Below are 72089 nucleotides of genomic sequence, written 5' to 3' on the forward strand. Positions count from 1 at the left end.
ATTTGGGCTCTGTAGTTTAGACACCATTGAAAGTGATGCTGTTTGTGGGTGGATTCCAGCATCACAGTGGCCACTCATGTGGGTGGAGCAAATTTTTCACCGGGCTCCATTTTCCCCAGCCACGCCTCTGCCCAGAGGGGAGGGCAGAAGGGGCTGCCGGCTGGGAGCCCAGTTGGTGTGGGGGCTGGGGAGGGCGGGGCAGGGAAGTCTGCCATCCCTGGCCTCGGAGAGCTGCTTTTATAAGCACTGAGGCCAGGGGCAGGGCTTGGGGAGTTGTGGCCACATCCCCAGGGGCATGTAGGGGCACGGCCCCACCCCAAACCCCCCATAAAAATCTATACCTACATCCCTTCCTTAGCCCCATTTTCTGAGCTCACTCAGTTCCCTCTCACCTGTTTTATAAATGTTTTACAAACGTTTTAGGAGATTTGTGTGGAAAGGGTCCCACTTTCTCCTTTCTCCAGCTTTTGGACCCTCTTTCTCACATCCAGTTCAGGTGGAGAAGGTGAGCAAGGAGAAAGTTGCTCACAGAAATGGGCAACCTAATTATAGGAGATCATTATATTCATATCCCTGTTATTAATGTCAGCATTATTCTGACTGTGGCTGTTAAATTAGAATGTCTGGATGAGGGATTGTTTCTTTAAAGCCGGAACCAAAAAGCACTACTTTGTTGAGGAAAGAGAGGGTATTGATGTTGCTGCAGCAGAATGTGTATTTCACAACCGCACGCACACACATGCACACGCTTTGGGCACCTGCAAGCTCCATCTGTCTCTGCGGATATTGTAAAAATTATTTAGACATCACTGAAAGCGGGTGAGAAGCAACGAGATAAAAGCTCTGCTTTATGAATGCTCTCGGTAGCATTTCCCCCAGCGCCATAAATACCTTTGGCATCTGCCGGGAGAGATGTGTCGTCGTGAAATGGCAGAGGCTATTCATTTGTACACAGTGTTTATTACCCAATCCCTCCACACCAAACCCCCGTGTTTCAACTCACTTAGCTTGGGTCTAAAGGAACTGAAATTGAAATCTTTTGAATCTGAGCACCGTGCAATACCCTGACCTGGGTGGCCCAGGGTAACTTCATCTTGGTCGAATCCCCACTTGAAATTTGCACGCAGATCCAAACCTGTTCGTTGTGAAAAAACACTGTGCTAGACTCAAAATAAATCCATGAGAGGTTGTTATTCTATTTTTTTCAATATACAGATGATTTTATTGATACATCTTCAAAATAAGGATTACTATTACACTATGGTGGACATACTATTAGCTATGGTGGTCGGACATAATATCCCGGGGGGAAAACCAGGATCATACATACTGGGCTGTTTGTATCTCGGTTTCTCCCTTCACACAGCTGCCTGTCAGCACATTCAGGCTGGGAGGAAGAACTCCAGGTGATTATGCATGGCCCCCGGTTTAGTTTCATTTTCCGCGCCAATGTTTTCACACAGGCGCAAACTGTCCCATTTTTTCCAGTTTTCTGATTGGCTGCAGCTGAGAGGCGGGGAGAGCAGGTGGCAAGGGGGAAAAATAAACCAGTCCATCTCCCGCAGTGTTTGCATGGGAGCAGTGCAGGCTTTGTCAAAAGAGCCACCAATTTGGTGGGTTTTGAAAGCTGTAAGATAAGGGAAATCTTGCGGGGCGGGCCCAAGTTAGACCCGGAAGACATGCGGAAGTCATGACCAAAACAGGATGTTTCACCTCCTTATCCCAGGATATATGGTCTGTGGGGGAAATGCCTTAATAGCTTATAATTACAATTAATCAATAACTTATCAAAACTCAAAATGTAATATCATATGCCATCAAAGCAATTCAAATTCATTTTGTAATTCGCTCTACGCCGGCCTGCCCTTGCGCCTGATCCGGAAGTTAAAACTGGTCCAGCAGGCGGCAGCGCGTTTACTTACAGGAGGTGCCTACTGTGATCATATTCAGCCTGTACTACACCAGCTGCATTGGCTCCCAGTGGAGTTCCGAATCATCCACAAAGTATGGGTATTAACCTTTAAGGCTTTGCGCGGCCTGGGGCCCTCGTACCTTCGGGACCGCCTTACCCCATATGTCCCTACACGGCCTCTGCGTTCGGCAGAGGCAAATTTACTGGTGGTTCCCAGCCCCTCAATGACACGGCTGGCCTCCACCCGGGCCAGGGCTTTTGTGGCCCTGGCCCCTGCCTGGTGGAACACTCTCCCTCCAACTGTCCGGGCCCTGTGGGACCTTGGAGAGTTCCGCAGGGCCTGTAAGACCGAGTTGTTCCACCGGGCTTTTGGGGAGGCCAGCCGCTGATAGTGTGCGCCCTCTTTGTCTCTCCCTTTTAACATTCTGGGAGCTGTGACATCTAGATTTACTGCCCCCCTCTTTGGGAGGGTTTTATTGATAGTTTTAATACTGGACGCCAAGTGATTTATGTGGAACGCTGTAATTTTATGTTTTAATGATGTTTTTATATAAATTATTTGCTGCTATTACTGTTTATGTAATATTATTTTGTTGTTCACCGCCCAGAGCCCTCAGGGGATGGGGCGGTATATAAATATGATAATAAATAAAAAATAATAAATAAATAAATAAATAAATACATTTGTTACCAACACAGACTTCCGACCAAATGGTCAAGAGACATATCTTTCACAATTTGTCCCTCTTACTTTAAGTTTAATAAGTGAAAAGAGATTACTTTCCCAAGTACAGATGTTTCTTTTATACTCCAATCATAATCGTATTAATTTTTCTTTACCTTATCTGTAGTTTCTCTCTTCTCCTTTACTCCTCAGAGCTTGTCAACATTAACCTAACCGTGTTCATTCATCCTTAAACACAAATAGCATTCTTCCATTCGTAATTTCCGTTAATCGTGCCATTTGGGCAAACTCAACTATTTTAACATGCCATTCCCCGATAGCAGGTAATTCGCATGATTTCCATTTTCATGCCCAAACAATTCCGGCAGCCAATGATGAATACCAGAGAGGTTGTAATCCTAGAGAGAGATCTCTGCCTTGAATGTGTGTTCTTAAGAAACACAATCCTTAGACAGGGTGGCCAGACACAGGGCAGGGGCGAGGGGCCGACTGCCCAGAATTACAATGACTCTCCAGACTACCAAGATTAGTTTCCAGGGATAAAATGGTGACTTTGGAGGGTGGATTCAATGGCACTGTACCCTATGAAGGCCCCTCTCCTGCACGCACGCACGCACGCACGCACGCACGCACGCACGCACGCACGCACGCACACACACACACACACACACACACGGCTCTACACCCAAATTTCCAGTAATTTGCAAACCTAGATTTAGCAGCCTTGTTCTTGGAAGCCCAAGATCCTCTCTAATTCTTGCTCCTGCATGATGCAGACTGGCAAACTGCACTACTGCCGTCAACGATCTGCTCACAACCTGAGTTCCATTGTGATGCAATTCGGCTTCAGATAGCTGACTCAAGGCTGGCTCAGTCCTCCGTCCTTATGAGGTCATAATGGCAATGGCCAAACTCCATACACCTGGTCTGCCAGTTGATGTCATGAGGTGGCATCAGCCCATGGGTCAGGAGCAGCAGTGGCATAGTGGCTAAGAGCAGGTGCACTCTTATCTGGAGGAACCGGGTTTGATTCCCAGCTCTGCCGCTTGAGCTGTGGAGGCTTCTCTGGGGAATTCAGATTAGCCTGGGCACTCCCACACACGCCAGCTGGGTGACCTTGGGCTAGTCACAGTTCTTCAGAGCTCTCTCAGCCCCATCTACCTCACAGGGTGTTTGTTGTGAGGCGGGAAGGGCAAGGAGATTGTAAGCCCCTTTGAATCTCCTACAGGAGAGAAAGGGGGGATATAAATCCAAACTTTTCTCTTCTTCTTCTTCTTCTTCTTCTTCTTCTTCTTCTTCTTCTTCTTCTTCTTCTTCTTCTTCTTCTTCTTCTTCTTCTTCTTCTTCTTCTTCTTCTTCTTCTTCTTCTTCTTCTTCTTCTTCTTAATGACCAGTTGTTCCATGTTGGATCTCATGTGGGTCTCCCATCCCCTGCTGACGGCCCTGGCCCTCACGACCCACCCAGGACAACCAAAAAGAAAACTGAGGCAGAGCGCAGTGGGAGTCACAGCAAGGGGTGCAGTGCCGACACGAGCAACAGCAAGAGAGCTGCTTATCTGCAGCAGAATCAGGTCACCTCCTGAGAGCCCAACAAGTGGGCAAAGATGTCTGGCGGTGGAGGAAAGGCCAAGATGAAACGAGGGCAGCCCAGGGCCACTGCAGCAGAGAGGGATGGGTGGTAGGTGGTGGTCCCTGAGCTGGCCTTGGCATCTGGGCAAAATGCCAAGGGAGAGATGGTTTGCGAGGCTGGAACCTGGGAGAGATGGTTTGGGAGGCTGGAACCGCAGGAGACTAGCAGACCCAGGACCTAAGTCAGGCCCTGAGGAAAGGTCAAGGGGGTGGGTTTGAAGTTCCTGACCAGTTTGGGAGGACCAGGAAGGGTGGAGTTACCCTTGAAAGGAGCAGCAGTGGCGTAGGAGGTTAAGAGCTCGTGTATCTAATCTGGAGGAACCGGGTTTGATTTCCAGCTCTGCCACCTGAGCTGTGGAGGCTTATCTGGGGAATTCAGATTAGCCTTCGCACTCCCACACACGTCAGCTGAGTGACCTTGGGCTAGTCACAGCTTCGGAGCTCTCTCAGCCCCACCTACCTCACAGGGTGTTTGTTGTGAGGGGGGAAGGGCAAGGAGATTGTAAGCCCCTTTGAGTCTCCTGCAGGAGAGAAAGGGGAGATATAAATCCAAACTCTTCTTCTTCTTCTTCTGAAAGAGTGATAGGAGGGGCATGGCCAGAGAGGAAGTGGGCAGTGGAGACCCCATGTACATTGGGGAATCTCCCAGCCAGGCTAGTGAGAGACCAGCAGCAGTCTCCCCTCCTGCTCATTCTGAGGCCAACCGTTCAAAACTCAGCCTAGAGCCTAGTGAGGCTGAGGGTGGTGATGTGGTGCTGGCAACCGTAGTGGAAGAGCACCTTGCATCAATGTCCCCTGAAAACTGTGCAGCTGCTGCTGGTGCTATGCAGATCAGGCGGCCACCTGCAGAGGGAGCTCTCACAGAGCTCCCGCCGGGTGGCTCCCAGTGGTAGGGGACGTCTGCCCAGTGCCCTACCTGGCTAGAGGGACTATTGGTAGGGACCCAATGTCTTTGCAGTTGCCAGGACTTCCCAGCCAACTAGTGCGGGGAGCAGGGTTACCAGATCCAGGTTGGGAAACCCTAGAGATTTGAGAGTGAGGTCTGGGGAAGTCAGGGACCACAGGAAGGTGCAATACCATAGAGTCCACCCTCCAAAGCAGCCATTTTCTTCAGGGGAATTGGTCAATTGTGATGGAAGTCAGTTTACAAATTAGCTGTCATTCCAGGAGACCCCCCAAGTCCCACCTGGATGCAACCCTCTCCTTCCGCTCAACAAGAAAGAACTGTATTCAAGACATCATTGCAAGGCATTTGACCACAGAAGCAGTGCTTGGAGGATAATGGGTTTATTACAAGAGCTGCTTCCTGTTTCCCTTGGCACGGTGTTCCATTAAGTCGTGCAACTTAATTTCATTTGCAGCCTGCCTGTATAAATCCTAGGGAGGTTTTCTTCTGGGGAATAATACCCCTGTACAGTTTGTGAAGGCATTTAATTAGAACTATGGTTATCAGGAAGAAAGCTCAATAGGAATACAGGTGAAAAAATGTACTTGCAACCAGGAAAAAATAGGCTCCCGGGTAAAGCACCGGAAAACACAGCTACATGGCTACATTTGTGGTAACGCACATAGTGAATGCAGTCTTCTCAACTGCTGCACTATTGCTCACAGGACAACTTGATGTCCCGCTTTCTGCAGCCAAAGCTAGGTGCAGAACATACATATTAGATCACAAAAGTTATATGAGGAAAACAATGTTAAAAGGTTCAATAAACACTTTCTTCCAATGGCGATAAATCCATATTACCCATAAACACATAACGAGCATCTAGGGGGAAAATTTCTGCTTCACAAAGGCCTACAATTTACTGGGTGAAAAATACAGGAAGACTAGACTACCCCAAATCCCTTAGCCCACTATCTAAACTAATAATATAAACCAGTAACAATCCTCCTAAGCCCCCTGCTGCATCTCTGAAATTCTGCCAACAATCTGGCAGTCAAACACAGATCCTCCACTAGGGTACCATAAAGGGACTAACCAACTAACAACAAATCTATGACTCAGTAAACTACACTACCTAGTGGACCCAGCAACATCTTTTCCTATTCCGGTCAGGAATCTTATAAAATGCATCAATGCCACAACCAAAGTCAAAGCCCAGTTGATTCATGCACTTAAAATCAGTGGATGCCAGCAGAGGAGATGTCACTGGGAAGATCTCTGCAAATGGCAAGCAACACGGAGAATCGCAAGCAGCACAAGATGGCAGGAGCAACAAAACAAACGTGAGAGCGTTACAGTCAGGTGGCAAGCAGGAAAAAAAGAACCGTTTCTGCCTGAAATGGTTTATTTTCCCACGTTTCTTTTTAAAATGTTTGCAAGATGTTTTAAATGTTCTGTGCGGGAAAAGCTACTGCAGTCCATCCCCTCCCTAAACCCTGTCATCTTCAGGATCCAGCTTCAACTCTCCAGGAATGTCCCACCTTAGAGCTGGCACTTCGAGCTTTGTGTCAGTTTGGTTAGTCCGAGTGAAAGGTGCCGCATGGATTTGTTTTTGTGAAGAAGAAGAAGAAGAAGAAGAAGAAGAAGAAGAAGAAGAAGAAGAAGAAGAAGAAGAAGAAGAAGAAGAAGAAGAAGAAGAAGAAGAAGAAGACGACGACGAAGAAGAAGCAGGCAGCGGCGACTGACCTAATTTAAGAAGAGCGTAAGGCAGTGAGACCTAAGAAGATGGCGGCGAAGACTAAGAGCGAGAGCGAAGGCCTTAAGAAGAAAGAAGAAGGCGTGACGGCGGCGGCGAAGAAGAAGAAGAAGAAGAAGAAGAAGAAGAAGAAGAAGAAGAAGAAGAAGAAGAAGAAGAACAACAACAACAACAACAACAACAACAACAACAACAACAAGAAAAAATTTGGACTTATACCCTGCTTTTCTCAACTGTAAGGAGTCTCAAAGCGGCTTACAAACTCCTTCTCTTCCTCTCCCCACAATAGACACCTTGTGAGGTAGGTAAGGCTGAGAGAGTTCCGAAGAACTGTGACTAGCCCCAGGTCACCCAGCAGGCTTCACGTGTAAGAGTGGGGAAACAAACCTGATTCACCAGATAAGAGTCTGCTGCTCTTGTGGAGAAGTAGGAAATCAAACCTGATTCTCCAGGTTAGAGTCCACCGGCTCTTCATCACTACACTGCACTGGGCAGCCTGAGCTTTAAAGCAGTCTTTGGCCCCTTCCGCACACGCAAAATAATGCGTTTTCAAACCACTTTCACAACTGTTTGCCAGTGGATTTTGCTATTCCGCACAGCTTCAAAGAGCACTGAAAGCAGTTTGAAACTGCATTATTCTGCATGTGCGGAATGAGCCTTTGTGTGTTCAAGTAGAAGAAAGGAATGTGTAATTTCCTCTCTTGAAGTATTCCCCATGGGTTTCCTACACAGCCTTTCTGATAGATCTGTAGGGGTATGATAGCTAACATTTTGCTGCCTTCAGTCAGAAGTCCCTCACACTTTCTGATCTCTGCCATGCTCTCCTGAGGGGGAAGAGGGAAGGGAGCCTTTTCCACAGAGAGCGCGATTTCCATTAAACCGCTACAAATAACCTCACCCCAGCAAACAATGATAAATGGATCCCTTTAGGAAAGCGTCGTGCATCATTTAACAGATGATGTTTTTACAGGTTGAATGAGGTCTCCCAACCATGCTCTTTTTTACCCTCTTAGTGTATGTACAGAGCATAAAGGAATACAATTTACACCGGATGTACGTTTAAATTTATGCAGAATATCTGCTGCCTGCAATTGCAAAGCTATTCCGCCCATGTTTGCATTCTGCTTTGATGACTTTTTCAGGTATGAATGAAAATTGGTTTTGCCAGCATTACCCCTACGAAAATGTGTCTTATTCTCTATAGAAGCATTAAAGGTTGCATGAATCTTAGCTAGTAGATAACAAGGACTCTTTCCACACAAATCTTTAAGAAACCTTTTGAGGCAGAAAGTAAAATGTTTCCTCCGTGGAGTTCTGCATTGTTTTTATTTATTGTTTTTATTATTATTTTATTTGATTTCTAAACCTCCCTCTCCCTAGGGGCTCAGGACGGTGAACAGCAATGATAAAACAACTTAAAAACATACCATTTTACCCCCTTTGGTTCCCAAAACATTTTATTTGCAGCCCCAAAAGGTTTTAAATGATTGTCCTTTTACAACGGCTCATTCCGCACATGCAGAATAATGCACTTTCAAACTGCTTTCAGTGCTCTTTGAAGCTGTGCGGAATAGCAAAATCCACTTGCAAACAGTTGTGAAAGTGGTTTGAAAATGCATTATTTTGCGTGTGCGGAAGGGGCCAATGATTCTTTAGTTGAAACGTTTTCAAAACAGCTTCATTTGCCTGTGCAATCTCTTTGACATTTCCCATGCCTCTCTGCTTTCCCTGAACTTTCTCCTTGCCTGTTTTTTTTCCAGCATTTTGAGCATTTCTGTGAGGTTTTTATTTGGGGAGGGGAATAATGTGCGATGCGTCAAGTATATGAGGGCAGCATCAGGCATTTGAAACATTGAAGCATCGATTTGACATACTCAAAAAAAAGGGAAAAATAAAAAAAATACCAGCACTCATCTGAAACATTTTTATGTCTTTGTTAGTTTGGCTGGTGTTGTATACCAATGCTACATCATTTTATAAAAATTCTCTTTCAAATGAGAACTTAGTGTATCTTTAAGCCCCTTTGATCACATATTCCCCCATTGTTCAAATGGGATATCATATCCAAAATTAGTAGCCCAGGTAACCATTTTATCAGTTGCAGGAGAGATTCACATCAGGTAAAAAATGGTATGGTTTCAAGGAAACTAAGATGGAATGTGAAAGGGAATTATGTACAAATTATGGCCCTGTTACTATTAAGATGTACAAACTTTTATGGAGACTGGAAACAGAAGGGGAATAGGTTAAAGAATGCATGATAAAATAGGTTACAGCAATATCCTGTGCAAGCCTGGGGTGATGTCACATCATTACGTTCACTATTATCATCATCATCATCATCATCATCATCATCATCATCATCATCATCATCATCATCCCCGGAGACCCTCGGGGATGGGGCGGTATAAAAGTATAAATAAATAAATAAATAAATAAATAAATAAATAAATAAATAAATAAATATTGTTGTTTTGATGTTGTTGTTGTTGTTGTTGTTGTTGTTGTTGTTGTTGTTATTATTATTATTATTATTATTATTATTATTATTATTATTATTATTTAAACAGACCGCCCTACCCCCGAAGGGCTCAGGGCAGTTCACAAAACAATCAACATTTGAATACAACAAATAGTTTCAGTTAAAACAGTAAATAAATTAAACATTAAAACACTAGCAGCAGTGATCTAGGTAGACTTTGTTTATGGGGTGGTTTGCCATTGCTTTCCCCAGTCATCTACACTTAACCCTCAGCAAGCTGGGTACATGTTTTACTGATGTCAGAAGGATGGACCTGTCAGCCTTGAGCCAGCTACCTGAAACCAACCTGGGAGAAATCTGGATGGATTAGAGCGTGTAACTCAAAACCAAGCCTATTCTGCCACAAGTTGGTGGCAGAATGGTAGGATAAGAACAAACAGAGAACTTGATTGGCCAAGCATTTTGAATTTGGCACACACATGGACAGAGCGAACAACAGAAGATTTTTTTTCTAGATCAACTAGAGTCAGAACAGATTAGCTAGAATAGAGCTAGCTGAGTGGAGCTAGCAGAGAAAAGACAAAAGATGACAAGACAACAGCATCAAGAGGAATGTCAGAAGCAGCAGCTAAGAAGAGTGTGAGTACAGGAATGCAGATGAGATGGTCTCCTGCTAATCGGAGTTGTAAAAGTTGCAACTGCAGACAGAGAAGGAGTTTGAGATCCACAAACTGAAGATGCAGGAGGAGAAGGGAAGGAGCAGAAGGAAGCCCACAGGTGACTCAAAGCAGCTTATGAAATCCGTTTCCCTTCCCCACACAGACAACTTGTGAGGTAGGTTAGGCTGAGAGAGTTCCCAAAAACTGTGACTAGCCCAAGATCACCCACCAGGCCTCTTAGGGTGGACAGGGGAAAACAAACCCAGTTCAGCAGATTAAAGTCCACCACTCATGTGATAGAGTGGGGAATCAAACACAGTTCTCCAGGTTAGAGTACGACACTCTTAGTTAATATGCCACTTCAAGGACTAAAGAGGTGGTAATTGGTCTTCATTTTCAGAGCCTTGCTCATGAACTTCCATTTGAATGGCCATCACTAGAACCACTAGAACCATTGGTTGCCAGTTGAATTCCGAATCATCTTCAAGGTGTGGGTGTTGACCTTCAAGGCCTTATGCGGCCTGGGACCCTCGTACCTTCGGGACCGCATTACCCCATATGTCCCAGCTCAACCTCTGTGTTCAGCAGAGGCCAATTTACTGGAGGTCCCTGGCCCCTCGATGATGCGGCTGGCCTCCACTCGGGCCAGGGCCTTTACGGCTCTGGCACCGGCCTGGTGGAACACTCTACCATCTACCATCACTAAAGCACGAATCCATTCTTGAAAAGGAACGTCGGGTATTTTTGATAAACAATCATCCATTCGGACACCCTTCAAATCAATTAGATGTCTATGCAGCTAATCAAAAGAGGAGTGGACATTGCTGTCTACATGTTTAGAATTCTGATTAGAAAGAGATAGACAACTTTGGGCAACATCTCAGAAAAGAAGACCTCAGGGCCTGACTAAAAACAATAAGTTTTTTTCCTTTACCACAGACATTGTTAAAATATCTGAAAGAGTTTTAAGAGCAGCCATGAGATTTCTATAAAAGAGCAAAGGAAAAAATCAACAAAAATGAAAAAGGCAGAACTCTGGAGGCCAAGGAGAATTTGCCTTTTTGCCCTCTCCCATGAATAGGAAACAGACCGTCTGGACCTCATTAGATAGAAAAGTATCCTGCCTCATGTTCTTGCCACCTTTGCAAGTTTTCTTTCACACTCGCTTTTCTTTGAATAGATATTTTTCTTCAATCTAGACCAGGGGTAGGGAACCTTTAACACTCAAAGAGCCATTTGGACCCGTTTTCCACGGGAAAAGAAAACACTTGGAGCCGCAAATATTTTTTGACATTTAAAATAAAGATAACACTGTATATATTGGGTTTTTTAACCTTTTACTCTGCTCATTCTGAGAAGCTCATGGATGCGTCTGCCCTGCTGCCTGCAGGGTAGGCAAGGATGGGTCCAGCAGCTCGGCCTTGCCGGCCGCTGGGAAAGGGCCCGCCCCACTTAAACGGGGCGGGCGAGAGGGGAAGCCCGCAATGTGGCCCAGCCGGACACGGGCAGTTGGGTTTTTTTACCTTTTACTCTGCTCATTCTGAGAAGCTCATGGATGCGTCTGCCCTGCTGCCTGCAGGTTGGCAAGGATGAAGCCGGCAGCTCGGCCTCGCCGACTGCCGGGAAAGCGCCCGCCCCGCTCCAATGGGGCGGGTGAGAGGGGAAGCCCGCAGCGGCCAGTTGGTGCGCCTGCCCTGCAGGCAAGAATGGGGCCGGCGGCTCGGCTCGTGGAGCCGCAGTGCAAGGGCAGAAGAGCCGCATGCGGCTCTCGAGCCGCAGGTTCCCTACCCCTGATCTAGACCCAGTTGTATTATTGTTTACCAAAGAAAGAAACTTTATGCAAATTGAAAATCCGTCTGAGGCTTCTCAATATCCAATCCTTACACAAACCAAGCTGAGACAATTAATTCCACTCAGCGCTCTGCCGAACATGTTAGACTTGAAAGATTTGAAACTGATTCTCTCCTCATTTCCCAGCTCAGAACTTCAGAGAGGGTAGTTAGGTTGCCAGGTCCCCCCTGGCCACCGGTGGTGGGTGGGGTAGGGTAGCTATCTCCATGTTGAAAATCTCCGGGAGTTTTGTGATTGGAGCCTGGGGAAGACAGAGACCTCAGTTGGTAAAATGCGATGGAGTCTACCCTCCAAACCATCCATTTTGTCCCCCCCCCAAAAGGTTATTTAGTGTCCTACACCTGTGTTTATTGGCCCGTGAGGAAGGGGCCTCTGTCCCCACAGTTAAAAACAGATTACAGCTACAGTGGAATGACCTTCAAATCTTTCAACAAGTCATATTAGGTAAATATTTGGTTCCTGTTCCCTTGAATGGCATCAGGGGTGGAGTGAAGGGGAACTGCGGCTGGGGCGCATGTGTGCCCTGCACCCCTGCCACGTCCCCGTCTGTCCCCGCCCCACCCTGGAACACCCTCGCCACACCCCCATAGGGTGCACGCAGTGGTGGGATCCAAAAATTGTAGTAACTATGGCGTAGTGCCAATGGAGCTGGGCAGGGCACGACGTGGGCATAGCTGGGCATTCCGGGGGCAGGGCATTCCTGGGCGGGGCTGTGGCAAGGATGCAGCTGCTGCGCCGGTCCTTGGGCGGGAAACGAATGCACACAGGCGCAGGCTGCCACGCACGCCGGTGCACCTCCTGCTAGACTGCTTCAAGTTCTGCATGCTACTGCTGAGAGGAGGGGCGTAACTAAGGTAGAAATCACGTGGCAAAATCACCAATTATTAACCCCCTCTCAGCACACACAAATAATTAGTAACCTACTCTCGGGAACCTGTGAGAACCTGCTGGATCCCACCTCTGGGTGCACGCGCCCAGGGCACCCCCATAGGGTGCCCTGCACCCCTGCCATGTCCCCATCTATCCCCGCCCCACCCTGGAACACCCTCGCCACACCCCCATAGGGGCATGCGCCCAGTGCGTCATGCGCACCTCGTCCCCTTGGCGCTACGCCACTGTATGGCATCCTCTGTCTTTGGCCTGGTTTGCAGCTGCCGAACTATTATATCACTTAATCTCAACTCAAGCTCTTTTCTGCAAAGATAGCTCTCCTTCCTCACACATTGTGTTCCATGTCATCAGGGCCTGAGTGATCTAAAGATATATATGCATGTCCTCAACTATCACTTTATTGCTCCCTTCCCGCCACCATAGCCAAAACCTTTGTCTTCTCATGGAATGATTGATTCGAAAGAAATGTTTATCTCCAGCTTCTGTTGGAACAGAATAATACCTTCAGCTGCTGTTAAATCCTTAACTGATCTTTAATTCACCAAGTAGGCTGCACTGGGCACATTTTAACTCAGGTGGCAATAAAGGACATCAAATAAATTGGAACTGTTCTTCCCTGTCACTTAGTCATAATGCTCCAGAAGTGACAGTGTCCCCGTAAACATCTTTACTGCCAAGCCACGCAGTCTCGGAGCCAGCTGCACTTATATATCTAGATAGGTACGGGACCCTCAGGAAGTGCTGGGCCTTTGTTTACGGTCAAAGGCACTGTTTTCTCAGCAAGACACTCAAGGTTTTGTTCACAATAATATCCACTTCATTAAACTTCAGGTTATTTGGAAGCAAGCTGCTTCATGTTAGGTATTGTTTAACAGGAAACTTCAATCAGGCATCTATCACACTTCAAAATAGGCTCTTCTTCAGGGTGGTATACATCAGCCTGCCCTTCATTGTCATGACAACTATGTGAGGTAACTGAACCTAACAGAAATTAACTGTCTCAGACTCATCTGATTTGATTCATAATGGAGTAGGGGTTTGGCTTCATTTATACCTTATCTTTCTCCCTCGTCGGGACTTGGCTTGGAGGTTCGGGTGCAACAAATACCAGAATCTGGGTGAATTCAGGCGTATTGGGCAAAAATCGGCCAAATATATCCTGCCCGAATATGCTGTGGGCATCAGGTTCACCTTCAACTGGGTGCCCACAGCATTTGCCCCTCCCAAGCAAACTTTAGCAAAGTTGGCTGGTTCCTTTCAGGAGACTCACACTAGAAGCCCTGCTGGAAATTAGGCGCCCCTACCCAGAACAACCACCACCACCCTGAGGTCACCCCCAAATCTCCAGCACAGCTGGGCATAACAGCAAGCCCCGTTGAAGCCTATAGTGGGAAAAGTTAATTAATTTTTCCCATTATAGAACTTCTTGAAGAGCCTGGCAGATTCTATGGCTGATTCTGCATGGGCCAAAAACAGCAGTGTGAAAATGGTGTGAAAATGGTTTAAAACAGTTTATACTGTTTTCACACCTTTTTCACACCGCTTTTTTTGGCCCATGCAGAATCAGCCTATGCTTTGCAGTGGCTCCATTGTAGCCAATGGGAAATTTCTGAGTGTGTAAGCACTGGCTGCACATTTTTGAAGATAGAGGTGCCAGACTTTCAAGGCGGCTCCAGGAGGCCTCCTGGTAATAGCATCTAGGTTTAGTGAACTTTGCTTCTGGGGGTGGGTGGGCATGTTGAGAGAGTTCTGAGAGAACTCAGTCAGCAGGCTTCATGTGCAGGAGTGGGGAAACAAAACCAGCCTTTTGGGGGCCCATTAAATTGAACCCCCAGAAGCAAAGTTTAGTGCTGCTATCTTTAAAATTGTGGCCCCTGCAGGGCGAAACACAAAAACACCCCAAAATACCCCCCCCCCAAAATCAGACGGATTTGAATTTTTCAGGCATACAAGAATATTCAGGTATATCCGAATATTCGAGTATATCCGAATATTCGGCCATACGGACAATTTTATGCCCAAATAAATCAGAATCTGAATTTTACCGAATTTCTATGGTGTTGTCCAAGTCTAGTCGGGACCCAAAATGACTGACATCATTCTCCTCTCCTCTGTTTTATCCTTACAACAGCCCTCTAAGGTAGGCTAGACCAAAAGTGTGTGACTTGTCCAAGGTCACCGAAAAAGCTCCTATGGCACAGTGGGGATTTGAACCTGGATCTTCCAGCCCCAACATTCTAAGCACTACAACACACGGGCAATAACCCAATTCTCTAAGTTCTCTAAGATCTGTTATGCACAATTATCATCAATCTTTGTTGGGTATACTTGCATTTTTTTAAAAAAAAAAAACACACAGGTTTAACTTTGGAGACAACCCCTATTTATTTTGTTACTCGGACCTTACCTTTCCATTAAGGTAGGTTCCCATACCATATGCAAATATGCACCAGTGAAATCCATTAGAACAGAACACGCTGTGAAGCCATGCCATGTATACTCATACAAAATAATGCCACCTACAATAAAAGATCCAAAAATCAGCCCCCCAAACAGCACTGCCATGTAAGCTCACCAAAAGGGATATTCATAGGGCAGTCTGGCCTCCAAAAGTTGAGACACCACCAAGAAACCCTATGGCCATTTCCGCACGGCCATGGTGGGGGTTGGGTCGGCGTACATGCAAACGGCCCCAGAAACTATTGGGAAGATGGCGCCACGCTGTGCCATCACCCGATCAACCTGCCTTCCCTGCGACCGCTCCGGAGTCACAGGGCGGGGGGGGGCATGTCCTTAGGCCTCAGCGACGTGCCGGAAAGTCGCAGGGAAGGTAAGTCGATTGGGAAAGGGGGAGGGATGGTGCCTGCCAGCTGCTGCCATTCGCACGGCAGCATTTGGAAGCCGCTGTTTCCCAAAAACCTCGTTCGGGGAGTGAGGTTGGGAAACAGCGGCGTCGCGCCGCTGGGGAGGAGCAAGGGCAGCGCAGCTTCTGGCAGCTATTGCTATCGCGAGAACAGCTCCCTGCTTGATTTGGCGTTTTTGCCATCTGATGTATTTGGCCCGTGCGGAAAGGGCCTATGATAGGCTGCAAATGACCTAACCTAACAAGTCAGAGAGCAAAAAATGGTGAAGCTGCTATAAAGAAAGGTGGTCCTTTGGCAGAGTCCTGATACAGCAGCTACAGCCTTCTTACAAATGAGGTTTGGGATAAGTAGGGGAAAATGTTGGACACTTAAAGTTTTTATTGACATGGTTTCAGCCACCTGGAATTAGAAAGCACAGCTATATCATCATCTTCGACCTTATAAAATTATCATACACATAAATTTCCCTTATACTGAATGTCCACTGGTCCATAAAGATCAATTTTCCCTAATGAGACTGGCAACAACTCTCCAGGATTTCAGGCAGGGGTCTTTCATGTCACTTAATGCCTCGTCCATTTAATTGGAGCTGCTGGGGTTGGAACCTGGGACCTTAAGAACATAAGAACATAAGAACAAGCCAGCTGGATCAGACCAAAGTCCATCTAGTCCAGCTCTCTGCTACTCGCAGTGGCCCACCAGGTGCCTTTCAGAGCTCACATATAGGATGTGAACGCAATGGCCTTCTGTGGCTGTTGCTCCCGATCACCTGGTCTGTTAAGGCATTTGCAATCTCAGATCAAGGAGGATCAAGATTGGTAGCCATAAATCGACTTCTCCTCCATAAATCTGTCCAAGCCCCTTTTAAAGCTATCCAGGTTAGTGGCCATCACCACCTCCTGTGGCAGCATATTCCAAACACCAATCACACGTTGCGTGAAGAAGTGTTTCCTTTTATTAGTCCTAATTCTTCCCCCAGCATTTTCAATGTATGCCCCCTGGTTCTAGTATTGTGAGAAAGAGAGAAACATTTCTCTCTGTCAACATTTTCTACCCCATGCATAATTTTGTAGACTTCAATCATATCCCCCCTCAGCCGCCTCCTCTCCAAACTAAAGAGTCCCAAACGCTGCAGCCTTTCCTCATAGGGAAGGTGCTCCAGTCCCTCAATCATCCTTGTTGCACTTCTCTGCACTTTTTCTATCTACTCAATATCCTTTTTGAGATGCGGCGACCAGAACTGGGCACAGTACTCCAAGTGCGGTCGCACCACTGCTTTATATAAGGGCATGACAATCTTTGCAGTTTTATTATCAATTCCTTTTCTAATGATCCCCAGCATAGAGTTTGCCTTTTTCACAGCTGCCATGCATTGAGTTGACATTCCCATGGAACTATCAACTAAGACGCCTAAATCCCTTTCCTGGTCTGTGACTGATAGCACTGACCCCTGTAGCGTGTATGTGAAGTAAATAGGTGTGCAAAGCAGATATTCTACCACTGAGCCATGGCATCCCCTAAATCAAGGGTCTGCAACCTGCGGCACGCCAGATGTTCATGGCCAATTGGCCGTGCTGGCAGGGGGCTGATGGGAATTGTAGTCCATGAACATCTGGAGATCCGCAGATTGCAGACCCCTGCCCTAAATCTTTCACAAGACAAATCAATAGCAAGTCTTAGGCCCCTTCTGCACAGCAAATGCATAATGGGTTGCAGTTGGGATAAAGAAACCCATGTTCCTGTTTTCACATTCACATGCATCTGTGCAGCCAGTGATTGGAGCCCACAGAAACAATCCGTGTTGCCGTCAAGCCTTTGCATGGAGACGCATCTAATATTTTTTAAAAAATTACTTCCCACCCATGTGTAGCTACACAGGCATGCACAGACGAACCCCCGCAGCCACGGCGATGTCTCACGATACGACCATCTGCACCAGAGTAGCTATGCAAATGTAAGCTGCAAAAAAAAAATGCAAAAAGGAAAAGAGAGGCAAACAAACCACCTCCTGACTGGCCATTTGCTTGCCAGGATTTCTGAGAAAAGACTCACTCGTTTAGCGATCTTCCAAAAATGCCCGGGATTGAACCAGGCTCCTTCTGTGCGCTGAGCAAATTATCTACGGCTGAGCCGCAATCCATGCCCACACATAGCATTCAGATTTCAGAGACCCTTAATAGGCATTAAAAGACAACCACCACCCAAACAATTAAAACTAGAAAGGTTACAGTTAAAAGAGCATTGTCACAAAACATGCAAAACATGCGTTAAGAATGCGGCTACAGCCTCCGATATTTCTACCTCGGGATTATTCAACCACTTAATCGTTTTCATTTTGTCGGGAAGACTCGCAAATCCTGTAGGAAGTCGTGCAACCAGGTCAGATCCACAATTGTTATATTTAGGGCAGAGAAGCAAAACATGAGCAAGCAAGTCGGGTATATGGGGACAAAACAGGCAGCGTCGCTCAAGTTGAGTGATGTTAGAAAAGCAACCTTGGTGTAAAGCACACAGTCGAGGCGACCTTGGAGTAAAGCACACAATCAAGGCTGACCCAAGGTGCAACATTTGCTGCCTGGAGAACATAAGAACATAAGAACAAGCCAGCTGGATCAGACCAGAGTCCATCTAGTCCAGCTCTCTGCTACTCGCAGTGGCCCACCAGGTGCCTTTGGGAGCTCACCTGCAGGAGGTGAAAGCAATGGCCTGCTGCTGCTGCTGCTGCTCCCGAGCACCTGGTCTCCTAAGGCATTTGCAATCTGAGATCAAGGAGGATCAAGATTGGTACCCATAGATCGACTTCTCCTCCATAAATCTGTCCAAGCCCTTTTTAAAGCTATCCAGGTTAGTGGCCATCACCACCTCCTGTGGCAGCATATTCCAAACACCAATCACACGTTGCGTGAAGAAGTGTTTCCTTTTATTAGTCCCAATTCTTCCCCCCAGCATTTTCAATGAATGCCCCCTGGTTCTAGTATTGTGAGAAAGAGAGAAAAATTTCTCTCTGTCAACATTTTCTACCCCATGCATAATTTTATAGACTTCAATCATATCCCCCCTCAGACGTCTCCTCTCCAAACTAAAGAGTCCCAAACGCTGCAGCCTCTCCTCATAAGGAAGGTGCTCCAATCCCTCAATCATCCTTGTTGCCCTTCTCTGCTGTGAACAAAATTCAAATGCACTCCATCCCCTCACACATTCACATAACTTTACACACGATGCTACTCTCATTCATTTTGGTGGGGCTTTTTGCCGGGGTTCATACTGGTGGATTGCACCCTGGAAGTTGCTGAATGTAAAGGCATCCCCATGCTGGAGGACAGCCACAGCGTCAGGATGTTCCTGACCTCCGGGCCCGGAAGCCTGAGGGCCGTGCCTCAAGACTCCCCTGCAACTTGTTCCTGCTGTCGTGTATGCTGCAAGCAAGCCTCGGAGGCACATGCATCTTTGTCCAGCAGCAGCAGCAACTCATGCGACCCTTCAAGGAAAAGTGTAGGTGTCACACACATACTCAGCTCAAAATGTGGCATCAGCGTCAGAGGTGGGATTCAGAAGGTTCTCACAGGTTCCCGAGAGTAGGTTGCTAATTATTTGTGTGTGCCGAGAGGGGGTTACTAATTGGTGATTTTGCCATGTGATTTTTGCCTTAGTTACGCCCCTCCTCTCAGCAGTAGCGCGCAGAACTTGAAGCAGTCTAGCAGGAGGTGCACGGGCGTGCGTGGCAGCCTGCGCCTGTGTGCATTCATTTCCTGCGCAAGGACCGGTGCAGCGGCTGCGTCTTTGTCACAGCCCCACTCAGGAATGCCTCGCCCCTGGAATGCCTGGCCATGCCCCTGTCGTTCCACACCCAGTCCCATTGGCGCTACGGCACAGTTTGAATCCCACCACCATGGGAACCTGTTACTAAAATTTTTGGATCCCACCACTGATCAGCGTGCAGAGCAGCAGAGTGGGCACCAAGGCCTCAGCCCTGACCTGTCCACCATGGCAGCAGTGGCGTACCTAGGCAAACTGGAGCCCTGGGCAAAACCTGAGTTTGATCCCCCCCCCCCATGGGCGGCCACCCTCTTCCACCGTGACCAAACAATGATTTTTTCCACCAGGTCGTTTCAAAGTCACCATCACATTATAGAACATGCCCCAACTCACAAATCTGAACACAGCAATGGGCCATGCCACACAGCAGAAATATTTTTGAAATCATTTTCAAAATGCTTTCAAAATGTTTTATTACTGCTATGAAAACATTTTATGGTGTTGCATCCAGTCCCCCCAATTGGGGGAAACAGCATCACTTTCGATGTTATTTAAACTGGGGACCCCAGATTCTCCCTTTCGGGTGGTTTTAAAAGGAGAATCTGGGCTCCCTAGTTTAAACAAGTGATGCTGGAATCCACCCCCAAACAGCATTATTTTCAATGGTGTTTAAACATTGGGGTGGATTCTCCCCCACCCTGAAACAGCATCATTTTCAATGTTTAAGCTGGGGACCTCAGATTCTCCCTTTAAATCCATGCCGAAGGGGGTGGATTTAATAATAATAATAATAATAGTAATCCCACTAGTAGTCGGTGCTCTAGGAGGAATCCCAAGAAATCTTGAAAAACATCTGGAAAGCCTAAACTTGGACAGAACATCAGTCCACATGCTGCAGAAAGCAGCACTTCTAGGAACTGCACACATTCTACGCAAATACCTCTAATATCCTAGGTCCTTGGGAAGGACTCGATATTCAGAGATGAATTCCAGACACTTGTGCTGTGTTGTTATGTGTATAATAATAATGATGATGATGATGATGATGATGATGATGATGATGATGATGATGATGATGATGATGATGATAACAACAACAATAACAACAACAACAACTTCTTTTATTAGGCATTGAGAGAATAAAAGAAAGAAAGAAAACAAGCATTGGCAGGAAGGGGGTGGATTTAAAAGGGAAATCTGGGCAAATTTAGGGGATGCCTGCTGACAGTGGTGCAATTATTAAGATAGCAGCACCAAAATTTCAGAGTATCTTCGTGAGACCTTACTGATGATACCACCCAGGTTTGGTGAACTTTGGTTCAGGGAGTCCAAAGTTATGGACCCTCAAAGAGGTAGCCCCCATCTCCTATTAGCTCCCATTGGAAACAATGGGGAATGTGGGCACTCCATAACTTTGGACTCCCTAAACCAAACCTCATCAAAACTGGCTGTTATCATCAGGAGAGTCTCCCAAAAAATCCCTGAAATTTTGGTGCTGCTAGACCAGGGGTAGGGAACCTGCGGCTCTCCAGATGTTCAGGAACTACAATTTCCATCAGCCCCTACCAGCATGGCCAATTGGCCATGGCCAATTGGCCATGCTGACAGAGGCTGATGGGAATTGTAGTTCCTGAACACCTGGAGAGCCGCAGGTTCCCTACCCCTGTGCTAGACTAAAAACTGTGCCCTCTGCAGGCCAAAAACAGAAAAACACTGAAATCCCACAAATGAACCTGCAGTTTTTGCGCCCCCCACAAGGGGGTGCCCTGGGCAACTGCCCACTTTGCCCAATGGGAGGAACGCCTCTGCATGGCAGCACCCTCCTCTGCCTGTTGCCTGGGGCCTCTGTCCCCTTTGCCCTCCTCAATACAGCCCTGAGCATTGCTAGGAAAACAAATGACAAGTCTTTATGAAAAGCTTTGATTCCTTTTTCATGAAGCCCATACAGAAGCCTCCGACGGGATATTTTCTGTTCACTTCTCTAGGACTGCTCTTTCTATTTCTTCCATTTTCAACTTAGTTAAACCTTTGGCTATATTTATCCCTTTTGCTTTGGGAAGCAATTTGTGAGAGAGTTTTATCTTGTTTCTGTTCAAATAGCATCATATATTTTTTTTTCCCACCTCGCCTTTTGTAATGACAAATCGGCCTGTACAGGGGGAAAAAAAACCCAGCCCGTTCTTGTTACTAGAGAAAGAAAACAACTTAGCATCTATATTTGTTGTCACTTCATGACTCCTCGCATGTCTTTTTTGGATTGCATTTTGTCCCATTTACATTTTTTTCCCTCACCTATACTGTCACGAAGCCTCAATAAATACAGTGATGATGAGTAAGATTCAAACTAGCGTTCCCACTTCATTTCAGCCCAAGTGAATTTAGAGATCTCTCTTCAGGCAAAAGAAACCAAAGGATTTTGAGAGAACCTGGGTCCCTTTCGAGAAGACCTGTGAAATTTAATTGTGTGTTTTTTTAAATTTGCGCATAACCTAAAGTGTCACCAGATTCCATCTGAAATGAAAGGTTGGAGCCAGTTTGGGTGATCTCCTCAGAAGAAGTATGAGGAGTTTGGGGGGAAGCCCAAAGATCAGGGTCCCCCAATATAGTACCTGTGGACATCATGGTGCCTGCTGACACCTTTCTTGGTGTCCACCTAGTGTTTTTAGAAAGAAGGTGTCCGGGAGCGGGGGTAGCCCCACCCCCTCCCCGGCCTTGCTCCCCAACCCGTGGCCGGCCGGCGGGGCCCCGGCAATGCGGGACGCCAGAGGGGAGACCCGTCACTGTGTCAACGGGAGACTCGACCAGCGCTCCGCTCTCCCCTCGGCCGGCGTGACGGACAAGAGCTCCGGCGACGGGGAAAGACGCGTCGTTCCTTCGACGGCGGAACCAGATGCCAAGGAGCCTCGTCGCCGTGGCAGCGGGAGAAGGGGCGAGCCGGGAGAACAGGAACAGGTGAGCCCTGTTGGGCTGAAGAGGAGAGGCGGAAGCGAGCGTGGGGGAGCAGGGGCGGGGTTTTCAACCCCTCAACAGGCAAGGGAGGGGATAAAAGGGGGAAAGCCCAGGAAGGAGGGAAAGAAGGACGAGAAGGAGGGAAGGAGGGAGAGCATGGGTGTGAAGGGGGAAAGAGAAAGGGACCGAGAGAGGCAGGGAAGGGACCAACGGAGGGGGTGTTTAAGGCGAGGAGAGGAGAGGTCGGAAGGGGTGACTGCCCTGCAGAGGAGGAAGGGCGGTAGTCTGCCAGAGGGGGCAGGGGCTGTGGGGAAGGGAGAAGCCACCAACCCAGTGGCTAGCAGGGAGGCTTCCCTACTCTCCCTTCCTAGCGTGCTGTGGGCCCTAGGGCAGCTGTGGGCAGCCGGGCCATCCTGTGGCTAAAGCGGCTGTCCCACTTAGTCCACTCCCCGAAGAACGGGAGTGAGGCCGGCAGTTCCAGCAGCTGGGCAGGGGAAGGTGGGTTGGCAACAGGGGTCCCGGCGGGGCCCCCACCCCGGGTGCAGGACAGAAGGTAAGGACACTTGGCTCTTGCTCAGCTGGGCTTCTGCTTAGCCGTGGAGATCTATGGGCTAGGCCAGGGGTCTGCAAACTGAGGCTCCAGAGCCTTATGCGGCTCTTTCGTCCTTGTACTGTGGCTCTGTGTGGCTTGGGACCTGAGCAACCTGAGGACCACGCTTTGCCATAATCAGTAAGTGCACAACTACCCTGGGCCATCTACGGAGTACGCCCCCAGCTGGGCAGGTGACAGCAGGCTGATTCTGACTACACTGACTCCATGCCCGGGTGCGGAGATTTGTGTGGTTCAAAAGCCTTCATAAGGTTCACAAAGAATGGATATGTATGATTGTGCCAATACTATATGGATTCCCTTATGTTTGTGTCATTTTAGGATGAAATAGATGCCCCTTTTAAGTTGGATTTAGGATGTGCATTCAGCTTTGGATGTTAGTATTATTCAGGTTCTTCAGTTAGCTTAAGGTTTAGTTATTGTTAGATTTAAGAAAGCCATGCCAATAAGTATTTGTAAAGTCTCGCCTATAAGTATAAGTACATGTGCTATCCTTTAATGTTTCCCTAATGTTTAAGTTAGAAATGTTATTTTTGAAATTTGTGTCTGATCGTAAAAGAAATAGCCAGTTAAGGTCTGTTATTAAGGGACAAGAAAGTTGGCTCTGGAATGCAGCCTAGACCAATGCCCAGCCGACTCTTTGATAAGGACAACGACCCTCTTTGGAATTACAAATGAAATCTGCAGCCAGCACCCAAAGGTCTCCCAGCTGTTGGGAGACGTGCAGGAACTACCATTGGACAGTTTGAACTTTTCTTTGTTACAGCATGGGAAGCGGGAGCCTTAGGGCATCCTTGACAGGCGCAGCCACCTGATAGTAAGATCAGCTGGGGGTGATAGCAGGCCATCTGGATTTCGCGGACAATAGACGCTATCTGCTATCCCTTCAGGATCATTACGAGATCCCGCGGGAAGATGCCTGACAGCGAGATTTGGGTTTCCCATTCAGAAAAGTGTAACTGTATCTGGTTTGTAAACTGTTTGTTTCATGTTTGGTGTTTTGGGGTGAGGGACTTGCCCCCTCTCCTCCCCTTTGCCCCCTTTGCAGTTTGGGAATAAAAGTTCTTGCACTGCGTTGCAAGGGCGCGATTCTCTCCTGACCGAGCTGTGACCACCATCTGCAATAAAATCCTTTTGCTTGAAGAACACTTGCTTTCTGCGCCTCATTAAGTTGCTGAGCTGAAATCACTTATTGTTACCTGGCAAGTCGCGGTAACAGCATGACGATGGTAGACAGGACCATCAAGTTCACAGATGACTTTTGGTGACCATATAGGAATTTCAGCGCAAGACCATATAGGAGCTTCAAGGCAAGAGACATTCAGAGATGTTTTACGATTTCCTGCTTCTAGACAGCGACCCTGGAATTCCCATCCAAATACTAACCAGGGTCAAGTACCGACCAAGGGCCAACTCTGCTTAGCTTCCAAGATCTGATGAAATTGGGCTAGGCTGCTCCATTCAGGTCAGGGGACCTTTAAATTAAGGCTGCTTCACACATCAGATTTTTTTTTCAGGCATGCAGTTAAGCTTTTTTTTTTCCCAGCATGCTCTCAAAATGTTCCAGCGTTCTCTCAACTCAAGAAATTGATGCTGTTGAAACTTTATACAAGGAAAGGTTATCAAGAGTCACCTCTGCGCTGTAGCAGAAAAAGTTGGCTTGACGGCGGGGTTTCTCCATTAAACGGATTTTTTTTAAAGAGTAAGACAATATACAGATTTCAATTTACGAGGAAGGGTGTTTATTTTGGGATCTAAATGGAATGGAAGGGAACGGTTACAGTAAATACGATTTCAATTAATGTTTTATGTGGCTATTTTGAACGGTCACTTTGCAGCGTGATGGATGTTTCTAATTTGGTATGGTGTATGTGCTTGGGATATTTATGTGTATATGGGCGCTTGGATATGATTAGATTAAACCTGTTATGCTCGAGCAGTTCTACATTAGTTTTTTTTTTACAAAAAAATCAAAACGATCTTTTTAAAAATGAACTATGACAAATCTGTGTTTGCAGTAGCATTGTTGTGGCAAGGGAGTTCTTTTTCCCCCCAAAAAAATTCACTTTTCCAGTTATAGTCATTAATTCTTTTTATTGTTTCTTGTTTCTCTTTCAAAAGAACATTTTTGCTTTCACTTCACTTTTTTCTTCTTGTAGAGAAATCCATGCATCTTTTTCTAACAGGCCTTGCAGATGTTTTGTTATTATACATTCTGATGGGGAGGGGTTCCCTAGCAAGAGGACTGGAAGGTTTTATTTATTTATATTTATTTATATATCAAATTTCTAAACCGCCCACCCCCGAAGGGCTCTGGACGGTGTACACCAGGCCGGAAACAGTATTACATACAATAGGCCAAAACAACAATACACAGAATAAAATAAATTAAATCAAGTTAAAAACAATTTACAAAATTCATAAAACTAGCAGCATCAGTACAGTATATATAACAATAAGATTATAAAAGTGTGTGGCGCCCAAACCCAAGGCCGGGCGGGGGTAGAAGTGTAGATTAGATGTTATATTGGGCGTGCCGATGATGGAATGGCACGCAACACAGAGGCATCCCAGAGGGGGAATCCGCGGCCGGCCTCACCAAAAGCCCGGTGGAACAAAACCGTTTTACAGGCCCTGCGGAATTCTCCAAGGTCCCGCAGGGCCCGCACATCTGATGGAAGGGTGCTCCACCAGGCAAGGGCCAGGGCCGTAAAAGCCCTGGCTCGGGTAGAGGCCAGTGGCATCATGGAGGGGCCAGGGACCACCAGTAAATTGGCCTCTGCCAACCGCAGAGGCCTACCTGGGACATATGGGATGAGACGGTCACGAACGTCTTTTGAAAGACATTGCCTGCCTCTGAGCAACTACCAAGAGAAATTCTGAAATTTTGCAACACTTCCATTCTGGCCCCCTTTTCTCCTTGAGTTTCGGTTTGATCAAAATGGAATTGATTACAAAATGACCCCAAATGCCTAAAAAGAAGGAAAGATGAAGATTTGGGGATTTCAGGGAGACATCTGGTAAGGCAGAATTATCTGTGCAATCGGGGGGGGGGGGGAGCCCCTATGCCACCAGCAATGTCCAAAGAAGGTAGGGACACCAATGCAGTGGGACTTCCCCAATGGCAAGAAGCTGTGGTGAAGGAACAAGAAAATATTCCTTCGTGCCTTCGTTCCTTGTCCGCAGGAGACTGTGCCAGCACTCCAGGGAGCATTCTGGGGGGTGTTCCCATGGGTGGATCCACTGGCGTAATGCCCATTGGGCAAGGTGGGCAGCTGCCCAGGGCATCACCTTGTGGGGGGCATCAAAATGCTGGTTTCGTTTTTGGATATTTTAGTGGTTTTCCATTTTTTGCCTTCAGGGGGTGCAGTTTTTAGGCTAGCAGAACCAGATTTTCAGAGTATCATCAGGAGACTGTCCTTATGCTACCCCCCAAGTTTGGTGAGGTTTGGTTCAGGGAGTCCAAAGTTATGGACTCCCAAAGGGGGTGCCCCTATCCCCCATTGTTTCCAATGGGAGCTAATAGGAGATGGGGGCTACAGTTTTGAGGGTCCATAACTTTGGCCCCCCTGAACCAAACTGCACCAAACCTGGGGGGTATCATTAGGGCAGTCTCCTGATGAGACCCTGAAAGTTTTGAGACTGTGCCTCTGCAGGAAATGTGCCCCCCCAGCCCTCCGCAACCCCCATTGACAAGCAATGCAGAAAATCCTCATCGTAGAACAAAGATTCTTGGGCAAATTTCTGCATGCCTTGCAGGGAGGGTATTCTTGGACGTATCAGCACCAAAATTTCAGGGTATCATCTGGAGACTGTCATGATGGCACCCCCAATGTTTGGTGCAGTTTGGTTCAGGAGGTCCAAAGTTATGGACCCTCAAAAGGGTAGCCCCCATCTCCTTAGCAAAGAATGTGGGATGGGGTACCCCATTTGAGGGTCCATAACTTTGGACCCCCTAAACCAAACTGCACCAAACTTGGGGGGTCCCATTAGGATAGTTTCCAGATGATACCCTGCCATTTTGGTGCTGATACATCCGAAAATGCGCCCCCTTCAGGAACATCCTGGAAATTTGCTCAAGAATCTTTGGTGATATGTCTAACAATGCACCCCCTGCAGGCACCAATGTCCTGGTGCAAAAAAAATGTGGTCGTGGTGGAGTGGCCACCCATGCGGGGGGGGGGCATCCAACTCAGGTTTTGCCCAGGGCTACAGTTTGCCCAGGGCTGCCTCGTTACGCCCCTGGGTGTATCTGAACTTTAGTTGGCTCTCAAAGGACTTTCAGCCTGGGAATGCCGTCTACACCGGCAGCCGACTTACACAACCAAAAGTGTGATAGTTGGTCTTCCCAATTGGATTGTTCAGCCAGCCAAGTTGTTAACATTTCTCCCCCTTACCGTACCACCTGAAACCCCATTGGAGGTGGCATGGGGGCACTGCTGCAACAAAACCACAGCCACCACTCTGCCCTCCACCCAGTGGTGGAGTGAGGAGGAACTGCGTCCGGGGCACATGCGTGCCCTGCGCCCCTGCTGCAGCGCCGCCAGCCCCTGCCCTGCCCCAGAATGCCTCCACCATGCCCTGGCCATGCCCCTGCACCAGCACACGCCCAGGGTGTTGTGTCCCCGCAGCCTCGTGGGCACTACGCCACTGCCTCCACCCCCTTTGGACTGGGCTGTAACAGGCAATCCTGAAGAGAATTATTTCAGTCTAAACCCAGTCACTTTTCACAGGATTGCACTGTAAGAGAATTGCTGTCAACAATGCTAATTTTCAGTGAGGTAACAGACAGGTACTCTCACCAGGTAACAGTTACGGGCTGCAGTTCCCTGCTGAGTATACAGTACACTAGAATTACACATAGCTTGTGTTTGCATAATGTGTAAAAAGATTCTATCTGTATAACTGAAAGCTCTCTGTGCCCAAACAATGTTCACTACATTCTTTGGACTTCCATAACGCAAATAAATAAACCTCCTCCGAATAATTTAAGCTGATTCATGAACTGTTACTCCCATTTGCCCAATTCAAGCGGAGAACACACCAGAACATTTTAAAATACTCCGTGCCTCAGCTATTCTTTGGGAGTTTTGCCGCTGTTCTCCTTAGGCATTAAATACTTTTATTTGCGTAATTGCTCCCAGGAGACGGAACCGAAAAAGAATCATGCATGCATTTGCATGGTGTTAATGCGCTAATAAACCTCCCAAGAAGAAAATTCCCCTTCATCCAGGTAGAAACCAATCACTTTAAATCAAAGTCTAATGAATATCAAAGAGGATTTTTCCCCCCTTTGCTGGTAAAGTCGTGGTCCGGATGCTCAAATTAATTAGAAAGGACAAATAGCAATTTAAAAATAATGCAGTGCATTGTCATCTTCTTGTAGTGTAGTGTGTACCCAACCATTAAAGGAAGTAAACATTGGTTGTACTGAAAGAAAATGAATCGCAATTACACCTGTGATAAATGGCCTCACTGTCACAGTAAAGTTCACTTTTTCAGTGGCAAAGGTCTGAAACTGCTTTCTACTGAGTCAGTCTGTTTGTCTATCAAGTAAGGTGACCAGATGGTCACTGTTCTGAACTGGGACGGGGGGTGAAGCGTCAAGACGCACAAGCACTTCAGTGCACATGCATGCACGTGAGCCGCGAGGGAGGCCTTGCACTGTCTTTTGGGGCTTGCCATTTCCTGTCCTGTAACAGGGTGGGAAATGGCAAGCCCCAGAAGGCCGTGCTCCTGCGGTCACGCGCGGGGGAGGCTGCCACACTGCCTTGCACCCCAGAAGGAAGTGCGGCAGCCTCCCAAAAATCGGGACAATTTCAATAACCCGCGGGACACAGGACAAATTGTTTGAAGGCGGGACTGTCCCGCCAAAAGCGGGACGTCTGGTCAGCCTGCTATCAAGGCCAGTATTGTCTGCTCTGACTGGCAGCAGCTATCCAAGGCCCTGGGTGGAGATCTTTCACATCTCCTATAACCTATTAATAGAAGGTAGAAGGGATTGAACCTGGAATCTTCCGAATGCCAACCTGGTGTTCTACCACTGAGCTACAGTCCCTCAAAGCATAGGTTCTCACAGCATACACTGCCCAAAATCTCACTATGTTTCATAATAATGATGTAGCTGGCCTCCACTATGATGCGGCTGGCCTCCACTAGGGCCAGGGCTCTTACGGCCCTGACCCCTGCCTGGTGGAACAGCCTCCCTCCATCTGTCCAGGCCCTGCGAGACCTTGGTGAGTTCCGCAGAGTCTGTAAGACTGAGCTGTTCCACCAGGCTTTTTGGGGGGTCGGCTGAGGGTGCCCCTTGCCTCCTACCCCCTTCCCCTTTTCTGTTTTTTTTAATCATGTGGCCCATTTTAGTGGGGACCTTTTGGGTTTCCCAGGAGGGTTTGCTTTTAGTTCTCAGATGCTGGTTGTATTGTTGTTTACTGGTTTTAGTAATGAGACAGAGCTTATATTATAGTTGTATTGGTTTTAACTTTTGCCCTGTCTGTGTATGTTCATTTTGTACACCGCCCTGAGCCCTTCGGGGGAGGGCGGTATATAAATCCAATAATAAACAAACAAACAAATAAATAATGGAATATGCCTCCCCCCACACAATGAGGAAGGTAAAACACTGTGCCTTGTAGAGAAACATTTCACCGTGACATGCATCTGAAGATGCCAGCCATTGTTGCAGGTAAAACGTTAGGAGCAAAAACTACCAGACCACGGCCACACGGCCCTGAAAACCCGCAACAGCCAGTTAATTGAATTCTCCAGAGGCGTATTTATTTGTATTTCAACCCTCACCTGGGTGCCTACTCACCTGTGTCAAGAAATCAAACACCAAGCCAAACTAGTGGGATAGGTCAAAGAAAAAGAAGGAAAGTTTGGATTTATATCCCACCTTTCTCTCCTGTAAGGAGACTCAAAGTGGCTTACAAGCTCCTTTCCCTTCCTCTCCCCACAACAGACACCTTGGGAGGTAGGTGGGGTTGAGAGAGTTCTGAAGAACTGTGATTAGCCCAAGATCATCCAAGACTGAAGGAGCTTCATCCTATCTTTTTCACATACACAAACACACCATTTCTAGTGAACCAGGGCACTGTAGGGACAGGAGGGAGAAAAGATACAGGCGGTGGCTGTGGCAGGTTGGGTTGCCAACCTCCAGTTGGCTTCCCCGCTCCTTCACTTGTCCGCCTCTTTATGGATTACTATTATGGGAATATCCCTATTCTTTCAATTTTGTCCCTTCCTTGTGATTGGGGCCCCACTGAGTTTGTTGCCATTATGTTTATTAATTAGGGCAGGGGTCTGCAACCCACGGCTCCAGAGCCGCATGCGGCTCTTTCAGCCTTATACTGTGGCTCCGTGTGGCCTGGAGGTCGGAGGGTGATGTGGGCATGTCCCTCCAGCCCTGCAGAGCAGTGTTGGAAGGAAAGGTGAGTGGAGGGGCCGAACCAGAGGTGTCTCCGTGCATGAGGGCGCTGCTTTTTGTGTTCCCTCCACTCAGCTCGGGCAAAGGGGGTTTCCCTGCTCGGCGCCTCTGCCTTCCAGCACTGGAAGGAAAGGTGAGTGGAGGGGCTGAACCGGAGGCGGCTCCATGTGGAGCCGCCTCTCCGGCTCAGTAGATCTTCAGGCCCGTGGAAAACGGGTCCAAATGGCTCTTTGGGTGGTAAAGGTTGCCGACCCCTGCCCCAGATCTATCAACTGCAGCGCTGTCCGATGAACTGCCCTCGTTGAGGGAAGAAAGTGGCTCAGTTTTAAAACGTTTTGTCACAAGAAGGGAACAGTTCTGAAGGGTTTTAGTCCTTTTAGTGGAAAGCCCATTCCTTTTCCCATTCATGAAATATAGCGATGGCAGCAGATACTGCTTTTGTCTCCTCAGATCCCCATATCTTATTATTTATCATCTAGCCTAAAATGGGAACGGAATTTCTTATTAAATGGGCCCTGGTAATATACATACCGGTAGCAGCCAATAGATAAATCCCTGTGTCTTGTGTAATACATCGTCGGAAGCATCTGGAATATAATGCATAATGCTAAAAAGCCAGAAGAGCCACCGAAAGCGCCCATTTTGGTCTCTCTCCCCTGCCCCTCCCAGCTTCAAGTCTAATTTGGAAAACTTCAGCCAGCCAGCTCGCTCGAGGAGAAATGGCGCTAAGCACAGACTCATTTATTTCCTGCTGATGAACACAGCCATGTGAACAATTGATAAAGACGTCTTCTTTTTCTCCGTCTCTGCAGAGGGAACTAACCGGCGCAGCAGAGTTATGAGCTTAAACTTCAAACTTCATAATCACCCTATTTGTTAATGCAATTATCGGTTTGTTTGCGACGTTTGCGGCTGCCAGTCGGCTGCAGCACTTGGCAACTTGAAAGATATTTCACTGTCTTGTTTAGGGCGAATGGCAAGGCGGAGAGACCACAAACAAAAAAGGGGGGCGGGAGAGATTTCACATGGTATTTTCTTGACAGGGGTAGAACAGGTGTGTAGCTTAACATCCAACCCCATTAAACTAGCCAGAAGTGCAACCAAGCAGGGAATTCCAGGGGGTACATTCTTTTTTAATTATTTCTTTTTTAAAAAAACAACCCTTTATTACAAACTTCTGTAAACACAAACACATGAGAATGATAAGACTAGAATAGCAACACCAATCCACATATCAGGAGAAATACCTTGACTTAAATTCCAGAACAATGGGACAATTTGAAACAAATAGAAAACATTCATTACAATAAAAACAAATGTTGAAGATATGGATAATATACGTGGACTGGATGAAAGAAGCTCGAGTCAATGAAGAAATATGGGAGAAGAGGCTACAGAGAATGAACTTACTGCTGTTTGTGTGACAAAACTATGAGGAAGATGAAACGGGGGAGGGAAAAAAGGGGGGGAAATGTATTGTTTGAAAATGTATGAAGAAGGAAATTATTATAAACTGTAAAATGATACAATAAAAAATTATATAAAAAAATAAAAAAAATAAAAATGTACACAACAATGCATACTAGTTGACTTCCATCTCTAATCTCAAATGTATAAGTCTAGATTTGGTATGTTTCCGCGCACTATGTTTTAACCATTTTATTGCTTCGTGACAATTTTCTTCAATAGGTTCTTAAACTTATAACTTCATTATCAACAATTTTAGATTGTTCTTCATGCTATCCTATTCTGAATAAATTCTTTTGCTCCTAATCTTCTAACCCTACCACTAACAAAATTATTTTCGATTGTTCCAACATATAATTCACAAAAGGACACGAAGTCACATTTCCAGGGAATTTTCTCTCAACAAACTGGTCAACTTACCTAATTCAACTATGCCCCAAACTTCAATCCACTCTCTATGGTGGGAGATGCCTGCAGTTTCTAGCTTTCTGCCAAGACAATCCTGGCTGTGGGTAACCAATTAGAGAAACAGAACATTATTATGGAGTGTTGTGTGGTTTCCGTGCTGTTTGGCTGTGTTCTAGTCGCATCTTCTCCTGACATTTCGCCTGCATCTGTGACTGGCATCTTCGGAGGATCTGATGGTAGTAAGGCAAGTGGAGTATATATACCTGTGGAATGTCCAGGGTGGAAGAAAGAACCATTTGCCTCAAATTGGTAAACCACATGTCGTCCGCAGTAAAAGAGCACACGAAGCAAACATTCAGGTTCCTGGACTCTACTCCCAAGTTCACAAGCTGGTAAAGGAACTTATCCATGCCATTCACACATCATTCAGGGAATTCCTTTGCTTCTCTCAATGGAATATATGGATAATTCCCAATCAAGAACAAATTATACCACTTTTACCTGCTTTGTGACCTCGATATATAAGGCTGCCAACTCCTGGAGGTTTGGAGCCTGAAAACGGTGGAATTTGGGAAAAGAGATTCCACCTAAACATGCTCTCCAGTGAATCTTACATGGTTATATGGGCAAGATTTGGGCAGCTCAGAGTGGCAGTTTGCAGAGTCTGAAACCCCAGCGTCCAAAGACAGTTGCAGGAATTTCTGCTAGTTATCTTGAGACTCTGGGAGGTAGACCAGCTCCTCAAAGTGCAATGAAAGAGATTCCACCTAAACATTAGGAGGAACTTCCTGACAACAGGAGCTGTTCAGCTGTGGAATTAACTACTACAGTGTGTGGTGGAGTCTCCTTCTTTGGAGGTTTTTAAACAGAAGCTGGATGGCCACCTGTCAAGTGTGCCTTGGTTGTGTATTTCTGCATGTCAAAGGGTTGGACTAGATGGCCCCTGGGGTATCTTCCTTCCAACTCCATGATTCTATCTCCTGCAATTGGAACTCATCTCCAGAAAGCCGTCACATTGGAGGGTGGTCTTGCTGGCATTACATTCCGCCAAAATCCTCTCCCTCCTTGGGTTCTACCCCGGAATCTCCAGGAATTTCGCACAGGCGGATCCCCAACAGAGTGCAATGATCTTTTCCCTCCTGCCCGCTCGCAAGAGTTCTGCATTGCAGCTGTTCTGAAACAACTGGAGTCAAATCGATCGGGGACGTTAAGCACTTTATTCAGCGGGTTAGTTAGTTCACGCCCTTTGGGGGGGGGGGCAGCTTTGCACGCTTGCTCGGGAGTAGACTCCACTTGATGCTTCAAAGGGCGCAGTTGGGGGGCGTGATTAGACTCCGCAGACAGCAGCCCGTGCAGTGACGCTGCAGAGGATTTGGTACCTAAAGGAAAAATGTTCTTGGTGTCCTGGACTCACAGAATTTGACTCATCGCGTGAATCCTCAAAAGACTCATCGCGTGAATCCTCAAACTCCCGACACGTTTCGGCATTGACCACATTCAAAATGGCCGGTGGCCTTTCCCCGTGCCCAAAAGAAAGATGGATGCCTTCTCCGGAAGCTTCCGCGCAAAAAAAGTCCCACCCACCGGAACTTTTTCCGCCCTCACTCAAGATGGACGCCGGAAAGCTTCGCGAGTTGGGACTTGGAGGGGGTCACGTGAGCGGCGAGGATTCGAGAGCGGGGCACGTGACGCGCTCGGGGCCAGAACGTTTGCTGGGGGTTGACGCAAGAGGCCCGCGGAGAGGTGAGTCGGGGGTCGGCACCGGAAGGGCGCGCTTCTAGGGTGCGAGTTCCTGTGGGGCGCTGCCCCTCGCCCTTCCCCTCCGTGGGGGAGCCCAAACGGAGCATGGTGCTTGCTGCGTCATTAGAGGGACAGTTTCCTCCCTACTTTCTCTGGCTGACTCCCCCCAGTCAGGTAGTTAGGTAAATAGAAAGGTGAGTAGCTAGGTATGTAGGTTGATACATTGAGTGGGTTTTTATCTGGCCTTTTCTTCCGAGGAGCTCAATGCGGCGTGCCTCGTTCCTCCCCCCTCCATATTATCCTCGCAACAACCCTGCGAGGTAGGCAGCGACTAGCCCAAGGGCATTTCATGGCCGGCCAGGCAGGATTTAAGCTGGTTTTCCCCAGACCCTGATTTGGCATCCTAACTCCTGCCTGTGTCATTTCTTACTGCGGCTCTTCTTGTTTCCAGAAAGCGAAAGGGATTGGGAGACTTTAGTGGTGCAGAATAAATTAATAATAATAATAATAATAATAATAATAATAATAATAATAATAATAAATACATAATAAAAATTAATGAATGGTGTTTCTATTGTTGAAGGCTTTGGGGGCCAGAATCAACAGAGCGTTGTGGGTTTTGGCCATGGTCTGAAGGTTTGGGTTCCTAATGCATTTGTGGACTTTGAAACGTGAAACTACCAGACCACAGCCATGCAGCCTGGAAAACCCACAAAAGTCACGTATTTTCGGGGTGCGACAGTCTGAATGATTGAGGGGTTATAATGGTGGGTTACTGGTTGGGGATACCCTGGCCAGGCCACGCTCACCAAGTCAGATCTCAGAAAGGTCAGCCCTGGTTAGTGTCTGGATAGGGGACTACCGGAAAAGTACAGTTTGCCATAACAAGACCATCTGCAAACATCACTTGCTTTGAAGACTCTGGGGCTTGACGAAATTTAGCTGGGCACACATTTGTTTATTCTTGTATATGTGTAGTACAGTCTGTTTTTTTGTTGGAATTCCACTTGGCTATGAAACGTGCTGGTTGACCTTGGACAAGTTGCCCTCTTTCTCAGACTAACCTAGTTTATCAGGTTGTTGTGAGGTTAAAATAGGCCTGAGAAGACTGAGAGGTGTTCTTGGTTCCTTGGAGGAAGACAATGATAAAAACATACCAGATAACGTGTGTGTTTTTTTCTTGTTTCTGCTGTGTGTGTGCTAATATGGGTTCTATTAGTTATTGTATTTTGCGATATTGTTATTAGTCACCCTCGATAACTCTTCTTTTTGAGAACGTAGCATTAAAATATCCATAACCTTTTCTAAAATATATGTACATTTTAGTACCATATTTCCCTTATTTTGGTCTACGGCCATAATAAAAATTGGTTGATAAATACAGCTTAATTCAAAGCTCATTCTTTACAGAAATGATTCTTCCTAAGGTGGCAGTTGTAATGCAGCCATCAAAAATGACTAAAATTTAAAATATATTTATGCTGGTTTGAAGAAATTAATGAGGATCTACATGGGAGTGTAAGAATTGTGTCCCTTAACGCCGCAGTAATAGATTTCTGGTTATATTGTACAACTGTTGGACCGTGATTCTACTAATGTTATGGTCTTGATATTAAGAAGTGGCGTAAATCTGTATTAAGTTTATTTAGCTCATCTCTTTAGTTTATTTCATTTGCTTCATTTCGTTGCCCCTAAACTAGCTTCTTGCATATCGCATGCTTTATGACATCACCTAACTGTGACTCAGCATTTCTTTGCTGCTAAGGATATCTCAACAGTGGGCCCTGTAGTGCAAAACATTGCTCTTTCTTGCATCATACACCAGTAACTATTTTTACTTGATTTGAAGGTTTTGGATAAACTTAAAAATATTAACGTTGACAAGGCAAATAGGGCGCTTGGTAGTGCTTGTCCCCTGAATGAATTGTCTTTTTAAAAAACCTAATAAAAACAATTAAAAAGAGAGAGAGAAACTAAAAATAAGTACGCTTTTTTAAAATTGAGAAAAAAAAAACCCAAAGTAAACTCTGGGATCAATTTCTAGGCCAGGATAATTGTTGCAAAATGTTTCCAAATAAAAATTGTTCCTTTGTAGTCACTGTCCGTCAACTTGTGGAAAATAAATAAAAATATTCAATAGATTGTAGCAGTGCAGAAATAACTGAATGGTTTTCTGTAGAAAATAATATATTAAATCACACTGTTTAAGGCCACGGATCAAGTGCACAAATTATCTTTTCTTCCCGCACTTCTGTGGAAGTTATTTCCTAGAGCAGGGGTAGGGAACCTTTAACACTCAAAGAGCCATTTGGACCCATTTTCCATGGGAAAAGAAAACACTTGGAGCCGCAAATAATTTTTGACATTTAAAATAAAGATAACACTGTTTATACTGGTTTTTTTAACCTTTTACTCCGCTCATTCTGAGAAGCGCATGGATGCGGCAAGGATGGGGCCAGCGGGTCGGCCTCGCCGGCCGCCGGGAAAGCGCCCGCCCCGCTCCAACAGGGCAGGCGAGAGGGGAAGCCTGTGGCACAGCCCAGCCAGCCGCGGGCAATTCGTGCGGGCAGGGCGGGCAATTGCAGGGCGGGCAAGGATGGGGCCAGCGGCTCGGCTCGTGGAGCCGCAGTGTGAGGGCAGAAGAGCCGCATGCGGCTCTCGAGCCGCAGGTTCCCTACCCCTGTCCTAGAGCTTATTCACCGGTGTGTGTGTGTGTGTGTGTGTGTGTGTGTGTCCTTGATTGAAGCTCTGACTGCTACAAGTGCTGTGTTTAATGGAATTAATTCTGTTGCTTCCCATTTCTTTTCCTTCTCAAAATAAAATGAGAGCAAACAGGAGATTGCTAAGAACATGTCAGTCTGGAGGAGGCGTGCGAGGGGATATTAACATTCTCAGATGAATACATTAGAAGTGAACTGGGATGCAGGTTATGTTTTAGATGTTGTTTGCTTTTTAGGGCCATAAGTTAGCGTCAGAGTGCTCTATTGGATGCAGAACGTTTCAAGTTTAGTCTCTCTAATCCGGGGGTCTGCAACATGTGGCTCTCCAGATGTTCATGGACTACAATTCCCATCAGCCCCTGCCAGCATAACCAATGCTGTCAGGGGCTGATGGGAATTGTAGTCCATGAACATCTGGAGAGCCACACGTTGCAGACCCCTGCTCTAATATCATGGTCCTATGTTTGAACAAGCAGCATTGAGAGCTTCAAGGACTGCTGACCTCCAAAGGAGGCCTTTCCAGTCCAGAAGGACCTTGGGTGCCAAGCAGCTTGCGAGGAGCTACTGCTGTTATTCTCTGTTGTTTCCATAGTTGCGGATCTGTTCTTGGTGGTGTTGTTGTCCCTATGAGATCATCACTTTGGCTTTCACGTCGTTACAGAGTCTGCCCTTGCCTGCCGCCGCCATGTTTGCAGCGAGGTTGGTGTGCCTTCGGGCGCTCCCATCCCGAAGTCTACGCCCAGCACTCACTCCCATTTCACCAGCCTGGAGGAGTTCCGCTCTGAAGACGAACCTGTCTCTCTCTCAGCCTTATCAGGTAATCACTATTTGTCTTATAAAGGTCTGCATGTATCCAGAGCATAGGTGTCAAACTTGCGGCCGTCCAGATGTTATGGACTACAGCTCCCATCATCCCCTGCCAGCATGCTGTGATCCAAAGGACGGCATGAATCAACTGCTTTTTAAAATACATATATATGATCAATTGAACTCAACTGACAGCCTAAAATGTCTTTCAGCATATGGGTAGGAACTGGGCCCGTCTCTAGCCCTTCCGCCTAAACTAGAGCGGAAAGAAGCTACCTTGTATGTGGCTAAACCCAAGTGTGATAGTACAGTGGTTTTATGCCTGCGTAATGTGACTTAGGTATCAGTAGCAAAGTCAGGACCATCTTTGCTTTCACTGTTTTCACTTCCCTGCACGTGAACCTCTGCTGGTTTGAGAATGACTTCCCTTTGAGATACACTGTATCAGTGGCATAGTGGCTAAGAGCAGGTGCACTCTGATCTGGAGGAACCGGGTTTGATTCCCTGCTCTGCCGCTTGAGTTGTGGAGGCTTATCTGGGGAATTCAGATTAGTCTGTGCACTCCCACCCACACCAGCTGGGTGACCTTGGGCTAGTCACAGTTCTTCTGAGCTCTCTCAGCCCCACCCACCTCACAGGGTGTTTGTTGTGAGGGGGGAAGGGCAAGGAGATTATAAGCCCCTTTGAGTCTCCTGCAGGAGAGAAAGGGGGGAATATAAATCTAAACTCTTCTTCTTCTAAATGGAGTTAGACGAATGGCGATCCCTGCCAATCGCAAGGGTTTTCCCACCTGAGCAATGCAAGGATAGGGGAAGATGGCACAGCGAGATGGACAAGTAGCACAGAGAGAGAAAATGTTCAGGATTTTGAAGCTATGACACACACTTCTTATTTTTTTAAGAGACATTTTTCTTGATAGGATGGACTTCCATGCTCCTTAATGTTATGAGATTAGTTAGGGAGAATCTCAGAAAGATTATCCCCCCCCCCCAAAAAAAAAATCAGTTGGGGTGAATCTAAAGAATTATGAGTGAAATAGGTAGGGGCTGCAGCTCAGTGCCGGATCATCTGCTTGGAACGATCTCTGGCATCTCCTCGCCAAAGGACGAGGTAACGGGGGATGTGAAAGACTTCTGGCTGAGGCCCTGGACAGCCACCACCATCCTAGGTAGACAGTGTTGGCCTCAGCAGACCAAGGGACTGACTCAACATGAGGACGCTTCAGGTCTTAATGTGAAAACATGGTGTAGCAGTTAACAGTGATGGGCTCTAATCTGGAGAATCCAGTTCTATTCGTCACTCCTCCGCATGAAGCCTGCTGGGTTAGTCCAGGGGTCTGCAACCTGCGGTTCTCCAGATGTTCGTGGACTACAAATCCCAACAGCCCCTGCTGGGGGCTGCTGGGAATTGTAGTCCATGAACATCTGGAGACCCACAGGTTGCAGACCCCTGGGTTAGTCACAGTTCAGACTAGTCACCGTTTTCTCAGAACTCTCTCAGCCCCACCTATTTCACAAGGTGTCTGTAGTGACGGGAAGAGAAGGCGATCGTAAGCTGCTTGAAGACTCCTTAAAGGTCAAGAAAAAGTGGGGGGGTTAAAATGCCCCTCTTCTTTCTCCTAGTTCCCATTTCCTCCCATTTTCATTGCCACCAGCTGAACAGCTGCTACTGAGGATCAGGGGGTGTTTAATAGGATGGGATTTGGGGAGGGGGGAGACTCTCATGGAGAGTGAGAAACCTGTGGAAAGCATCTCCATCCCTAGGGCCTGAAAAGGGTACCTTCTTCTTGAAACGGCTCCTTGTCTTTTCTGTTTGGGAATTGGTTTTCTTTGTTGGTTTTCTTTACTACTTCCTGCACTTGCAACAAAACACCCTCTCAGAAAGTTTGGCTTCCCACTCTGCTCTCCTGGTGTTGTTCACTTGGTTGTTTATGTTTACTTTTTTTTTTTTTATTTATTTATTTATTTATTTATTTATTTATTTATTTATTTATTTATGGGTTTTGTATACCGCCCTATCCCCGAAGGGCACAACATAATTTCCTCACACAGCATATACAAACAAAACCCCATTAAAATTAGATTAAATTAAAACACAGCGGTAATTAATAAAGATGGCGTCAGTAGTAAAACCCCAGTTAAAACCCTCCCAGAGAGGGGGGAAACAAAGCTGGAAAGTGGGTCCTTCAGATGGCAAGGCACTCCACGTCGGAGGAATAAGTAAAAGGGGCACCTCAATCAGCGGCTGGACACTCCAAAAGCCCGGTGGAACAACTCAGTCTTACAGGCCCTGTGGAATTCACCCGAAGATCCGGCACTTGGAGAGGCCCGGACAGCTGGAGGGGAGAGTAAGTTCCACCAGGCAGGGGCCATGAGCTGAGAAGAGCTCTAGCCCGAGTGGGAGAGCTAAAGCCCAGCCAGTCATTGAGGGGCCAGGGAACCACTAGCAAATTGGCCTCTGCCGAAGCGCAGAGGCTGGAGTAGGGGACATATAGGGTAATACGGTTCCCTGAGAGGTAGTACGAGGGTCCCAGGCCGCGTAAGGCCTTGAAGGTCAATACCCACACCTTGAAGATGATTCGGAACTCAACTGGGAGCCAGTGCAGGCGGCGCAACACAGGTTGGATGTGATCGCGGAAGGCGTCGCCTGTGAGCAAGCGAGCCGCCGCATGCTGGACCAGCTTCAACTTCCGGATCAAAAGCAAGGGAAGGCCCGTGTAGAGCGAGTTACAATAGTCTAACCTGGAGGTGACCGGTTACTTTATGGCAACATAGAGCTCACTGTTCTTCCTTCAATTTTGGCTGTGTCCAGGGATATGCTACCAGAGCCAGGATGGGTTTGCGCCGTGGAAAAACCGGTCAAGAAATGAAGGAAGCGGCTTTTGAACCTGCCATGGAAAAAGTCTTCAAAGGTATGCTTGTGCATGTGTGTGCATGTTCTCTCTCACACATTGTCTTTGTGCCACTTGCAGCGTGGTGTAGTGATTAAGAGCAGGTGGACTCTAATCTGGAGAACCAAGTTTGATTCCCTGCTTCTCCACCTGAGTGGCGGACTCTTTATTTGGCAAACCCGATTTGTTTCCCTGCTCCTACATTCCTGCTGGGTGACCTTGGGCTAGTCACAGCTCTCCCAATTCTTAAGCTAGTCGCAGCTCTCCCAAACCCTTCCTACCTCAGATGTCTGGTGGGGAGAGAAAAGGGGAGGAGTTTGTAAGCTCGTTTGGGTCTCTTTACAGGAGAGAAAGGGGAGGGGTATAAATCCAAACTCTTCTTTTGTAGTTGAAGGGCAGAGAAAATTCCGTCGGCATGGATTAAGATCAAGGCCCTAACCTGGTGAAACACTTTCTGCAGGGCCTGTAAGATGGACCTGTTCTGCCAGGCCTACAACTAAGGGCAACAACGGGATTTTCAACTTGACTGGCCTAATCCAGCTCACCCCATAGCTGCTAACCTGCTGCTGCGTCTCCTTTGCTGTAAACTACATGCAGTGTCCTGCATTGCTCCTGGGGCTCTGGAGAAGGAGGGGGGAGGGGATGACAGGGTCCCCTCTGGCTTAGTATCAAGAGGCTGAAGAGTCTCAGAGCTAGATCCTGGCTGGGGAATCTCAGAGCTTGGACCTGACTGGATCCCAGCCTGAATTCTCTGCCTGAGCCTCTGGACCTGGTCCTGCAGGATCTACTGACTGCTCAGGCTCTGCGTTTATACACGAGTATATACACGACCAAAACTGTCCCCTCTTCATCTGAGTCTTCCTCCCAAGGGGTCCCCAGCCAGACAAGACTGAGTCATAACACCTTTAAGGCATATAGAGGGCTTTCTGATGGCGGGCTTTTAAAAAATTTTCTTTTTGCATTTTTTGCTCCTCCTCCTGTCAGAAAGCCCTCTTGGAAGTGGTGGGGTGGCACTCCAGCGGTGCTACGTCTTGCCGTTGAGGGTTTCGGATGAGGCTGCCCATTACTCAGTCATTTGTTACGTTGGGAAAATGTGAAAGTAGAAAAACTGTATTAATTTAATTTTCAACTGAATTAAACTGAAGAGGGTCGAACAATGTAAGAAAACGTAACTATTGATTTCTCTTCACCAGTTGATCAGATGGGAAGATGGCTCGTTGCCGGCGGTGCCGTTGTCGGTCTCGGGGCTCTTTGTTATTATGGTCTGGGTCTGTCTAGCGAAATTGGAGCCATCGACAAAGCTGTGTAAGCAAAATGCCTGAAACGTTTGATAACTTTTTAAGTTTCGAGGGGAGGAGACAGATGGCGGAGGAATAAGCAGGAGCCCCACAGGTCTATATTTACAGGGGTGTGTTACAAGTGTGTCCTGTCAGGGTTGTGAGTCTGTGACACATACATCTCCCCCTCTGTTACCGACATTGACCTTTAGGATGGGAAGAGGAAGATGACCAACCAAAGAAAAACTCTGGGGAAAACAATTGCAACAATTGTTCTGCATTTTTCAAGTCAAGATGGGAAAAGATCCAGTATTGGAAATGACCGTACTCAGCTTACTGTCACTTTGAGATAGAGCTTTTTACTACAGGTGGATGTACAGTGGGTTGGCTTTTACTGCTGTGCTAACTGGGATCAGAAGCTTGTGTGCTTACTGTACTATCTGTTGTGGACTTTTCAGATTGTGTGACCTGGTAGTTTTAGCTTCTAAGGCAGGAGTCTGCAACCTGTGGCTCTCCAGATGTTCATGGACTACAATTCCCATCAGCCCCTGCCAGCATGACCAATTCTATGGGAATTGTAGTCCATGAACATCTGGAGAGCCGTTGCAGACCCCTATTCTAAGGTTTCGCCTGTATCTGTAGGTGGCATCTTCAGAGACGTATCTGGCCACCCCACTCTGGATTAGGCTGTTAGAATGCTAGAAGCTTGGGGGGGGGGGCAGTCATTTTCTTTATATACTGTATATACTCGTGTATAAGTCTACTTTTTCAGCACATTTTTAATGCTGAAAAAGCTCCCCTCGACTTCTATTTGGGTCATTAAATTTTTGTGTGTGTTTTTACTTTGCCGGCCAGCAGGGGGCGCAGTTTTTATGCTAGCAGCACCAAAATTTCAGGGGTTTTCAGGAGACTCTCCTGATGATATCAGCCAAGTTTGGTGAAGTTTGGTTCAGGGGATCCAAAGTTATGGACCCCCCAAAGGAGGTGCTCCCATTCCCCATTGTTTTCAATGGGAGCTAATAGTAGATGGGACTATCTTTGTTGTAGTAATGCACTGCTGACCCAGCAGCACCGTGGTAGAACGTTGGAACGCCAACGGACCTACGGCCTTCTGGTCGCACCGCACCCCCACTCCTCATCCCCCTATGAGTCACGGGTCATGAACTATCTGGCTCAGTCACCGGGCGCAGGGACAATGGTCTTGCCCCCAGGTGAGGATTAGGCTCAGACAGCTTTACAGCTCCTCTCCGCACATAGCCGGGTGAGATCATGCATCACCTGCTGCTCTCCCGACCTCCCGCCTCCCGCTCTCCCGGAACTCCCCCCGGTCCTCCCTCCTACACGCCCTTGATAGAATAACAATAAAGATTGCCAGGAACCAGCACGCGGGAGACTTCGCTGGGAACCACGGACCTCCAGACTTAGCTACTGTACGATCTCCACCAGATGTTATCTCAGCGTCTCGTCTCGTTCTTACGCTGACCACGTGGGTCGACTACAAGCTGGTGCCGAAACCCGGGAATCCTCGAACCTCCACCCTGCTCACCGTCGCCTGGGGAAGGGCCGCGATACCGAAGTCCGCTGGATCGGCGCATCCAGGGACCACCGTTTCGGTATCGCCTGTCCTCTGGATCGGCGCATCCAGAGACACGCGTCCTAGGACACTCTCTCGTCCGACGGAACACCGGTGAGTATGGGAGCTTGCAAAAGCAGGGCTTATGACAAGCACGTTGACGAACTGAAAGCGTTAACGAAATGCGGCAGGGTCCCCGTAAAGAGAAGGGAGCTGCGCAAATTGGTTGAGGAGATTGAAGCTCAGTGTCCATGGTACCCAGAGGGGGGGACATTGAATCTTAAGGACTGGGAAAACATCGGGCGCACTCTTCGCACAGAGCCTCGCGCGCCGATGTCGCTGCTACTGACGTGGAGACAATGTTTTGTCGCCATCAGCCTGCAGACCTATGGCTCCCTTGCTGTAGGCCGCCCTCCCTTCGATCTTTCACCTTCAATTTCAACCCCGGAATTTTCTCTATCCACTGGGGTGAATACCTGTCCCTCCTTCACCCACCCCCCCCTTGCTCCTTCACCCATTTCCAGAGCTCTCCAGCGGCTCCAGCCGCCCCCTCCCCCTCCTCTTCCTTCATTTTCCGAAGTCCCTGCACCTCCGTCAGCCCCACGTCCTGGCGCGGGTTTTAAAACTCTGCGCAGAGCGTGTGGCCACGATCTGCAGAAGAAAGAAACCCTGGCGGGAAGGCGATGCCGAGATCCTTGCATTGTGCCCCGTCCACTTCACAGATACTGAGGGGGAGGGTGGCATCATTCGGCGGGTTAGCCGAGTACCGTACTTTAAGAAGCTATAACATCCTCACTGGAAGCTCCATAAAGCTGATGCGAGACGTAGGAATCACTAAGCCCCCCCCCTCATTACGAGAGGGGCATGCCTGGAGGCAATCGTGAGGAATCACCTAATGGTTCCGGACGACTGGAAACCACACCTTTACGCGCATGCTCCTGGAGCCTAGCCACAATTTGTGATCTGGGAAAGCGAGTTCCGCCAGCAATGCATCAGCAGGGGAGCAGCCTCCGGCGGCGCCTACACAGCAGCTCAACTTTACGGTTTCGATGCTTTACGTAACCCTAACGATCAGATTGTCCTGCCTAGAGGCCACCCCTTCACGATTGCAGCCTCACAGGTGCTTCTATAAGGCGTTTATCAAAGTCCCCAATGCCGGCCAGCCAACCCAGAGTTTCTCCTCCATCAGGCAAAAACCCCAAGAGCCCACTATGCGGAGGTTTGTGAACAGGCTCCAGGAAGCGCTCAAGAGGCAGGTAGATAGCGAAGGGGCCCAAAGCAGGCTCCTCATGCGCTACCTACCATAAAGAGCACGCCTCCACGCAGTGCCATGGGGCAATCACGGGCCTGGGCAAAAATCCTGAACTGGCCGACATGCTTAAGGCTTGCCAGGACATCGGATCCTCCAGCCGCAAGCTAGCCTCCCTGGCCGCAGCACTCTCTGCAGTGGGAGGCAGCCTCAGGATGACTGCTTTAACTGCGGCAGACCCGGTTTACTTCCGAAGGGAGTGTAGGCAGCCCGGTGGGGGGGCCTACAACCCCGATGGAGGAGGGTCCTCCCCCAGGAGGAGAAGGCCACCTAAAACCCGGTGCCCACGTTGCCAGAAAGGCTTCCACTGGAGAAACGACTGCCCGTCGGGAAGCTCCCGCCCGGGCGTCTCCCCCGCCCAGGACCAAGGAGGAGAATACTAGAGCAGACCCAAACACCAAGGCCCCTGCCAAAACCACCCCCCTCGCGTGGCATCTCGCTCGCATGCACCCAGCCGATCTCCTTTAAGTTCCCCCACGGGGTTCTTGTGGCCCCAACCCAGTATGGCAGAGGCCCATCCCTACCGGGACTATTGGGCTGGTGCTGCCAAAGGCCTCTGCCGCTGAACAGGGACTGTTCATACGTCCCCGGAGTGTGTCGACTCCACGCACCCAAGGACCAATACATCTCCAAGTCTGGACAAACATCCCACAGGAGTTGCCTGCCGGAGCCAGCTGCGCATCAGTTGGTCTCTTGCCCCATGCGCTGCCAGCTGCCGACCCAATAAAGGCTACAAGCCCAACCTTGGCCAACATGGAGCAGCCTACACCACACCCATTCATGGCAGCGGTGGAGACGCATCTCCGGGGAGCTCCCGCCCATACCTGGAGCTTTCGCCATAGAAGGAGGATGTAAGTTCAAGGGCCACAATTGGACACCGGCGCTGATATTACCGTCATCAGAGCAGCCAGGTGGCCCAACCAATTAGCCGACCGAGACTTGCCCTTTTATCTAGGGGTGGGGGGGAGACAAACCGCGAGGCAGAGCATCCGCCAGCTCCCGGTCCAACAGCCCAGGGCTCGAGTGACAGCTCTGTGAGTCCGCCATATCGTTTTAGACATCCATGTCAATCTCTGGGGAAGGGACCTCATGAGTCGGGTTAAAAAGACTCTGGTCTGGGGTGGGTAAAGCCGTCACAGATCATTGATCCCAATAAGTGCCTTCCGAAAATTACTTTCCTAATTTCCGTGAAGAAAACTGCTTCCCTCTCCCCTCCTCTTCTCTTTCTGTTTTTCGACCAGTAGAGGCGGGAGGGGCCAATTGGCTGGCTGGCCCCCCCTGGATTTAAAATCTGGGCCCGTCCTGATACCGCAGCACTGTGTCAGGACAGGCCCCAGTGTACAAAGGGGCTGCCGCCATTATGCCCCTACTCCCCACACCCGTTTGGGTTATGGCTATGCCCAGCGCCTAGCAGCTTTGTAATTACCACGTTAAAGGCCAGGAGCTCAGCCGATACCGCTGCATATAGAGGCCGTCTCACCGGTGACAATTCCCCAAGATAATTCGATCAAAATTTTTTAGCACCATCCAGCTTCCTGCATTTAGCCACCAAGGTCACGGTAGGGTGCAACTCCCTTACAAAGAACCCCCCCCCTCTTTTTTTCCTTTGTGTGTGCGAGGAATCTGCCTCCTAATGGCAATTTGGCTTCATTCCCCGGATGCACACATCCCCCCAAAAGGCGCTTCCAAAGCCCCCTTTGTGGTACTGATTAAGCATACGTACCCTAATCCCCCCAGGACCCGCCTGTTCCCTCCCCCCTCGAGGCACCGGTTCATCGCCTAGCTGTACCCTAGTGACGCTCTGAAGCCAATTCCCACCAGGGTGGCCTACCTCCACTACCCTCCCTGTCAAACAACTAAAGAAAGAGGTAGTAAGCGGCCCCCAGGAGAATTACAGTAAAAGCAACCTTCACAGGCTGCAAAACAAGCCTTCTTATATTATATACTAAACTCTAAACCCGGTCCCGACCTCCCGCCATCCCGGCTCTAGGGCAGACACAGGGACCCGGCCCCCCCCCCATAACCTGGGAAAAGGGGGTGTGTTTCAGTCCCTCTTCACCACAGGTCCCTGTGGACTCCGATTCGCCATGACAGGCCAACCCAGGGAATGGCGGCCGGCGGAAACCAGCCCCATCCCGGAGATGGACCACATCCCTCTAAAGGATCCATGGCCAGCGGTCTCAACAGGGACACCGTCCTTAGCGCCCAAAGACCCGAATGACCTGGGGAGGCGTCCGGCGACCACCAGCCAAGCCCTAGAGCTGCTGTGCCAGTGAGACCACCCCGAGACACCCGAGGAACCTCTGTGCAGCTCTGCTGCGATCATCACCGCCAACTCGGCTGGCCCACCATCCCTGCCTGCTCTACTTGCCTCCTGCCGATGGCGATCGGCCACCCCCCTGACGAGCTTTCACCAGACCAACATCTGGGGAGCAGTTTGCTGCCGCTGCCACCCAGCGTCATCTTTCTGCCTGGGCCGGAGTACCTGGGAGTGGGGAGCCTGCTAAGCTCCTGCCTGCTCCCCGATCTACCAAAGCACCCGGAGACTTCATAGCGGAGTCTGGGCAAGCCCCTTCATGAATACCTCATCCATCAGATACTCTATGAGCGCCGACTGGGGACCCGTCGTCCAAACCCTCCCGGCTGGCGCTCTCTCCCTTGTCACCAAGACTGTCGCTAACCACGAATCTAACACCTGCGCCCGCATCACCGGCGCAGCCAAACGGGGAACCGACCCGGGCCCATTCGTCGGCTCGGCCAATTGGAACTGCACACACATGGAGGACATTCCCCCCGTGTTCGGAAACATCCTGCTCCCCAGGGGCTGGTTCTGGACCTGCGGGGAGAGAACGTTTAATTACATTCCCGCCCGACTCCCTGCCGGAACTCTTTGTTGCCTCAGTCGCCTCACCATCGTTCTACCCCAGGCTCCACCCCGGGAGCCCGGACGCCGCCGCCGCCGCTCCGCTCTGCCTTTCGACCCCTCCTGTCGGAGCGACGCGGTCGCCCTCTCCGAAGCGGAGTTCGTCTCCCTCGCGACTTCCCTAGTGGGAGTCCCCGGACTCGCTTCTTACAATGCTAAGACTATTGGCTGGCTGGCCTGTGCCCTTGCGAAGTCCATCAACTCTACCTCCACCGCTCTGGATGCCCTGGCCTCCGAGCAGCAGGAACTTCGTCAAGCGACCCTAGACAATCGTGCCGCTATTGATTACTTATTGTTATTACATCACCAAGGTTGTGAGAATGTACATAATATGTGTTGTTTTAATCTTTCTGATAATTCCCAATTGATTCATATGAAAGTACGTGAGCTGCAAGAAGTTGTATCTAATCTGAAGTATGATGTTTTACCCCATTGGTGGTCAGCCCTCTGGAGCTGGCTGCCGGGAGGATGGTTGAGTGCTATTGTACAGCTCTGCATTGGTTTAATTGTGTGCCTCGTTATCGGATCTTGTTTCGTTCAATGTGTGTCTAATATTGCCTGTAACGTGTGTAAGAAGCCCCTCGAATTTCCCTTACCCCGCAACCAAGTTCTAATGTTACACAAGCAGCTCGGTCAGCTTGACCAGACGGCGGAGGAGACAAGCGTCCCTTTAAATCGCCCCTTAGCATTTCGGTCCCCCTTTTCTAAAATGTAAAAAAGGAGGAGATGTAGTAATGCACTGCTGACCCAGCAGCACCGTAGTAGAACGTTGGGACGCCAACGGACCTACGGCCTTCTGGTCGCACCGCACCCCCACTCCTCATCCCCCTATGAGTCACGGGTCATGAACTATCTGGCTCAGTCACCGGGCGCAGGGACAATGGTCTTGCCCCCAGGTGAGGATTAGGCTCAGACGCTTACGCTCCTCTCCGCACGTAGCCAGGTGAGATCATGCATCACATGATGATCTCCCGACCTCCCGTCTCCCGCTCTCCCGGAACTCCCCCCGGTCCTCCCTCCTACACGCCCCGTCTTTAAAATTTGATTCTAGTGCCAAATAATAATAGAACCAATTTGGTTTAGTGTACTGGTATAATATATTTTTTTAAAAAAATACAGTTAAAAGTAATAAAATGGGAATAAATTAGCACTTTAAAATGGTTGTCAGGTATAGAGCTACCGCACGTGTAGTATGAGCATTGTAATTGTGGCTGTGTGGGAAACAGGAAATTCAGGGAAGACTAAACGGTTCAGAAATTCTATTTATTTGATCATTAGACCGCTCCCTCTGCCCCCCCCCCCCCCCACGCAGGTTAGGAGTGGTTTGCAACATTAGTTCCCATATAAAATACAACAAAATAACATAACAAAATGCTCAGGATTCCATCATGGCGCCCTAAAAATAAAATGAAACCCAGCGAAGGCTGGGATAGTTAGGTTAAACGTATTCCTACTTCATTGATCTTAAAACAACCAAAAAGAAAGGGGAAGGGGGGCATCTATGATGAATAGATACTGCTGCTGTCCTCAAACATAGACCTGGCAAAACTGTTCTGTATTACAGGGCCTGTGGAACCGTGATAGATCCTGCGGGTCTCCTTTGACGGAGCGTTCCACTCTGGGCAAGGAATCAGTTTTTCTGACTAGAATTGCGCCTCTTATGGCTGCAAACCTTTGCCTGCTCATTTAGGAGCGAGTCCCATTGAACTTGTCCTGAACAAACATGCATAAGGCTTTGCCGGGTGTGATTTACACCACCCGTAAGTCCTTAGTGGGAATGCTGTTCTTGGTGTGTTAGGATTTCTGCAGTGGCATTTAGTCAAAAGGGGTATACTTGGGGCTGGTTCTCACTTTGCAGTCTTGGGGTACATTTGCAAGTATGATGTGCATTTAAATCATCTGGCAACCATTTATTAGTTTATAACAGTGATGGCGAACCTTTTTGAGGCTGAGTGCCCAAATTGCAACCCAAAACCCACTTATTTATCGCAAAGTGCCAACACGGCAATTTAACCTGAATACTGAGGTTTTAGTTTAGAAAAACGGTTGGCTCTGGGGCGTATGTTACTCGGGAGTAAGCTTGGTGGTAGTTGGTGGCTTTGCTTTGAAGCAGCCGTGCAACTCTTCCAATGGGTGAATCACGACCCTAGGAGGGTTTACTCAGAAACAAGCCCCATTGCCAAGCTTACTCCCAGGTAAAGGAACACACTTTAGTTCTTCGCATGAAAATCAGTGGGGTTTAACAGCGCTTAACAGGGTTACCTACACTGCTTCCCCAAAACTAGGTCTTAGGTTTAATAATGTCATGTCGAGCCCAGCGGGCGGGCCTTCGGAAATGTGGGGGGGGGGGGGGGGGTGACTGCGCGTGCCCACAGAGAGGGCTCTGAGTGCCACCTCTGGCACCCGTGCCATAGGTTCGCCACCACTGGTTTATAAGCTCATGTTGATTGATATTAATACTACTTCAGTGAAAATGATTTATCTGTATGACCTTTAAGAAGAGTCAGCATTTTCATTGAAAAAGTGTAATGTAGATGAGCAGAGCCCTATTTTGGAAATGCAGGAATCCTACAGGTGTGAGAAATTAGCTGTAGTGATGTAGTGTAGTGATGGTTGGAGGAAGGGGAATGTCAGGATTGGGTGTGAGATCTGAAATAGTGTGCATCGGCGAATGCTTGTAATTTTCGTTGTGCATGCACAATGACAATAAATGCTTATTATTATTAGACTGCTCAGAGGTCCCTTCCGCACATGCAGAATGATCCACTTTCAGTGGACTTTGCAGCCGGATTTTACTGTGCGAAATAGCAAAATCCACTTGCAAACAGGTGTGAAAAGTGGATTGAAAGTGCATTATTCTGCATGTGCGGAAGGGGCCCAAGTCAAGTATACTCTCGGTCACAAAGTCTACTCCCGAGGAAGTGCGGACAGGCCCCAAGTGATTATCATTGGTGACCCTCAACTACCAAACAACACAAGCCTAAATGGAGTGAATACCCTTCAAAATCAGTTGGTTTCAAAGGCTGTACCGCTTCTTAGGACTGCATCGTAAAAACCCTCACCGGCAAGCAGGGGACGGCAGGATGATTTGCATATTGTAAAAATAATCCTGTTTTGTGCAGGCAATCGGTGCGACCTTTGCAGCAATGATTGGGGCCGGCATGTTGGTGAGGTCGATTGATTACGAGAGCAGCCCTGGGCCGAAGCACCTTGCTTGGATGCTGCATGCAGGTACGTGGCTTTTGATTTTTCTGTGCCACAGTTTTTATTTGATTGCTGAAGATGGATATTGGTAGTCACTTAAAAGGTAATTAGGAACGCTTACTGCAGTGTACCATCTTAATCGCTCATGGATGCCAACTTCCCATGTTAAACCTGTTGCAGTGAGCTGGAAGCTATTTGACAGCACTTAACACTCACACACATATTGCGTGTGATTCTGTGCAAAATTCTACCTGCATTAGAGCTCTTGTGCAAGCAGCAGTGCACGGAAAAGGCCACAGTAGGACATCTTGGAGGCTAGTCACAGCTTCTCGGAGATCTCTCAGCCCCACCTACCTCACAGGGTGTTTGTTGTGAAGGGCAAGGAGGTTGTCAGCCCCTTTGAGTCTCCTGCAGGAGAGAAAGGGGGGATATAAATCCAAACTCTTCTTCTTCTTGCCCTCAGTTCAAGTATATGTGGGGTGTTTGAATGGGCTGTTCGTGACTGCGATTGGTCCTTTCTCCCGCCACTGAGAATCGGCAGGAACTGGTGGATTCTGGGAAACGTAGTCCTGACACAAAGCACAGTTGAGTGTATACTCTGAGATCGCTGCAACTCATGAACCGGACTATAGTCACTTGAGTTTTTTCAAAGCACCCTTTTCATTTTCAAGCCCTCAACTTCTCTTTCTTCACATAGGCGTTATGGGCGCAGTGGTGGCTCCTCTGACTCTTCTGGGCGGCCCCCTGCTCATCCGAGCCGCTTGGTACCGGCAGAATGCGTGGACCTCATCGGACGGTGGCCATGTGTGCGCCAAGCGAGAAGTTTCTGAACATGGGAGCGCCCTTGGGCGTCGGCTTTGGCCTTGTCCTCGCCTCTTCTCTTGGTAAGTAGAATCATGTCATATTACAACAGGGTTCCTCAACCAGGTGCCCCCCAAGCACCGTTCCTGACTTCCACCAGTTGGTCATAGAAGGAGACGAGACGAGGGGAGCTCGTGGGCTTTGGTCCAGCAGGATTTCTGATTGGCCATTGGAAAGTTGATCGATTTTGCAGATTTTTAAAAAGAAGTTTCCGTATCAGCTGATGCCACAGCACAAGACTATGCATGATTCAAGTTAATATAATATGTGAAGGTGCTATAATTTAGGTTCATTCAGTCCTTTTGATGGCTTCCTTGTTTGTTTGTTCAGGATCCATGTTCTTTCCCCCAACATCTGTCTTTGGGGCCGGCCTGTACTCTGTCGCTGTTTACGGCGGACTGGTCCTTTTTAGCATGTTCCTGCTCTATGACACCCAGAAGGTTATCAAGCGTGCAGAGACTCAACCACTGTATGGTGTTCAGAAGTATGATCCCATAAACTCGTAAGTATTTTTCTCATGGGCACTCTAACTCCCGTTTAATAGTATGTTGCCATAAACACATAGAACGTCTTCAGCTGAATTCCAGCGTCACGGAGTACAAGAAAGTGAGGTTTGTATTTTTTTTTCAGAACTGGTATGTTGTATTTCAAAAATGTTTCCTGATATCCTGAGAAAACTAAGTGCAAGGATGCAAGACTGTTAAGCGGGATTTCCTTTCTGCCCACTTTTTCGAGGCAGCTTCTTGCTTCGAAGGGAGTATTTCTCGGAATTTGGAAGGAGCTTCTTGGAAAGAGTTTGGGTGATGCCATTGGAAGGGGAAAAAGGAAGCGCTTGCGCAAACATCTTTACAATGATTTATGCCAGTATTTGATATTTTTACTTGGGATTTTATCTTTGCCTTCAGATTGACTTTGTGCCGAAATGCTCATTGACAAACTCCATGATTACAGAACCTGACCCTTCTGAAGTATGAAGGGGTTTTTGGGGAAGCTACCTTCATTGCTTCCCCCACGCACGCACCCTTCTTTTTCTCTCTCCAAAAGCTGGGGACCCCTGTTACCTGGCTTGTCCATTTCTGCCCTGGAACATTTATTATCCATGTCATTAAAACTGCACTACCTCTGCTGGGACCCTCCTTGATCTGAGATTGCAAATGCCTTAGCAGACCAGGTGCTCGGGAGCAACAGCAGCAGCAGAAGGCCTTTGCTTTCGCATCCTGCACGTGAGCTCCCAAAGGCACCTGGTGGGCCACTGCGAGTAGCAGAGAGCTGGACTAGATGGACTTTGGTCTGATCCAGCAGGCTCTTTCTTATGTTCTTACATCCATATCGATTTTAGCATTTTTAAGATTCTAAATGGCGCCTATCAACTGAAAGTTACATGGAGACCCAAGCTGGCAAGAAGGAATAATGTAAGGACAACCGAATCTGCAGTCTCCGAAGACATGAATAAAAGTAGAACTCAGAAGCAAAAGGATAAGGGTAGGGAGGCAGCTATGCTGTAACCATCACTGCCTCCACCATCGGCCACGTGTGCCATGACCCCAGCCAGTTGTAGTGTCTGGTGTCTTGGAAACATTTTGGCACAGGGCAACAAAGCCTTCCATGTGCGCGCCCCATGGTTGAACCAGGCTTTCCCTAAATCCTGTCCCCTCCGTCCTGCTCTGGGGTAAAGTGCCTTTGGGGGGGCCGGACTGTCATGACCCCAGCCAATGTAGCTTGGGCCCTACCATGCTGTTTGTTAGAGTTTCTTCTCATGCTTTCGGCCTGAGAAAGAAAGTTATTACCGTATATACTCGAGTATAAGTCGACTTTTTCAGCACATTTTTAATGCTGAAAAAGCCCCCCTCAGCTTATACTTGAGTATATACGGTAATTCCAAGATGGCTGCCAGAGCTGTGGAGAAAGGAGATCACACCAGGTGTGGCAGAAGCACATTTTGCCTGCATCCAACTTTGAGTATTAAATTCACCATTCCATTTTGTGTTTTTATGTAAAGCTAGGCTTTTAAATCCTCCAGCTTTGATAAAGCCACAGTCTTTGCAATTAGAGTTCTTCCATTAGCTTTGAATGCCGTGTTAGGTATTACTCTGTGCCTTGAAATTTGTGTCCTGACAGGCAAGGCATCCTCTTGGAGAAAGATTCCATTGCACTTGTAGCTGCTGCATTTCCCACCCTAGACTTATACTCGAGTCAATAAGTTTCCCAATTTTTTGTGGTAAAATTAGGTGCCTCGACTTATATTCGGGTTGACTTATACTCGAGTATAAGTGAGCCAGCTGCCAGGAATTGGAGGATTGGGGGGGGGGGGGAGAGGAGAGAAAGACACACACATTCCAAAGGCAGATCACATGTCACGCATGTGATCTGCCTTTGGAATGTGTGTGTCTTTCTCTCCTCCTCCTCCCCCCCCCCAATCCTCCAATTCCTGGCAGCTGGCTCACTTGAGGTGGGAGGGAGAGGGGAAAAAGGGGAACCGCTGGGAGCATATCATTGGTGTCTTGTGAAAAGCTGACCAGTTCAGACCATTTTTAAAGTTACGTGCCTATTAGGCTTGCTATCAATAAAGCAAGGATTCTGTTACCAACATATTGGTTCCTGTTATTCGAGCGAGACTGGAATGTGACAGTGTGTGTCCTGCTCTTTGATAAGGCAACATTCCCCAGATCTAGAGAAAAGGGAGAGGGGACAGTTTGCTCTCCTCCTGAAGTTCAACTCCTCCAAAATTGCACGCTTTGCTGGAAGATCATGTTGAAGCAGCGGATTTACTCGGAGTAGACCATCTTGTAGGACGCAACGTAGACAAGAACTGATAGACACACAGTCACCAGTGCAGTTCTATTTATTGCTATCTACTAGCAAAGTGTTTCGCCAGACCACAGGTGTTTTTAGGCACACATCACACTGCTGTCTGTGCTAACTATATACAAAAGTGGTACCAATCAGGTGCCCTCACCTGATCAGGTTTGCACACGGTACAAGCTGTGCACTCGGTACTAATCTGCACACGGCACCTGTTAGAAGGAGGGTCCAGCTGTCATTTAGATTTTGCTCATCTAAACATTTACACATGTTCTGACAGATCATCTGATCAATTTCTGAGTAGCGCAGGACTGAGCCGGGGAAGTCCAGTCCTTCCTTATCAATATGCTACATCGTGCCTGTTTATGCTTCCAGCAGGAGGCTGGCAGACTGGATAGATTTTTAAAAATTGCCTTAAAGTCACAGCTGACTTAGAGTGACCCCTGCTATGATTTTCAAGGCGAGAGAGGTAGTTTGATTCCTCTCTGTTGCAACTCTAGTATGCCTACATGGTCTCCAGTCCAGATCCGGATTAAGACCGACCCTCTTAGCTTCTGACACCTCACGAGCAGAGGCTTGCCTAGGCATTCTAAGATTTACATTTCACTCTCAAGTCTTAACTTCAGTTGACCATCACTATGTGTTTCAGGCTTATAAATAGCCACTCACCTGGTTGTCCGTGTTGGGGGGGAGGGGGGGAGAGACACTAGTGGAGGCAACCAGTCACGAAAACTCCCCCCCCCCACACCAAAAAAAGTTGTTCTAGTGATGTAGGCAACTTCATTAATAATGTTTTGGCAGCCAATTTGCAAAGCTCTGGCAATCTAATTGACTCTTGCCACTGGCAGTGTGGTTTCCGGGCTGTATGGCCGTGTTCTAGAAGCATGTCAGCTCCGTTATTGCTGTCGGATTTGCTTGATGACCTGAAATCTCAATAAAGGCTGTTGGTTTCAATGATCCCATATGTTTCTTCTTCTCACCTTCCAGGTGCATGGGCATTTACATGGACACCCTCAACATCTTTATCAGAGTGGCTGCCATTCTTGGCGGCGGCGGCAGCAGGAGGAAGTAAATAGCAACTTGACCGGTCATCCGATGCTTTGGTGTATCTGCTTAGTGCATAGTAGCGAATAAAAGTATCGTCGTGTACAAGCAGCAGTCTTGGAGAAGTCGGATCTTCCCATCACTTCAGTACGATCACTCAGACATTTCCGATATAATGTGACTTGACTCTTGGTTTCCTGTTTCAACTTAAATAAATAAAAAGTGGCAACTGGGTGGCTGCATTATCAAACAATTGCTTCTTCCCAATTCTGGGATTTTAGTACGAAGAAAGAAGTTCATTTCAGTATGTATATATCTGTAAGTTTTGTTCCCCCCTTTCGGGAAAAGGAAGATTGATGTTATACTATAATCTTAACAGCGTTCAAAGGGGGGGCCACTGTATTCAAACCAACCTGAGTTTCAACAATAGTTAATCCAGAACAGGCGACTCATTTGCGCTGGAATGTGTAAGCGGTGACACGTCTACTCCCATAATTGGAGATAAAATAAGTTAGCTGAAAAATTAGGATCCCAAAGCAATAATTGGTGGAACTCTCTTTGCATTTTAGCAAAAACGAAGGGGACTTCAAAGCAAGACATTTGGGCTGCTGTTGCCAATTAATGAAGCGCAACAATCTTTGACATGCCAGAAGAGATGGTGAATTGACCTCACTAAACTAGGAATGGTGGAGACAAGCTACTAACAGAATAGCATTGAAATTAACAATACAAAGGGAAAATGAATTGGGAATTTCTTCTCAACATCCAACCGTGTGGGCTTCCTTACCGGGGCGCCCAGTTTCTAAATGAAAAGTTTTACGTTGTGGTGTTGAGAAAAACATTTAAGCGTTTGCAGTATTTATAAGCGAAGGCAGAGGTCTGCAACCTGCAGCTCTCCAGATGTTCATGGACTACAAATCCCATCAGCCCCTGCCAATTGGCCATGCTGGCAGGGGCTGATGGGAATTGTAGTCCACGAACATCTGGAGAGCCGCAGGTTGTAGACCCCTGAAAAAAAATGATGCGGGTGAGACACAGAAAGTGATTTGGGTAGTCGTCGGGGCTGCCATGTTACAGCAATTCTGCCTCTCTGTTTTCCCTTTCACTTGGGAAACTTAACCATGCTTGTAACAGTTTTAAAACAATAAAAGACCTCGGCCAGCATTTGGTGGGACTTGTTTTCTCTGATGTTTATCCTGTCCAAAGCTCTGGCAAGGTGCTTCATGGGGATTTGAGGTTGGGGATAAAATCCAAAAGGTCTGGAATGAAATGGGAGGAACTAGTGTTGGACGTAGCAATGTCCAACATGCAAAAGAAATGTGAGAAGAAGACCCAGAAGGAGGGAGGCCAGATCAGGCTGTAAGGTTAGTGACCCTTTTGTGTCACCCATTGCCTGTCCTTAGACTGATACTCTTAGGTCTAATGTCCTGGTCCCTGGAGGTTAGTATGAGAGACTCTTCCTAGCTGCCAAGTTAGCAGCATGTTATCTTTCCTATCATAAATGTAGTTCAAAGAGGAGAGCCAGCAGAGTGTAGTGATTAGGAGTAGTGAACTCTTAACCTGGAGAACCAGGTTTGAGCCCCCACTCCTACTTTCACTCTTATCTGGTAAACTGATTTGTTTCCCTGCTCCCACACATGAAGCCTGCTGGGTGACCTTGGGCTAGTCGCAGTTCTCTCCGAGCTCTCTCAGCCCCATCGACCTCACAAGGTGCCTGTTGTGGGGAGAGGAAGGACAGAGTTTGTAAGGGGCTTTGAGATTCCTTACAGGAGAGAAAGACGGGGTAGAAATTCAACCTCCTTACCTAGACGTTTATGACTTCCTTGCCTTATTTCTACCTGCTTTTGTTTCACCGGTGCTCCACAAATGCTCAGTTTTGAAGGTGTGAGGAAGTTAATCATCAACTGCAGATTGCAGTGCAGGAATTTGATTATTTAGCACTAATAAATGCTCTGATCTAGCCCAGACAGTGTAAGTTTGGAGTAACTTCCTGCTTTCAAGTAATTTATCTGGATCTTATCTACTATAACTGTGCTGTTTGCCCAGGTGTGTACGTTTGTGCATGTTTGTCCAATGAATCCGCGCACTCAGTTCTGCCCCAGGTAATGTCTTGGGGTTTATTTTATAACATTTAATAACCCGCGCTTTCCGAGCGAACGCCAGGTTCAGGGCAGCTTACCCACATTCTAATTAAAATGTTCAACACATACGATCTAATAAAATTGCTTCAAGCATTAGCTAATTAAATATAATAAAACACAATCCAGTGGTAAGATAGGGACTATCAGGTGTCCAAAACCTCGATATAGCCTGAAAAATTTCTCATTCGACTGTTCTGTCATACATCTAATAATTAACTAACGGCATGAGGAAGAGGGTAATGCAGAAAAAGTTGGGAGGCCGGCAGGATGGATTGGACGTATGAGTTGCCTTAACCCAGGAGTGTCCAACTCGGGCACTTCAGATGTTCATGAACTACAATTCCCATCAGCCCCTGCTGACATGGCCAGGGGCTGATGGGAATTGTAGTCCATGAACATCTGACGCGCCAAGAGCCCAATGGAACGCTGCAGGCCCTACAAAACTGGTTCAGATCCCATAGGGACTTGGTCTCAGCTGACAGAGTTCTACAAGACAAAGGAGCTTATAGTGGACTATAGAAGGAATAGCTCAGAAATTCAGCCCTTGACTATAAATGGAGATCAAGTAGAGCGGGTGGCTAGTTTTAAATGTCTGGGCGTTATGATTAAAGAGGACTTGACCTGGGGCGTTCAGACTGCCACGGTGGCTAAGAAGGCCCAGCAAAGACTGTACTGAGACTTTTAAGGAAACAACAACTGAATGGAAAACTGGTGTCCTTTTACCGCTGTGCTATAGAGAGTGTCTTAACCTACTGTATCTGTGTATGGTTCTCCAGTTGCACAGTGGCAGATAGGAAGGCGCTCCAAAGGGTGATCACTACTGCACAGAGGATTATCGGCTGCCCTCTCCCCTCCTTGGAAGAACTCTATCATTCCCGAAGCCTAAAGAAAGCCCAAAATATTCTGAGAGACCCGTCTCATCCAGCACACTCTCTTTTTGAACTGTTACCATCCGGCAGACGATACAGGTCTATCAAAACTAGGACAAAGAGGCTTAGAGACAGCTTCTACTCTAGAGCTGTGGCTAGGCTGAATTCCGCGGCTTCGTGCTGGTGTGTTTGGGGCTGTGTAGGGATGGGTGGAGGAAGGGGAAAGTGAGGATGGGGTATGAGTCTGAAATTGTGTGCATCGAGGAATGCTGCTGTAAATTTCGTTGTGCGTGCACAATGACAATAAATGCTTACTAGGCTTGAGCTAGGGCTGCAAAAGGTGGGATCTGAGGATCACCCTGTATTACATCTCATTTCCAGATTACAGAGATCAGTTCCTCTGGAGCAAATGCTGCTTTGGAGAGCAAACTCCATAGCACCGTACCCCACTGAGGTCCCTGTCTTCCTCAGGCTCCATCCCAAAATCTCCAGGGGTTTCTCAACCTTGAACCGGCAGCCCTAGAGCAGTAGGACCACGGCACTTCATGGAACCCGACAAAATCAAATCGTACTTGCTCATCCCAAGAGTCCGGAGCTGAACAGTCAGAGCAGCAGTGGCGTAGTGGCTAAGAGCAGGTGCATTCTGATCTGGAGGAACCGGGTTTGATTCCCCGCTCTGCCGCCTGAGCTGTGGAGGCTTATCTGGGGAATTCAGATTAGCCCGTGCACTCCCACACACGCCAGCTGGGTGACCTTGGGCTAGTCACAGCTTTTCGACGCTCTCTCAGCCCCACCCACCTCACAGGGTGTTTGTTGTGAGGGGAGAAGGGAAAGGAGATTGTCAGCCCCTCTGAGTCTCCTACAGGAGAGAAAGGGGGGATATAAATCCAAACTCCTCTTCTTCTTCCTGTAGGTTGGGTTTCTATTTTGGCAGATGCCCAACTTTTTGATACTTGAGTACCTGTTAGCTGTTTGCTTTTGCTGCTGAACAGTTCAAAGGGCAAATCTCTTCCCCACCTTGACGTGCAATAGAACGAGCCTTTTACTGAAGGTGAACAAAGGGAACTAGTCACGCAGCCTGCAAACTGCAACCAGCTCGGGGAAACCATGAAGCTCTTGAACCTGTTCGGCTTGCTGTTCGTCTTGACTCTCTGCCTTGGGATCTTTGCGGCTGAAGGTGCAGGTAAGCCGTAAGCCCAAGTCGGACTGAATAACCCGACAATAGCTTCGTTGACATAAGAACGTCCTCGGAACGCAGGTCCAACAGATCTAAAAGTCTGTTTCCCGCACTGGCCGCTTGGAATTCAACCCAGGTGAAAAGCGTTCACACCCCCTCAGGCTCCAAAAGACTATTCCAGGGGTCTGCAACCTGTGGCTCTCCAGATGTTCATGGACTCAAATTCCCACCAGCCCCTGATGGGATTCCCAATTGGCCATGCTGGCAGGGGATGATGGGATTTGTAGTCCATGCAAAAAAGCCAAATTGTGTGTAACGTATATGACAGAGGAACAAGACAGCGCGTCACACACTGAGGATGGAGGACCAATATATTTAATAAATGTATTTTTATATATTATAATTGTCCAGTTACTAAATCCAATGATTGTACATCCAGTTTTTTGAAAAACAAGTAAAATATTTTTTTTCAACAACAGAAGTTCATTTTTGAGATATATAATCCATATCTTCAATATCTACTGAACGAAAATAGTTCATTTTTTCAATATCTTTAGGATGATTATATTCCATATAGAAAGTACTTCCCAAACGACTCGCGCGTTTTTAAGTACGTTTTCACTGTAGTCTTCCTCAGGAGAAGCAGTTCTTTCAGGACCAAGGTAGAGTGTATGCAGCCATTTGGGTTTGTGTGTCAGCTCTGTTGAGAGACAAAAGACCTGTGCATGGCAAATGAAGGAATAATTTTTCCTGAAAGAATTGTGTTTCCTGAGGTGTAGGCCAGACCAGGCAGGCGACGAAATGGCCTCCCACAACCTCCAAGACACCTTATGGGACTCCTGTCAATGGGGAGGCAGGAAAGCAGGCCTCTCTTTCTCCCAAAAGGATCCACCCCGATGGTAACCCACCAGCTGTGACAAAGGGAACAATACAACACAGGCGAACAGCTGTACATCAATCTGAACTGTCTACAAAGAGGATGGGATAAAGTGTCCAGCCACTGAGAAGAAGGAGACCGAGGGTTGCGTGGCCCGCATTTTGAAGCCCTCGCCCTTGGCCCCTCCCAGGCCTAGCCAGCTCAGGCAGGCAGATTTCCATTCTCCCTGGCCAACAGTTTACCCTAGGGCAGGGGTGGGCAATTATTTTTTCCATGGGGCCGCATAAGAAACAGAAAATATTGTGGAGGGCCGGGCCAAAAGGCAGGGGGGCGAGGCGCTTTTGAAAGCCCCGCAGAAGCTGGCAGCCAAGGCAACCGGCTTCTGCGGGGCTTTCAAAGGCGCCTTGCTCCCCAGTAAGGCAGGGGGGCCTGTCAGGGTCATCCGGCAGGCCGGATGTGGCCCGCGGGCCATAAAATGCCCAGGTCTGCCCTAAGGGGTACCACGTGGCTGGCTCCGCTTCTTGGCTTCTCCTCCCCTTTCCCTCTCTAGTGGCAGCCAGCTGATGCATGATACACCTGAGCCACGTTTTACAGATAATGCTTGCAAATCTAAGTAGCTGGGCTTCTCCTGACCTAAACGGTTCAGGCTTTCATCGCTTGCTATTAGAATACACCACTGAAGATCCCAGAGAATTTTTGGACTTTGACTGTGCCAAGATACAGAAGGGCTTTTATTCTGACCCTGTCTGGATGCCTTTCTGTGAGCAGTTATGACAGGAAGGGACTTTGGTATCTTGTTCTCTGAAAAAATTGTGTGCCTTTAGATTAAAGGAATTTGACCCTATTGATCAAATTTTTTTATTAAATGGCCTTCTTCTTTAATCCCCTCAGTTCTTAGATGATAGAAATGGGCAGATATTTCCTTCAACTGGAAAGAATATTGTTTCTGCAGAGACCATTGTTTCATGGTTAATAAGTGTTAAAGAACAATAAATGACTTTGCAAAATATTCAATAGCAGTGATAGCTCGTCAGACCTCCAGACTCCATTGGTGTTTCCTGTACATGAATGAATGAACAGTAATGAAAGTAGTGTTAGTAGATGGTCCAGGCTAACCTGCTCCAGCAAGGTCTTGGAAGCTAAGTAGAGTTGGACCTGGTTAGTACTTGGATGGAAGAACACTAAGGAAGTTGAGGGTTTTAACTTAGGCTCATTCTGCACATGCAGAATAATGCACTTTCGAACTTCTTTCAGTGCTCTTTGAAGCTGTGCGGAATAGCAAAATCCACTTGCAAACAGTTGTGAAAGTGGTTTGAAAACGCATTATTTTGCGTGTGCAGAAGGGGCCACAGAGACAATGGCAAGCCATCTCTGAAGCCTCTTGCCTTGAACCTATGGGGTCACCATAAGTCAGCTGTGACTTGTTGACACTTTCCAGCATCAACTGGGCTGGGCCCAAATTTGTCCAATTGAGGCGGGTCCACCATTTGAATCAATTGGGGATCTGGCACACAGTACAACCCAATAGAAATTGCTCTGAAGAAGGTTTGCAGCAATTGCTGTCTACTTTCAAATGAAGACTTGTGGTAAGTATAAACACGTGCCCAGAAAACGACAGAGGGGGGATCCAGCAGGTTCTCACAGGTTCCCGAGAGTAGGTTACTAATTATTTGCGTGTGCCGAGAGGGGGTTACTAATTGGTGATTTTGCCATGTGATTTTTGCCTTAGTTACGCCCTTCCTCTCAGCAGTAGTGCGCAGAACTTGAAGCAGTCTAGCAGGAGGTGCACCGGCGTGCGTGGCAGCCTGTGTCTGTGTGCATTTGTTTCCCACCCAAGGACCGGCGTAGCGGCTGCGTCCTTGCCACAGCCCCTCCCAGGAATTCCCCCCCCCCAGAATGCCCAGCCATGTCCCCGTCGTGCCCCACCCAGCCCCATTGGCCTATGCCACAGTTTGAATCCCACCACCATGGGAACCTGTTACTAAAATTTTTGAATCCCACCACTGACGACAAACGATACAAAAGGACCACGAGGGATCTGAAAAACAGACCCTAATAACACTGATGAAAATCCTGTGTAGTACAAAGCAAAGGTCCTGTGTAATATGAAAGTCCACTAAGTTCATCGGAATCCGGATGTGCACAGGTCTCGTACAAGCTTCAAGGCTATTAGAATTCCATATGTCTCTGCTTCCAAAACGTACAAAAGTTTGTTAGAATGGCAATGATTTGAAACTGTCGGGGATTTCAGGCTGCACTGAAAACAGTGGCTGCTGCCAATCCAGGTGGGTGACAGATGTTGTAAGCAGCCCAGGTATGAAAATGGCAGAATCTCTCTATTTGTATTAATAATAACTTCTGCCCATGCTGCCCACAATGATGACAAAGTCCTTCCTTAATTAGCCTTGATTGATTGATTTTCCAGTCCTGAAGAAAACATGCAGACACAAGAAGAAAAAGAAAGGATGCCGAAAGGAAACTCCCCGGAGTTTCCCAGGTCATAAGTACAACTTAGTCTTGTGGACTTTCTTCCAACGGTCTTTAGGATAGAAGCCCATCCCTGCTGCTCTGGGAAAATTTGAACCGCAATTCACCCATGCTTGTAACCTGTGATTATCCTTGGTAGTAGAAAGTGCTATCAAGATGCAGTGGACTTATTGTGACCCCTCATGGAGTTTCCAAGGCAAGAGGCTGACAGAGGCGGTTTGGCACTGCGTAGCCCCCCTGGATGTCTTTGGTGGTCTCCCAATCAACTACTCACCAGGGTCAACCCTGCTTAGCTTTGGAGATCTGATAAGATCAGCTTAGTCTGGCCCAGGGGTCTGCAACCTGCCAATTGGCCATGCTGGCAGGGGCTGATGGGATTTGTAGTGCATGAACATCTGGAGAGCCGCAGGTTGCAGACCCTGACTCTGGCCCATCCAGGTCAGGGTGGATTACCCTTTAAACTATGTACATTTCTAATATTAACATTCTATTCATTGCATTTTCATGTTAGTTATTAATTTTTATACCATTTGTTATGGCCCCTGATGCCCCCAGAATAATATTAGTAAATATATATTGCTTTAAAACCATATTGGCAAAAGCCAGTTGCCAAAAGCACTCCTCTGGGTGTAGGTAGCCGCATGATCCCTTGACCACAAGCTAAAGGTCAAAACTACTTTCACAAAAGCTGAATTAAGATAATGAGTTACTCCTGGCAACCTGGAGGTCTCATTTGAGTTACTAGCATGCTTGAATACCACACCCTGCCATAGAAACCGTTAAAGACAAAGGATATGGAAAGTCACCCTGCCAGCAGATACTGTATTCTTTATTTTGCTTGGAAACACAGGTCAGCAGCAAATACTTACTGCTCTGCATTTCCCCCTCCTTTTGTGATGGTTCTCCTAAAAGCCCTTTACCTCTCCCAAGTCCAAAGGTCTCAGCCAAAATCTGAATATCTTGGGCAGTGACCCTACAGGGTTAATCTGCATGGGAGCATTGCAGTCCTCCCTCATTTAGCTTACCAATGTAATTCTGGCCCTGTTGTCACGGGGTTAGCAATAGGTCAGCATCCCAAATCCAGCACAGGTGCTGCAGAAGCAAAACTTACTCTGATTGGTTCCTTTTCCCGCCGAGGAACGATCTACCCTATAAAAGTTTAGTTCACCTGGAGCACCTTGCCCATGACTAGCCTGTTCCTCCCTTGGTCTGGTCAGTGTTGAGACACGATATCGTCTTCACCGGGTTTCTGTGCTGGCGTGGAATCCCTGCCTTCTAATTCGTCTACTCTTAAGAATCGTTAGGTAACTTATTACCCTGCAAAAACCCCATCCCCTCTCTATCCTCCCATCTATCTTTCAAACCTTTTTATATACTAGAACTTGAATGTATGTGCTCTTGTGCCTTACTATATGTGTGTATTTTTGAACTAAATTTATATAAAACATTTAAACTCAATTGGACTCTTGCGTTCCTCTGTGGAATATTCTTTGCCAGAATCCCTTCCCCGTATTATACAGTCCCAAATATCCCCTTGGCCAACCTCTCACTGCCAACGTGAGTTTTTATTCCCCTGTGCTACTTAAAAGTGTACTGTTACACTCTTAGCAGCTGGTGGAGAATCCCTTTCCTGAAACCCCTTCCCCTGTTAAGGCTGTAACACATTCCTCCCCTCATGGGCTCAGGGCAGATAAGCAACACAAACATCACACAACCTGAATCCATATCCACAACTAAAACAATTCTAAAAATCTACAATCCCTACAATACCAATCTGATTCACTGATGATGACGAGATTTAATGAAATTCATTCGAAGGCAGCCAAATTGGATGGTGACATTGAGTTTGGGCACAGGTCAATGGCCTCAATCTAATCAAGACTAATAACTAACAACATACCATGCAAGAACAAAGTTACATTGAGATGAAATAAGTTATGATAAATAAAATAGAGTAAGCCAAAGTAAAGTGAAAAAAATGAAGGGGAGGTCCAGAGATGGAGAGATTCAACCGTACACAGCAGGAGCAGCAGTGGCGTAGTGACTAAAAGCAGGTGCATTCTAATCTGGAAGAACCGGGTTTGATTCTCCACTCTGCCGCTTGAGCTGTGGAGGCTTATCTGGGGAATTCTGATTAGCCTGTGCACTCCAAGACACGCCAGCTGGGCTAGTCACAGTTCTTTGGAGTTCTCTCAGCCCCACCTACCTCACAGGGTGTTTGTTGTGCGCGGGGGAAGGGAAAGGAGTTTGTAAGGCCCTTTGAGTCTCCTTACAGGAGAGAAAGGGGGATATAAATCCAACTCTTCTTCTTCTTCTTCTTCTTCTTCTTCTTCTTCTTCTTCTTCTTCTTCTTCTTCTTCTTGTAGAACAACTGAGCATTTTGTGGGCCCTGCAAAATTGAATCAGGTCCCTCAGGGCCCTAGTCTTGTTCAACAGAGCATTCCATCAAGTTGGGACCAAGGGGAAAAAAAACCTTGGTCCTGGTTGAGGCCAGCTGAGTTTCCTTCACACTACGGTTCTCTCCTTTGGCCTCTTGATCCATTTGGAATGCTGGTTCACATTGGGATATCTTTTTTTCATCATTGCTATCGTGTGTGTTTAGTTTCCTTCTGCTTGCTTGACAACATGTTGTTTATAACTCCTCAGGTCACAAAGGTGGAAGGTGTTGCTGCCGCAAGATGAAGAGGTCAAGTTTCGGGGTGATGCAAAAAAGTATGGTTCCCTCTTCTTTTCATAGGGAGAAACAGGGGGACATACGTTGAAAATGCTGTGGGGGGGGAGAGAATTAGGACTAATAAAAGGAAACACTTCTTCATGCAACGTGTGATTGGTGTTTGGAATATGCTGCCACAGGAGGTGGTGATGGCCACTAACCTGGATAACTTTAAAAGGGGCTTGGACAGATTTATGGAGGAGAAGTCGATTTATGGCTACCAATCTTGATCCTCTTTGATCTGAGATTGCAAATGCCTTAACAGACCATGTGCTCAGGAGCAACAGCCGCAGAAGGCCATTGCTTTCACCTCCTGCATGTGAGCTCCCAAAGGCACCTGGTGGGCCACTGCGAGTAGCAGAGAGCTGGACTAGATGGACTCTGGTCTGATCCAGCTGGCTGTTTTTATGTTCTTATGACATGGCTTTCATATAGGCCATCTATTGATCACTCTGGGAAATTAAAACGTGAAACTTGGGACACATCTAATTGTGTCTGGTGGCAGACCTCTTGAATCTGTGCAATGGTCATCCACAATCCATACATGCAAAGGTTAAAGATTCATGGACAAGAGGTCCACCAATTGCTTTTAGCTATGGCAACTAAAGGGAACCTCCACATTAAAGGCAGTAAACCTCTGAATAATGGTGCTAGGAGGTACCAACAGGGGAAGGAAACTTTGGCCTCTGTGTAGAGTTGCCAGACTCCAGGTGGTCTAAGGAGAAAAGGGGGAGATGCACAATTAAAAGTATATATCCTATATTAGTGAGGTTGTGCAAAAACTGGCAAGCATTGTCAACAGTCAATTATTATTCATCAGAGCAATGTTTAGACATATAGTAAAGCTACGAAAGTAAATAACACCTTTTTTTTTACATTATGGTCAGAGTAAACATAAGTCTGAACATAAATTTAAATATGATGTGTGTTGTCTCTTTAAATTCTATTTCGTTCTGCCAGTGTGGTGTAGTGGTTAAGAGCAGGTGGATTCTAATCTGGAGAACTGGGTTGGATGCCCCACTCCTCCACCTGAGTGGCAGAGGCTTATCTGGTGACCCAGATGTGTTTCTGCACTCTACATTCCTGTTGGGTGACCTTGGGCTAGTCACTGTTCTCCTTGGAACTCTCTCAGGCCCCTTCTGTACTGTAGGATTCAACCTTAGATCGACTTGGGTCCGACCCAGGTACTCCGCACAGCCGTAGCGTCAGACTCGTGTCTGACTTGACTCACCTTCCTCTCGCCGTTACATTTTCGAGCTCGACTGGGAAGTTGAGTCGACTGGCGAACTCGGGTTGCATTCAAGCCGAAGCCGGCAGAGTGCGGAATCTCCCTCGCCTTGACTCTGCCAGCCAGCCAATCACAGCACAGTATTTCGCCCATGCGCAGAACGGGAGGCTTGTGGCGGCAGCGAGAAGCGCGCCTTAAAAAACCCAGTAACAGAGTTGAGCTCAGGTAACTCAGCAACCAATCGGGACGCAGTGCAGGGAGGTGGTCCCGCCCTCTGAACTCGGCTCCGGAGACACGAGTCAGCTGCTGTGCGGAGAACGGAGGAGTCGAGCTCCGGTAATGGATTTCCGTGGACACAAGTCGAACCTGAGTCACCTTGTGTGTGTGGAGAGGGCCTCAGCCCCACCTACCTCACAAGGTGTCTGTTGTGGGGAGAGGGAGGGAAAGGAGCTGGTAAGCCACATTGAGTCTCCTTACAGGAGAGAAAGCTGGGGTATAAATCCAAACTTTTCTTCTTATTATTTGCTGTCCCGACAGGAACCTTTCCCCCTTCGTTTCGCCCAATGGCTTATTCAAGGGACTTGTCCTTATAATCTCTGCTTATTTTTCCTCTAACTGATATTTCCATATGAAGATCAGTTGACCTTGTTTGTAATCAATGCTTATAATCCTCTATCTGATATTTAGATTGGTACTTCTATACATTGATAATATGTAGTGTTATCTGGGAACCAGCAGTCTAGAGATGCAATAGTCTCCTCAGTGCTGTAGTTCCTCCATGTCACTGGAGGTCTCCCAGTATTTCAACAGAAATCAGTTCACCTGGAAAAAAGTGGCTGCTGCAGAAGGTGGACTCCATGGCATTATACCCCATTGAAGTCCCTCCCCTCCCCTCCCCAAACCCCACCCTCCTTAGGGGCCACTGACATGATATATAAAATAAGGTTCACAAAAGATTCATCTTCTAGTCAGCAGAAGTTTGCCCAACAAAGAGGCCAGAGACAGTCAGTCTAGCTACAGTTAACCTTTAACATGATTGGTGAGTTCAACTGTGACTCTAGACCAATGAGAGGCTGTTGCCAGGGCGGGGGGAAAGTATCCTGTTGGATGTATAAGAAGCAAAGCATTGTACATGCTAAGTTCTGAGTCTAAGTTCAGTGTGTGTGTTCACTGTGTTCTTGCTGAAGAGTTCTATATAGCTTTATAGTCTTGTATAGCATAGACTTGTGTAACCTTGCAACTGCTAGAGTAAAACCTTTCTATGGAAAGAACATCTTGAGTGGAGAGTATTCTTTTCCAGAGTAGTAGAAGGCTGCAGTGAGTGCAAGAAGACTACTAGACCTTCTCATCTTACCAGAGTGACTCCGCTTTATACTCAGCTGATAGCCACCCCCTAAATCTCCAGGTATTTCCCAATCGAGAGCTGGCAATTCTACCTCTACGACTTGTTTGTTGGCCACTGTATAAAGCAAGATGTTTTTCTCATTCTTCAAATGTACCAGTAAGTGAACATGAATGTGTCTCAGATTCTCAGAGTTGAACGCTGTCTTTTTCCCCCCTCTGTGTTCTGTCTTACAGAAATTACTAGATGTTTCAGGGGACCGTTGTGCAAGCCTTGCACCAAGAAGAAAAATTCACACAGATTCCTCCCTGGGCCACTTCCTCAAATCTGAAGTGAAAGACCTAGAAACATGGACAGATCAATCCCAGAAGAAACACCTGTGTTCTGAAGTCCCCCCTTTCATCACCCTGATGATCTCAGCTGACTACGGTCTACTCACTTGTGGTCCTCCACTGCTGGCCATTTGATCAGAACCCTGCTCTAGATGGGGCTGATCCAGCATGGCTCTTTTTATGTTCTAGGTACACCAGATAAATATTTCACCAGACAGGAGCTCTGTTACCCAATACACAACAGATGGAGGGGATGGTTCAAGACTAGCACTATTTGTGTTTTGAAGTGAACACAGCCACTGATATCGGAACCAGCTATGGGACATCAGGAGTCTCACAGTTCTGTAGAGCCATCATATGAGTCCAACAATGGAGAAGTACCCTACTACCCTAGATGTCTTAAGGGTACAGAGCTGCCTCTATGTTAGGGATGGCACCTAGTTGATTGAAATGCATTCCTAACTCCATGCCATGTCCACATAAGATGGAGACCGTGATTGTACCTGGGTGATTGAGGTGTATTCCTGTCAATGTAACTGCTTTGAGATGTATGCACTTTGCCTGCTAAATGAAACCACCTCAGTAACAGGACATTCTTTCCTTGATCTTGTTATGGAATATTTTCAGATATTCCCAAATAATACTCACAAACGCAGCAGTCAGCAGTAAGCAGATTATTCAGGAACACGTCTGCAGAGGTGGAGGGAGACACACCAGGGTGTGGCTCTCTGAGGGTCTGCATCGTGGTGCAGTTCAATTTAAGGCAACCCTGTGCTGTCTCTTGGGCCAATCCTGAGTTGCCACAAGGCCCTTCAGGCTGGCCCAAGGCTCACAATCTACCTATCAAAGCATAACATTTGTGAATATCATCAGACCTCCCCAAAAATCCCCCATTCTTGTTTTTCTGTTAGCTCAAGCAATTAAGCAATTATTATTCCATTTCTCAGCAATTCTAAATCAGTATATAGTTGTGAGCTATCCCCACATGCCAAGCACTTGTGACGTTACTTCTGCTTTTTACCAACCATTGTACATCCGTTGTAGTAAACAACTTTTGAAGATCTCACCACCTGTAATTTTCCACATAACAATCTTACTTGTATGGTTTCACACATAACGAGGCTTATCCCTGACACTTTCTACCCCCATGGGATAGAAAGTTTCTGCTGTGGGGGAAGGAGGCCATGGGGCTTTATCTCTGCCACTGACCTTGGGTCGCTTAGGCTCCAATGTAACTCTTCCTCACATTCTTTGGTAAAACGGGGGGATTGTTTCTGGATAAAAGGGGTCACAAAAAGCCGAGCCTGGCAGAACTTGCAAGCTGGGTGCTTCATTACCTTTGCAATAAACGCTACTGATCAACGATCCAGAGCCTGTTTATTGATTCAAGGATTGAGACCTTGACCAAGACTGCTAATAACGTGTGTGTGTGTGTGAAGTGCCATTAAGTCACTTCCAACTCATGCCCTGAATCAATATCCTCCAAAGCGTCCTATCATAGAATCATAGAGCTGGAAGACAGATGGGTGAGGAAGGGCCACCACAGCTGTATGAAGTTGTCAAAGCTGAGCAAAAGCAACCAGCTCAAAATCACCATGTGAACTTCATAATAAAATGAAGATCTGAAATAGGTGTCCTTTTCTAAAAGCTGGCACCCCATTGGGTTCTAGATTAAATCAAGTCTGAACATTCCCTAGAATGCAGCCGATTATGCTTTTGTCACACGATGAGAAAACAGGAGTCAATGGAAAGGACAATAATGCTAGGAAAAGTTGAAGGCACCAGGAAAAGAGGAAGGCCTATAATAGACTCTATAAAGAAAGCCATGGCCCTCAGTTTGCAAGACTAGAGCAAGGCTGTTAACAATACATAATTTTGGAGGACATTCATTCATGGGGTTGCCATAAGTTGGAGACAACTTGATGGCACTTAACACCCACCCAACCATTACAGTGTAATGATTACACTACACTATCTTTTAGATTTACTTTTAAGTTTAGCTATTGAGAAGTTGCAAATCCCGTTGAAATTAATGGAGTTGAAGCACTTGTCTCTTTGTTTAACTCCCCTCCCCTTAACTGTGGATCAGGCATAGTTTAGAGTTCTCTGGATTTAATCCACAAGTGAAAGCGAAATAAAAAAAGTTCAAACATGAACCAGCAGAGGGCAGCCAGTCCAGCTATTAAGCGACTCGGGTGGCAGAGTCCAGATGTACCAATTCTATGCTATTGCCTGAAATCCCACTTGTAACTGGGGCATTCTTGCACATATAACAGCTTTGTTTGCAAATCATATATGTTTATATATTAATTTTTAAGAAAGGGGACTAGGCACTGCTGCTGTCCTCAATACAGAGTACAGTTTCGGGTGATCTTGAATCTGTAAAGTATTAGGTTTTTTTGCCCTGTTTGTGGTTGGCTGAATTCATATGTTCATGGAATCCAATGTACCTTGCAGTGCTCTGTGGGTCTTTTTCTATTGTCAAATTTGGGGATGGCTTTCAAGACACATGGATTAGCATGGCCCACTGCGAAAATGCACATATTTACCAAGTACAGGTAACCCCTTGATAAGTTGGCCACAAGTACTACTAGCTGGCTTCTCACCACCTCCACATGATGTTTGGGGGTGGCAGTGGTGGGATCCAAAAATTTTAGTAACAGGTTCCCTCGCCAGCCCCCTCTCAGCAAAGGGGGCAGAGGCATACTGAGGCAAACCTGAGCCCTGGGCAAAAACTGAGTTGGATGCCCCCCCATGGGCAGCCACCCCACCACGACCCCCCAATTTTTTTTCACCAGGTCATTTCTAAATCTTCATCACATTATAGAAAATGCCCCAACTCACAAATCGGAACACAGCAATGGTGAAACACACAGGTTCTTTGTTAGAGACTGGTGAGATAAAAGGTACGAAAGGCTGAGAATCAATGAATTGCAGTACCTGGAAGGGATTAGCCCAGTTCAGGGAGTTACATTATTAGTCGCAACTGCTATATGGAACCTTCACGTTCAAAGGCCATATCCCTCTCGGGGAGGCGAGGGCGTGGAGACGGAAAAGCGGACCCAATTAGTAACCCCCTCTCGGCACACACAAATAATTAGCAACCCACTCTCGGGAACTGGTGAGAACCTGCTGGATCCCACCTCTGGGGGCCGGTGTGTTGATCAGTGCTAGGCTCAGCTTGGCCAGGTCCAGCTTTAAACTGTAGGCTTTGATCCTTTAAAACCGGATTACTTTGAAATTAATAAAGCGATTTTAAACATACCGACTTTTTCTCATTCATATTGAATGACATTGCTTCTCCAGAGAGTCTTCAGGCCCCCTCCCTGTATATTCTGGTTGCGGCTCTGCTTCTATCTGGTCTTCTATCGGAAATTATTATTTCCAATCTCAGATCACTACCCAAATGAAAATGGGAGCATCACTTCACCTTCCACATTAGAGCCAGCCTGGCGTAGTCGTGGTTAAGAGCAGTGGATTCTAATCTGGAGAACCGGGTTTGATTCACCCACGTTAGCAGCAGACTCTAATCTAGTGAATGG

At 47.4% G+C, this 72089-nt stretch overlaps 1 protein-coding gene across 1 annotated transcript; it reads left to right on the forward strand.

Annotated features, from left to right (window-relative positions):
* The first annotated feature begins 33900 nt into the window (after nucleotides 1-33900).
* Nucleotides 33901-55615, forward strand: GHITM (growth hormone inducible transmembrane protein). The gene is given in 10 exon segments (XM_048506858.1): nucleotides 33901-34165; nucleotides 37353-37508; nucleotides 40310-40409; nucleotides 41582-41693; nucleotides 42923-42926; nucleotides 50593-50701; nucleotides 51372-51453; nucleotides 51455-51558; nucleotides 51866-52037; nucleotides 55325-55615. Coding segments are annotated over 9 exon segments (900 nt in total). The 5' UTR covers nucleotides 33901-34165; nucleotides 37353-37376; the 3' UTR covers nucleotides 55410-55615.
* Nucleotides 55616-72089: the final 16474 nt, after the last annotated feature.

This window comes from Sphaerodactylus townsendi, linkage group LG08, assembly GCF_021028975.2.
Source record: "Sphaerodactylus townsendi isolate TG3544 linkage group LG08, MPM_Stown_v2.3, whole genome shotgun sequence".
Lineage (NCBI taxonomy): Eukaryota > Metazoa > Chordata > Lepidosauria > Squamata > Sphaerodactylidae > Sphaerodactylus > Sphaerodactylus townsendi.